Raw genomic sequence first — 60,948 nt, forward strand, 5'->3', positions numbered from 1 at the left:
TTTTATAATAAACTATGCCTTAGCAAATATTAAGAATTTCCAGGGCACCTGGGTGGCTCAGTGGATTAAGCCTCTGCCTTTGGCTCAAGTTGTGATCTCAGGGTCCTGGGATCAAGGCCCACCTTGGGCTGTCTGCTCAGCGGGGAGCCTGCTTCCCCCTCTCTCTCTGCTTGTCTCTCTGCCTACTTGTGATCTCTTTCTCTCTCTCTGTCAAATAAATAAATAAAATCTAAAAAAAAAAATAAAGTATTTCCAGCTGGTTTGGTTTTTTTGATTGTTTGTTTGTTTTTTGCAGAAGTTAACGAGGTGGTCCTAAAATTCGTATGGAAATGTGAGGGACCCAGAATAGCCAAAACACCCTTGGGGAAGAAAAAAAAGTTGAAGGATTCTTATCTCCTGATTTCACAACTTATCACAAAGCTACAGTAACTAAGACAATGTGGAGTTAGCACAAAATAGAATTATAGACCAATGAAAATGAATTGAGACCCCAGATATACACCATGAAATTTGTGATCAATTGATTTTTGACATAGGCACCAAAACCCTTCAAAATGGGGAAAGGATATCTTTTCAATACATGCTACTGCAACAACTAAATATCCACATGCAAAAGAATGAATTTGGGCCCCTATCTCACATCATATACAAAAAATTCACCTTAAATTAGTCATAGATCTAAATGTTTGAACCAAAATTATGAACCTTTTAGAAGAAAAGATAAGAGTAAATCTTCATGACTTTGGGTTAAGGAATGGTTTCTTAGCTATAACAACAAAAGCACAAATGACAAAATAAAAAATAAATAGGATTTCATCAAAACTCAAAACCTATATGTTTCAAGGACATCATCAAGAAAGTAAAAGACAGCTTACCAAATGAGAAAAAGTACTTGTAAATCATATATCTGATAAGGGACTTGTATCCAGAATATATGAAGAACTTTTATAAATCAACAACATAAAACAAATAATCTAATATTAAAACTAGGCATGGACTTGAATAAACATTTCTCCAAAGAAGATACACAAATGGCCCGTAGACATGAAAGGAGGCTCAATATCATAGTCATTAGGGAATTGCTCATCAAAACCATTTACTACCTCATACATACTAGGACGCCAATAATCAAAAAGACACTGATAAGTATTGGGGAATATGTGGAAAAATTGGAACTCTCATGTATTGGTGGAGCCATAAAATGGTACACTCACTTTGAAAAATAGTCTCATAGTTTCTCAAATGTTAAACATAGAGTTACCATACCACCATGAATTCCATTCCTAAGCATGTACCAAAAAAATGAAAATCTACACCCATACAAAAACTTGTACATGAATGTTTATGGCAGCATATTTACAATAACCAAAAAGTAAAACAACTCAAGTGTCCATTAACTGATGAATGACAACAAAATATGCTCTATCCATGTATGGAACACTTATGCTATAATTAAAAGGAATGAAGAATTGATACATGGTAAACATGGGTGAGCCTTACATACATTATTCTAAGTGAAAGAAGTCACACACAAAAGGCTACATATGATTCTATTTATATAAATGTTCAGAATAAGAAATGCATAGAAAAAGAGAGTTGATTAGTCATTGTCAGGGCTGGAGGGGAAAGGTGAATGGGGTATGATAATGGATATGATGGGGAGAGATAAAAATGTTCTAGAATTAGGTAGTAGTGATAATATTCATAACATAGAGCACATACTAAAAACCACTGGATCACACACTTCAGAGTAAACTTTGATATGTGAATTATATCTCAATAAAGCTGTTATTTATTTTGAGAGCTAAGATTTCAAAACTTACTTCCATTTTCTTCTTTCCTTTCCAAGTACAGTTATAGCCAAAGAACCTGCAATGAAAACCTAAAATTTCTTTCTTTTCTTGCAACAATGAGGATATATAGAAAATTAGAACGTAACAATCAGTCACTTCAAGTTTCAGACACTCTTACTAAGATACTTAATTACAGTTATTGGTTGTCATGAATTTTGAAAACTCATAAAAACCACTGAGACAGTGGAGAGACTATGGGGTTAAATAACAGATGGAAGAAGAATTGAGCAAGCCACACAGTCTCTCTTGGGGTTTCCAATTGCTCATTTGTGAGATATGGAAATTGGGAGAGATGACCTCCAGCATCCACACGTCTCCTTAGAAAATTAACTTCAGAATCAAATTTCCATAGACCTTTAATGTTTATGAATTAAATAAATAGTAATAAGGATTATTTTCTAACCAAAAAAACCTTAAATGTAGGTAGAATTATACATTATGCTTTTCTTTTCCCCAATGAAGCCTGTGTCTCTTTATCACTAGGCCAAAATACATACTTCTAACCCTGTGTGCATGTGTGTTATATTATAATATTTGAATTATTATGTATTCCTTGGAGGAATCTATATCCACTTGACAACTTGGGCCTTCTAATTTCTATATATACTTATGCATACTTTGATTACACAGATTTCATTTTTCTCTGTATAAAGTTAAAATACAGTCAGCTAAAAAAAGCATGAGCTATTTCCGCCAGCCCTCTCCTGGGACTTTGTTCCCAAGTTAGGCAGTTATTTAAAACTGAGCAATTGTACTGCCTTTTTTTCTAATGGTTATCATTTCAAAAACTCAGGGCACTTAAAAAAAAAAGAAAACAAAAAATAAAGCAAACTTCCTTCAACTGGTCAGTGTACTCCCTTGAAACACAGCAGATACTCTCCTATCTATATTTGGATTTAAGTATATACTTAGACTCTTTATCCTAGGGAGCTGAGTGCTTTGCACTCTAAAACACATGCTCCTCTATTAGTCATATTAGAAACCATTTTTCCTCCCCTTGTCAAAAAAAGTATAAAGGCTAAGAAAAAAATAATTGGATCAAGCGCAGAAAGGGAGTATAACCAGAAAGAAAACCATGGCAAATCATGTTTCTTGAGTCCTTATGTCCATCTGCTTTCCACAAAAGATCACTGCCTACTCATTGATCACTGCATCAAAATTAACCCTGCCTTTCCTTTACATACCCATGGTGTGTTACTTGAGACTCATTTCACTGCTTATTTTATACTGCTATGCATTATATTACTTAAATATAATATTTAAGTCTGTCTCCCCCATCAAAATTATATTTCCTTGAATAATGTGTCAGAATACCACTAAGTCACATCAAACATAGAAAACCTACTCATTTCCCAATTTTTTTTTTTTTAAGATTTTATTTATTTGACAGATAGAGATCAGAAGTACGCAGAGAGAGAGAGAGGAGGAAGCAGGCTCTCCGCGGAGCGGACAGCCCGATGCAGGGCTCCATCCCAGGACCCTGGGATCATGACCCGAGCCAAAGGCAGAGGCTTTAACCCACTGAGCCACCCAGGCGCCCCTCATTTCCCAATTTAAATCTCTCCCAAATTTCCCTAAAATGGGGAAGACTATCTACTCTATATTTATTTTCCTTGAATAGCTCCTTGTACCATGATTTCATGAAGGGGGTTCTCAACACAGGTGGCTGAATAAAATTCACGTGTGAGATGATCAGTTAAACCAAATAAAATGGCCATTTCCTTCGCTCAAAATTTAGTAAGAATTCTTTATCCTGGCCCCAATGCATTTCAGAAACCCACTGTTCAGTGTTAGATTTTCTTTTCCTGTCAGTGGGCTCTCTTATCAGGTGCTTCATATTCAAGTGATTTGGTCAACATTTCATGTGGGTCAATTTAATAATTTTCACCAAAGAGTTTTAAATTTATAGAAGTATATTCAAGCACTGTTTGAAATTTCTCCCTATCTCTTACAGATTTGATATTTAAAAAGTATAACAGGGCAGGGTGCACAGGTGGCACTCAACATAGAGTCCTCTTGGAATTTGCTCTCCTCTGTTGTGCATTCTGCTCATTCTCTCTGTCAAATAAATAAACAAATCTTAAAAAAAAAAAAGCGGGGGGGGGGGTAACAGGGCAACAGGGCCAGCTACTTGTGAATGGAATAAAGGTAGAGGAGTGGTTCTTAGTCAATGGTTCTTACCTTTGAAAATACAGACATGCTTCCCAGAAAAATACACCCCCCCACACACACGTACACACACACACACACATACACACACACACACACACACCATTTTGCTTACAGTTTCAGCAGGTTAATAGATCTTTCCCTCCCCACAAAGCCATCAGTTAATAACTCCTCTTCTAGAGAACTGCACTCAGAAGATTAAGAAAGTGTTGGGTAATTGTCCAGTAATTCCAGTCATTTCCTAATTTTAGAACCAGAGAAAAAAAGTAATCTGTTTCGGGATCTACCCAGTCCACAAATTACCAGATGGTTGCTACTCTTTGCCTGTATAAATACAATTAAAGTGGAAGATCATGTAATGTATTGTCTAAAATGAGACACTTTTGAGGGTGAAAGGAGCATTAATAATTACACTAATACAGCAGAAACATGATCTATTAAAAATATCATTAAATATTAAATACATCAGACTTCTATTGTCCAAGTGGCCATCTCATTTTTTCCATTTTCCACAAAGAACTAATGTCCACCACCATAAAAAAAAGACCAAATTATGGATTTTTCTTCCTTTTACATTTCAACTAGAATAAGTTAAATTTATAGGATTCAGTCTCCCCACCAGTAAATCCATAGGTGAAATAGATGCTTTCTTAAGGTTCTTAACCAATTAAAAGTCACTAATAGCTTATAATCTACCAAAATCTAATTTTGAAGAAAAAATTAACATGTATTACTATCGATAAACATATAACTAACATGTATATTTACTATATGTCAAGCATTACACTAAGCACATCATGTATTTTTCTCATGAAATTATCACAAAGAGGCACATATTTTAGTCCCACTCTGCAGACAAGAAAACAGAACTTAGACACTTGAGGTTACACTGCTAATGAACAACAGAATAAAGGTAAAAACCCAGTCTGACTGCACAGCCTGGGCTCTTCATTGCTAAATTAGGCTAATGAATTTACCAAGTAATGTCCTTGCTTTGAACTTAGTCATTCTACTGGTAGCCATGACATTAAAAAAATAATAATAATAATGTTTCCAAGGTATCTTAAAAGATACCTCTTTCACAATCTTCACAATCACTTAATTGCTTATTAAGACAGTAAATCATAAAAGCCACTGTCTTGGTTTAGAGGCAGAGAATATAGTATATTCAATTACTATTTGTACATATTTAAAATATCAAGTCTGTTGAGACCAACTATCTAAAGTATAATTCATAATGGACTGCATTCTTTAATATGAAATAGCTGAAATTGTGAGGGATATGGCTCCATCTCAAAGGATTTTTAAAATGCCAACCTAGGGGCACCTGGGTGGCTCAGTGGGTTAAGCCTCTGCCTTCAGGCCAGGTTATGATCTCAGGGTCCTGGGATTGAGCCCCGCTTTGGGCTCTCTGCTCATCAGGAAGCCTGCTTCCCCCTCTCTCTCTGCCTGCCTCTCTGCCTACTTGCGATCTCTGTCAAATAAATAAATAAATAAATCTTTAAAAAAAAAAAAAAAATAAAATAAATAAATAAAATGCCAACCTAGAAATTACATTCTATATTTTTATATGGGGTACTTAAAACTAAGTCCTATCGAATTTTTTTTTAAATCTTAAAATATCATTTAAATGTGAAATTGTCAATTGCTTTCAGTACTGAGAAGCTACATTAGCACAACATATGGTTTAATGCCATTTTAAAGACCCCATCTTATATTACCTAAATACTACCTTAAAGAAAGTCATAGACCTTAGTGGATTTTTAAACTTAACAATAGATTTTTTTTTTTTTAATTTCCAACATAACAGTATTCATTATTTTTGCACCACACCCCGTGCTACATGCAATCCGTGCCCTCTATAATACCCACCACCTGGTACCCCAACCTCCCACCCCCCGTCCCTTCAAAACCCTCAGATTGTTTTTCAGAGTCCATAGTCTCTCATGGTTCACCTCCCCTTCCAATTTCCCCCAACTCCCTTCTCCACTCTAAGTCCCCATGTCCTCCATGCTATTTGTTATGCTCCACAAATAAGTGAAACCATATGATAATTGACTCTCTCTATAGATTTTTTATTTTATTTTATTTTTTAAAAAGATTTTATTTCTTTATTTGACAGAGACAGAGAGATCACAAGAAGGCAGAGAGGCAGTCAGAGAGAGAGGGGGAAGCAGGCTCTCCGCTGAGCAGAGGGCCTGATGTGGGGCTCCATCCCAGGACTCTGAGATCATGACCTGAGTCGAAGGCAGAGGCTTTAACCCACTGAGCCACCCAGGTACCCCAACAATAGGTTTTTTAAACCAGGTTTAAACTATGTCTTAGCATGAAACTTAATATTGTAAGTTAACACCCAAGATTGTAATGCAGATTTTCCTGGAGATATAGGAAAACAACAAGCAAAATTTGGTAAAAGACATTTCATTAAATAATGAAAATGAATCACTTCACCAACACTTAAATAAAATTGCTGAGGACTATGCCATTTTATATGCTCAGGACTACACAATAACTATACAGTTAACAAACATAAACCACCATAGGGTATCTGCCTATAACTGCCCTCCTGTCCTTACATGAACCAGTCAATTTAGGTCTGGGACAAGGCAGAACAAAGATTTTTTTTCAGAATAGAAATCTTTGAAGACCTTAGGGATGTCCCACTGCCTCATTCTGACATCTTCTGAGCTCTAAAACATTTATACTTAGTTGTATAAATGCTTTGTATTCCCTATGAGACTGTAAGCACTCAACAACATGGAAGATCTCTTAAGTAAATGTGTAATGCTAGCAAAATAACAAAAATAACAATAGAATCAGAAGATGCAGTTATTAAATTAGTCTATATTCTTAGTGATCTTTTAAGAAATATCTTAGAAAAGACTTAAGTCTTTTGTGCCTTTAATTTAGTATATAACTTAAGGTCATGTAAATCTTAATACTAACATAAATTATAACCAATTTATTTTCCTCCTACAATTATGCAGACAGTAGTATAAACTTCCCCCAGAAGGTCACTGGATGTATAACAAATTACATAATTAAAGCTAAAAATAGTAAACATTTATGCAAAATGTATCTAATGGAAATCCAAAACTGGAGATAAACTGACTCGTAAATTGTATAAAAAAATAGGTCCAAATTCAAAGTCATCTTTAAACACAGGCCAGAATTCCTACTAAATCAAAGGCAAAACTTGAAGGTTGTTATAGCACTACTACCCAGAAACTAAAAACCAGCTGGGTTCAGGAAAAATAGAGGTTTCTTCAAAACCACCCACACAGTGGCTGTCTTCCTCCTCCCAGGTCTGCCCATGGAGACCAGCTTCCTGCTCAAGCACGAAGAGCACACAGTGCACATGGAAAACTGTGGAGTCAGCCAAACTCCCACCCACCTCAGTTCCTATCCTCAGCAGCTTCCTGACAACCCACAGAAACCAATCAGTTCAATGTGATGGCAAGATGAAAGCCAGGACCCACTTCTCCGGTAAATGAAAATCTTGAGGTACATTGCAGAGACGCAACCAATCCCCAGAGCAGATAAATGAAACATCAAGAGTTTTAAAAAGCAAAAGTTGAAAAGTTGCATTTTATTAGAAAAGGAGATTTGAGCCATGAAGGAATGGAGTTTTCCTTATTATAAATGGAGGAAGGAGCAAAAGATATTGAAGTACAGTTGATCTTTGAACAACATGGGTTTAACTGCACAGGCCCACTTATACACAGATTTTTTACGGCAAAGTACGATAAATGTCTTTTCTCTTATAATTTTCTTAACATTTTTTTCTCTAGGTTACTTTATTGTAAGAACACAGATATAATACATATAACATACAATATATGTGTTAATTGACTATATTATCAGTAAGGCCTCCAGTCAACAGTAAGCAATTAGTAGATAGGTTCTGGGGAAGTTAAAAATTATATGGATATTTTTGACTCCACAAGCGGTTGGTACCCATAATCCCTGCATTGTCCAAGGGTCAACTATAGTCACACAGAGAAAACTAACATGAGAAATGCAACCCCTTTAAAGGCATTAGGACAGTAAGAAAATAAATTGAGTGATGTGAACAAAAATTAAAACCTCATCTCTCCAGAATCATTAATGAATGAATTAAGGTATGCAGAGTTTTCAAAGAAGTATATCCTTTATACACATTTAAAACAAATTTAACCATCTAGGGGTGCCTGGGTGGCTCAGTCAGTTGAGTGAGTTGACTCTTGATTTCAGCTCAGGTCATGATCTCGGGGTCATGAGACCGAGCCCTGTATTGGGGCCCAGTGTGAAGCCTGCTTAAGATTCTCTCTCCCTATTCCCCTGCACATACCCAGCCATCTCCCACCACATAAGTACACTCACTATCTCTTTAAAAAAAAAAAAAAATTAACCATCTTGAATGCAAATATTTCTAAAATTTATTGCACATTACCTTAACTTCTTAAGTGGGCTTATTCTTTAAGGTTATGATAAGAAACATTTGTGCAAAACACAGATTGTGCAACTCCAATCTGAGATCAGGTGGTAGATTGACTCATAAGAATCATTTAGGTCATCTTATGAAAATATAGAAAGAAGATGGGGTGTCTGGGTGGCTCAGTGGGTTAAAGCCTCTGCCTTCTGCTCAGATCATGATCCCAGGTTCCTGGGATCGAGCCCTGCATTGGGCGTGGGCCCCACATTGGGCTCTCTGCTCAGCAGGGAGCCTGCTTCCTCCTCTCTCTCTCTGCCTGCCTCTCTGCTATTTGTGATCTCTCTCTGTCAAATAAGTGAATAAAATCTGTAAAATATATATATAGAGAGAGAGAAGATTCTGATTTTCTAGGACAGGAGTAAAGCCCGGAAATATGTGCCTTTTAAAAACTTTCTCAGGTGATTCTAATTCATAGCCAGTTTCATGAACAGAGTATAAAAGGAAGAACACTTACCTATTAGTATTCAGGTAGCTTTATTCTAATAGTTGTTCATGTACTCAGTGCACACTGACTGGGCATCTAATATGTCCTAATATTGAGCACCTGAAGTGGACTTTGGTATATAAAGATGAATAAAACATGATCTGTCAAAGAGTTCATATTCAAGTAGGGGAGCCAAATACATAATTATGGTACCATGGGTCAATCCAATAACAGGATGCCATGAAAATCAATCACTGGATAGTGAAAGACCTTTTAGCTTAGCCAGGGCTTCCTGGAGGAGATGGCATCTGAGACGAATCCTAAAGGTTGAGATATTAGCCAAGTGAATTTGGAGTGAGAATGAGAAGAGAGAAGGGGGCAATGTACCAAGTCAGCCCCTAATTACACATATAGTATCAGGAATTGATGGTAGAAAGAAGGGAAGGAGTGGGTAAGAGTTCAGTGTTCATCTTGCAAACAGTGGAAAGCTGTTGCACCATAAAGTCAAGAGTGTCACCATCACACTTGTATTTCCATCAGATGTCTCTGGCTGGATACGTGGTATATAAATTTAAGAAGGATAAGAAATGGAAGGACAAAGAGGATTTAGGTAATTGGTGGAAGAATTCCAGGCATAAGATATGGAAGGTCTGATATAAGACAGTGAAAACTAACACGGAAAAAAGAGTACAAGTTTGAGGAAAATACAGACAAGAAGACAAGGTGATTGATTTGATGATGATGGCAGGTGGGGAGGTTGGAAAAGGACTGGAAAAGAGAAAAACGAAGTTCAGAATAACTCCACACACCAGTGAGACTATAAGGCAAGGAACTAATCTTTTCTAAATATCATTAATTAAATGTAGAGCCTAGGGGTACCTGGGTGGCTCAGCTGATTAGGCAGCTGGCTCTTGGTTTAAGCTCAGGTCATGATCTCAGGGTACTGGGATCAAGCTCCACGTTGGGCTCCCGTCTGAGCTGGGAGGCTACTTAAGACTCTATCTTCTTCTCCTCTTGCCCCTCCCCCTGCTTCTTCTCCCTCCCTCTCAAATAAATAAATAATTCTTTAAAAAATACAAAATAAAAATATGGAGTCTAGATTACCTCTAAGAGAACTTCTATCCCGAAAGTCTATGAATCATTGTAATACAGATTATTGTATTATTCAGTGATGTCCTCAAAACCTCTTAATGTTGACCTTACACTAAGTGACTCCTGGACTTTTTTTAAGATTTTTTTTTTTTTAATTTGTCAGAAAGTGGGAAAGGGAGAGAGCACAATGGAGAGGGAGCAGCAGGCAGCGGGAGAAGCAGGCTCACGGCCCAACAAGAGACCCAGTGCTAGACTCAATCCCAAGACACTGGGATTATGACCTGAGCCAAAGGCAGACACTTAACCAACTGAGCCACCTCGGTGTCCCACTCCTGGACATTTAAGTTCAAATGCCTGTTTTCTAGAATAATGTTAAGTTCTCTCTAGGTGTTAGCTTATCAGCTGTAATAGTAGCTTCTGACAACATGCCTGCCTACAACAGTTCTTCCTTCCTCTCAGTTTTCTATTTCATGTGTATACTATAAGTATGGAAGTTAGGTAACTAATCTCCCTCTCTTCTAAATTACATAGCACTTCATTTGTAACACCCTATGACATTTCTTCATTCTACACTGCTTTGTATAGAATAATGCCTTGTAAAGGTTTAAGCAACTGAGAATAAAAAAGGACTCAAAATTCTTTGTGCCCTTTTTCCATAAGTGACTCCTTGCACAATCACACTGCAAACAAAACTTAAATAATATAGTATTTTTGTATCAAGATTGTAAAAATCGTGAATAGATTATGAATAAACAGACTGAAGACCCAAGCAGAATTTTTTTTTTCCTGAGTAGAGGTACTATAATGTTCAAAAGATTTAACAGTTTTTCAGAAGGACTTTTGCTCAGTTCCTTATTCCTGTATTCTAGATAGATAACATTATTAAGAGTCAGATACAGGGCACCTCCATGGCTCAGTCACTAAGCGGCTGCCTTTGGCATAGGTCATGATCCCAGGGTCCTAGGATCGAGCCCCACATCATGCTCCTTGCTTGATGGAAGCCTGCTTTTCCCTCTCCCACTCCCCTTGCTTGTGTTCCCTCTCTGCGGTGTCTCTCTCTGTCAAATAAATAAAATCTTTTAAAAAAAAATTTTAAAAAAAGAGTCAGAGATACCAAACAGCAAAACATCATTAGCACAAGAAAAACTGAAGAAACTTAAGTACAATTTAAGAAAAGCAACTATCAAATAAATAGAGGAAGCCCCTGATTTTATATACAATGAATTGCTATAAATTTACATGAGCATTAAATGTGCTCATTTTAGTTATGAAAATCCATTAGGTACAAACATTTCATTGGTGCAATTTGAAAATACAGGTCTAGCAATTTGTATCAACTTTTTACTCTTAACTTCCCTGATAATTGAACCTCACAGATAAACTGAACAAAATAAAATTAAATCATGTATTGCTGATGCCAAAACTGTGCCCCTAGGGATAAGCCTGATGATTTTGACCTTTGCTCAACTGCAGTTAACTTTATGAGACCTATACATACCCTTATATACGTCTCAACAGGACTTTTATTTATTTATGTATTTTTTTGTTATTATGTATTTATTTATTATGTATTATTTTATATGTTATTATATATTTATTTTATTTATTTATGTAGCACACTGTCACTTTTATTTATAAAAATGTTATGTCAAAATTCAATTGAATAGTTAATTGTCATGTGTTCCAAAAAGCACCGCAATGGGGCCATACTAATCTATTGGCCCTTTTCCTCTAATGGCTTAAAAGAATCATTCTCCAGCTGCTGAACACAACAATACACATTTTATTTATAACTGTCAATTAATGATGTGGAAAGTGCAAGCTGGAAAAAGTCTCAGAAATTGTGAGTTAGGGACTGCCCATAATTTGAATATTTAAGAAGGTAAAGAATCACAGAATTTTAGTTTTCTAGTTTTTAAATAGATACCATGTCTAATCTGCTGCAGAAGCAGAAAGGAGCTAGTTAGTATCCACAGAAAGCCTAAAATTTGCTTGTCTAAAGTCCCCCAAGTCTACTCCCAACTTATATTCTGTCCTACACAAACTCTAAAAAAGAATTTAGCTAGCAGGGGCTTCTGCTTCTTCTCTATAATGATTAAAGTTTGGCAAACATCTTTTTTGGTCTTACCTTACTTGATACAAGATGGGAATTTTCCACAGATATTTTTAATTGGAAACAAAGCAGAACAAGAGGCCTCAAAATGAGCATGGATATGGGATGAGTTTTACAGAGTAAGCCTTTTATCCCAAACCTAATAAAAATTTAGATATGGCTGAATCAGCCCAAACATTGATTATGTACCTACTACATACCCGGCACTTGGTAAAACACAAAGATTAACAGTGGATCTTCCCTCTAGAAAAAAAGAGAGAGGAATACATAAACAAAAAGAATTACTATAATGTGACAAATGCTAGAATAGCCATAATCACATATTATTGGTTTACTAACAGGCTTGATGGAATATTTCTTTTAAATCTATTGATTTTTACTCTCCCCTCAGTCTTAATAGTATTTTTTTTTTTTAGGATTTTATTTATTTGACACAGAGAGAGATCACAAACAGGCAGAGAGACAGGAAGCGGGGTGGTGGAGTTGAGCAGAGATCCCGACATGGGGCTCAATCCCAGAACCCTGAGACCACAACCCGAGCCAAAGGCAGAGGCTTAACCCTCTGAGTCACCCAGGTGCCCCCTTAATAGTATTTATTTGCCTGTTGTCAAGGTCATGCCCTATTGATGAAACTTGCCTTCTGTCTTTCATACCTAGATCAAAGATGATAAAGACAGGGCACTTGCACCATCGCTCATATTTCCCTTACCATGGTAGTCATTCTTTGCCAAAAAGTTCTCAAAAGCCATCTTACACAGTATACCAGGCAGTCATTAAGATTAACTGGTACATGAGATGAAACCCATCTTCTTCCTTCAATCTGGATTTACTTCCACTAGCACCATATTTGCAGATGCTGTTTGAAACTCTCAGCATGGGGTTGATTGCCCAGCCAAAAACACATACACTTTAATTTCTGTTAAAGTTTTTTGTATTCCTTTTTGGGAATATACTAATTTATTTCATATGTGAGGAAACTCAAGGTCCAAGCTCATCTATAGAGAAAAAACAACTATATGTTTCCCATATGCAATGAAAAATCACACTACCTCATTATTAGTTCTACTCACATTACATTAATACTAATTAGTATGTTTTGATTATGAACTTGAGTGCCAATAATACCTGTATATTGCAAATACAAAAACTGAGAATTAGAGAGAGCCAGGATTAGAATTCAGGCAAAGTCAAAACTCTTGAATTATTAACTTGTACCTTCTACCACCTCCACTCATTCTCTTCTCTGGATCCTTCTAAATGTTCCCAGACAAGGGTCGCACTCCTCTGAAAAGTCCTTATTTAGTTTTATTTTTTTAGAGCTTTTATTTATTTATCTGAGAGAGAGCGAGAATGTGTGAAGGAAAGAGCAGGAGCAGCGGGGGGAATGTCAGAGGGAGAAAGAGATTCCCCACTGAGCAGGGAGCCTTGATGCAGGACTTGATCCTGGCACCCCAAGATCACCAGGATCATGACCTGAGCTGAAGGCTGAAGGCAGTCACTTAACCAACTGCCATCCAGATGCCCCATCCTTAGTTTTTTAAAAAGTCCTTAGTTTTCTTTATACACTATTTTAAATACATACTGAGAGTATAAACATATACATTTTAAACATATAAACATATCCTGGAAAACACACAGGAAAGCAAATGTTATGACAAAACATTAACATTTCGTCAATCAAGGAGAAAGCTCTCTTGGTATTCATTATACTATTCCTGCAACTTTTTTGAAGGTTTGAAATCTTTCAAAATAACAAGTTGGAGACAAAAGGGTTAGAGACCTAATATTTGCTGAGTAAAGGGTCTTAAAATTATAGATGCCTTAGAATATTAATAGGACAATTTATATGCTCATAAAAACATTTTTAGAAATTTGAGGAGGGTGCAGAAAATAACCTTAGGCAATTTGATTGATAAAGGAATATGCAGCATAAGAAAATTGTTTCTATCCTTTTGCTTTTGAGAATTAATCTCCTAATAAGAACAGCCTGACTGACTGGAATAAATGCAAAAGATAGCAGCCAGGACACACAGGCTAGATCTGGAGGCAAAGTCATATGGTAATCATAGAATTTTAAAACAGAGGTTTTTAAAATTGTCTACTTCAACCTGCTCATTTAACTGATGATGGAATTCAATACCAGGCTTTAAATGAACTCTCCAAATTTCCGCAGTCTAATAGATGCAAACTACTCCTTTCTTCTGTTTCTCATTTAGAACCTGTGTCATTCTAATTCCTTTATTAAGTGATGAAGCCATCCCAAGATGGCCTATGAGAAAAGGGGTGGGGGAACAGTGAATATTATAGTGATAGATTCATTGGCCAACATGACTGAAAAAGGCATATAGGGGTCACTTAACTTTTAGAGGAACTGGCTAAAAATGTTCATCTCTCAGTCATGTATTCCACTAGGTCAGCTTCATTATTAGGCTATAAGGTGGGTCTCCTATATTTCCGAGTTCATATCATCACACACCAATCCTGTAGATCAGATTTTGCTTTTCTTATAAGTCCCAGAACTAAATTTTATTGACCCTGATCAGCCTGACTTGGTCATGTTGTGTCCATCCTTTAACCAATCTCTGTGGCCATGGGAGGAAAACAAGGTCAAATGCATTTGATTTACTTAGCAATGGTCATATTTCCCAGTCCTGGACTTAGGAAAAGTCATATTCACTGAAATCACAGACTAAGAGTGGGAGAGAGTTGGATCAATTAAAAAAAAAAAAAAAAGCTGGGATACTGTTAATACAAGAAGTAGGTACAGATAACAAATGGCAAAATCCAAAAATTCTACAACATCTATCCATAAGCAAAAGTTGAAAAAATAAAGGTTAAGAGAAGATAAAAATTGCCTTTTATAAAACGTCCAAAAAACTATCTTAAGGGGAAAAGAAAGACCAATCTGTTTTCTTATACTTCAGGAAAGAATAAAGACCAATAGGCAAAGGAGAAAAGGCTACAGATTCAATTCAGTAGATGTGAAGAACTTTCTAACAATTAAAGATATCCAGTAACTGAACAGGTGGCACAATGAAGTAATGAGTTTCCCATAGTTGGAAGCCTTCAAGCAGAAGGAGGGTGACCATCTGTCATGAATGTTATAGAAGGGATCTTTATATCGGGTGGGAGGTTGCTCTAAACTGACTGTTAGATTCCTTCCAACTCTAAGATTCTAAATTATTGAGAACAGCATGAATAAAAGATCCAAACCCATTCAAGAACTAAATTATTCAACAAAAGGTGATAGAACTTTCAGCTATGGAGTTGAATCTGCCAGACTTTGGGTGTCAGCTATCCCATTTTATAAGGAAAACAGATACAAATCTTTACAAATGTTTATTTTTAAGTTACAACAGTAAAGTTAATTTTATAAGGGAGCATACGGCCCTTCCCCCCTAATTTAAAAATGTTCTCTTTGAGATTTGATCAATGTTTACATAATTTCACTTCTATCAGACTTATTCCCTAATGGAACAAAGCTAACTTTTGTATTACTCTTTTAATCTTCCCAGCTCCTAGGATATAGGATAGATGGGTGGCACTGCTACCACCCACCTGCACTTTTTCATTCAGCATTATAGTAAATATATTTACTACATTAAGACAAAAATCTCCATTATTAACATTTTAACATTCAGTTGTATTGGTGTATCAGATTTACTCAGCCATTTCCCTGTTGGCATTCAGGCTTCCTTGAAGTCTTCACTGTAGTTCTACCATAAACATCTTTATACAAACAGGCTTTTCCCCTTTTGAGTTATTTCCTACATCTGGGGTTACTGGGCCAAAGGGTATGGATATTTTTATGGTTCTGAATATGTACTACCAAAAGAATGTTAGCCCTACTGGCAATAACTGAGTTTAACATTTCCTTAAGGCATTGTCCATACTAAGTCCAATACAACATTTTAAAAATTGGTAACATATATTAAGTGGTACTTTATAATTACTTTTTTTCCCCTAGTGAATTGGAATAGCAACCTCAACATTTTTTTTTTAAGCCAAACGCAACTCCTAATTTGCATTCCGACTGTAGGGAAAGAACTCAGCAGCACATATATAATGTCACATCAAAGAAGAGAATAAACAGTGTTAAAGTAACCAAATTAGGCCTTAGTTGGAGTCCACTCATGTTAAGCCCCATGTTAGCAAACCAAAACTTAACTTTCTCTGTTAGGCTCTCCCAGGAAATGAAGGCCTAGCTCAACCAGTCAGCACTTGCCTACACAAGACAAGTTACCTAACCCAGCTCCAAACTTCCCTTTGCTCCAGTCAGCAAATGCCCAGTATAACTTCCCTGCTCCTCCTCACTTTGGTCTATAAAACCCTCTTGAACTGAACAATTCTTTGGAGCTCCTTTCTGTCTGCTATACTGGATATTGCTCAATCCATAAATCACTGAATAAGCCAATACGATCCTTAAAATTGCCTCAGCTGAATTTTGTTCTTTAGCAACAGCAAGTCTAAACATTAATTCCAAGAAGGGCAAATGTCTGCTCCTCTGAATCAGAGTGTTCTCTCTGGGAAGGCTAGAGAACATTGAGCAAGCACTGGTGCAACATCTCTCTGATATAGCTTCCTGAAACTAAAGGAAGACTAAAGAAAGTGCATGGTCTCCAATAAGTTACTTTTCCTTTAAATTCATTTATATAAATCTAGAAACCATACCTTTTCCTGAGATTTTTGGTTCAGATTCCAAACATCTCAAAAATAATTCCTCATACCGAAGGATCTACTAAACAGAAAAGAAGCAGATAAAAAATCATATATGAAGCAAAAATTAAAACACAGGAAACATAATAAATTAACATCATAGTAATATGAAAAAAAATCAAATTGAAAATGAAGTTTCCACAAATAACTGCACTTATCTCTAAGATTATTGTACTAAATGAGGACAGATTGCTCTGATTTGTTCATTTTCTTCTGGAAAAATGTCTAAGTAAGAGTGGAAGAACATTAAAAATAAGTTATTAAAGGTGTGAAAGTGAGAGATTAAAAGTTCTTATTCCCAAAGCAACTGCACAAGACACATTAGCACTACATAGGCCACTTTAGACAGGCATCTGTTTCTTGCCACTTACTAATTCCTGTGAAAACTCAAGGTAAATACACTAATAAAATCACAACTAAACTACACACAATTTGAGACCAACATGTCATAGTTGCCTAGGTAACAGCAAATATATTTGCCACAGATAACTGCAATAATAGCTTTTTACGTATAATATCCATATTGTACAGTCCAGTGAAAACAGCCTTCCCCTCCCATAAGATGTGGTTGAAAGTGTGCTGTCTGGGATGTAACCTGAATAATGTTTTTTGTTTTTGTTTTTTCACAAAATGCTACTATTAGAATTTTTTTTTAAAGAAGTGATTTCCTAAGTTTCCAGGAAAGACCAAAGTCTTTATGAACAAAAGAATCACCGTTCAAAGAGAAAACTCATTCACTAAATGAAAGGTAGACAACACTAAGACAAAAGAAGTTGTGACATCAGTCCTAGACGAGGATCAGAAGATTTTGGCCACTCTTTTGTGGAAGTTCTTGGATTTTGCCAGATAAACAGACCAGAATTTGAAAGAGAATAAAATGGAAATTAAGAGTAGGGACCTAGACCTGGGCCTAATGCCTAGTGGTGTTCAATAAATACATGTTAAATGACTGAATACAATTCTTGAAGAAAAAGCCTGTATCTCTGAAAGTCCAGAGAGTATATTCTAGAACCAAAGGACTTCTGTAAGACTTGACCCCCAAGATGAACAAAACTAAGCTCTATATTACTCTTTTTACCTGCCCTACTATATCTATTCTATGCCTTCTGAATCCTCATATATGAAAGGAATTTCTGTTCACTCTGTAACCTGACTGAAGAGTGCATATCATAGCTGCTTGACTTATCAAGTTGTCAGACACAGGCCAAAAGAGGGGGAACTTTAAAATGTGTGTTAAGCTCCACAGAGTTGGCAGTAAAAGGCTGATGCTCTCTGTGCCACTATATACAATCGTAAAGCTTTTTGTAAAAAATTTATAGGCCATTATTTATAAGAAATACTACTGAGAGCCAAAGCAAAATTTCAAGAATGAAAATGTTGTCATTAGAGCAAAGCAAAGAGGTCCATTGGGTACTATTTTTGGCTTCCCATGGAGACATTTGTTTCTCATTATATATATAATATTAAATACTTTCCTCTGGGTCTTAAAAGGTTTTTAAGAAAGGAAATAAACCAGATTAATTTTCTTTCTAATTTGTGATATCCAAAGGCATATTTTCTAGTTTCTATAGTCCTGATTACCAAAAACAGGAAACAGATCTTAAAATAAGTCTTTAAATGATGTCTGGGTGGCTTAGTCAGTTACGCCTCTGCCTTTGGCTCGGATCATGATCCCAGGGCCCAGAGCAGGGAGCCTGCTTCTCCCTGTCCCTCTGCCTGCCACTCCTTCTGCTTGAGTGCTCTCTTTCTTTGTCAATTAAAAAAATAAAAATCTCTTTAAAAAATAAATAAATAGAATAATTCTCTAAGTTTCTATTTTAATTCCCTCCCCGGGCCTGAAGACATTTTAATAGGAGATTCCAAATACCTCATTCTTCTCCATGCATAGGCACATTAATTTTCCTTTGACAAATAGCTTGATATTTTAGCTATACAATAGTCTATAATTTTCTCAAAAAACAGGTAAAAGATATACAAAGTTGTTTTTGGTTTTTTTTTTTTTTAAATACCCTCCAACTTCCCTTCAACAAAATGGGTAGGGTGGTTTAATATGTGTTTTCTAACACCATCAAGCAGTTAACTCAGTTCTGACACTATCTACCTAGAGCTAAGATCACAGATCTCACACCTTAAGAACTCACTACCACACACTAATCTCCTTTTGATGCCAACTGCAGGTCCAGCTTGTTACCTGTGCTTCTGACCAACTGGCTCTAAATTGGAGGTTTCCATGACCCCATCCTGGGTTCAGTGAACTTGCTGGAACAGCTCACAGAAACTTTTACTAGTTTCTATATTATAAAGGATAATATAAAGGACGCAGATGAACAGCCAGATGTAGAGGTACATAGGACAAGATGTGTTGGAAGGGGCACTGAATTTCCATGTTCTGTGCAAACCACTTGGCTTACATGTTCATGAGTTCACTAACCCAGAAGTTCTAGGAACCTCTGTCCTTTTGAACTTCCAGTGGAGCTTCATTACATAGACATGATTGATTAAATCATTGACCATCCTTGATTGATTCAACTTCCAAAACCTCTCTACCCTCCCGGAGTTCAGGGGGTGGTACTAAAAATTCTAACCCATTACTCACCAGGATTATTCTCCCAGCAGTTAGCCCCCATCCTTAGTTAACTAGAGGCTTTCCAAACATTCCCTCATTAGCATAAGAAAAGATGTTTATCATTCTCCTCCAGTAGGAAATTCCAAGGTTTTAGGAGCTCTGTTCCAACAGGATGAAGACCAAATATATGGTTGACCCTTGAACAACACAAGTCCACTAATGCTTGGATTTTTCATAGTACTATTAAGCATTTTCTCTTTCCTGTGACTTCTTTTTTAGTAGCATATTCTTTTCTCTAGTGTAGTTTATTGTAAGAATACAGTATATGATACCTATAACACAAAAAATATATTAATCAACTATATATATGTATTGGTAAGACTTCTTTCCAGTCAGCACTAAGCTAACAGTAATTCTTTGAAGACTCCAAAGTTATACATGGGGTTTTGATTGTGCAGGTCAGTGTCCCTAACCCCTATAACCTTCAAGGGTCAACTGTATATTTCTTATAAATCACAATATCACAGGTAGTAAGGAAAAGACTAACGAATTAGTTGTATCCCCCTTACCATCCACTGAGAGAGAAAGACATATCCCTGCCCATTTACAGAAATATACACAAAGGCAGATACACTACCAAATACTCCCAAGGCTCCAACAACCAACACACATGGAAGAAACAATTAACAAAGACACAGACCTTCAGAGAGATACTAGACAGAAGACAAAAGGAACAAACGAGAGAAATGTGTTATTACTTGCAAAGGATGGACGGCTACTCAGGACAGGCATCCAGCAGCACACCCAGGCCCAGCCCCTGCTCCAGGGAAGAACAGAGGTACCCTGCAGGGGTGTAACTGTGTATTACACACAACCCCAACACACATGCTCCCCTCCCTCCCTCACAAACACACTTTCTTACATACACACCTTATTTCTCGCACACACTGCTTTTCTAACACTTTTACGCGCACACTCTCACACATAACAATCTCAAAATCTCTCAGTCTGTTATGTACCTAGTCATTCTCACACACTCCAGCAGTCTCACACACACACATACACTATCTCGTACACAGACTCCTTTCTTCACACACAATCTCTCACACACACGTACATACAGTCTCTTCATGTACATTCTCACACAGTCTCACAAACACGCGCGAACACATGAAGTCGCTCTCAGTTCTCTCACACACGCCCCCGTTGGCTCCGCCCCCGCCCTGGCCCCTCCCCCCGGGTGTGCTCCGCCCCGGGGGCCGGGGCGGGGCGAGCCAGTGACAGGAGAGGCCGGGCAGGGCTGGTACTTCTGGCACCCTGGCCAGCGGGGCGCGCTCCGGAGGCTCCAGTCTGTGGCAGCGCGGCGGATCTCCGGCCGGCCCTCGGGTGGCGACCGCTGCCTCGCGTTTCACGCTCGGCCTCCTCCGGCGGCGGGAGTTGGCGACGGGATGTGTTCGGCCGGGGAGCTGCTTGGTGGCGGCGGAGGTGGCGGCGGCGGCGGCAGCAGCGGTGGGGAGCGCGACGAGGACGGAGACGCGCTGGCGGAGCGGCTGGTGGCGGGGACAGAGCCGGAGCCCGGAGCGAGCCCGCGCCGACGCGGGCAGCGTCCGCTGGAGGAGCGCGAGCAGGTGAGCGGGGAGGGGAGGGGCGGCGGGGCCCGGCCGGTTTCCCGAGCCCCACCCGGCGGCGGAGGGAAGTAGGCGGGCGGGCTGCGCCTGTGCTCTGCTCGGCGTGGGGCGCTGGTCGCTGCGGCGTTCGGGGAAGCTGGCCCGAGGAGCGGTTAGACGGCGCGCTGTGGGCCGGGCTGCAGGGCCATGCGTGCGCGGTGGCGAGTGCCCTGGGATCGCGGGTCTAGCGGGGTCAGCACAGCCCTTCCCCTGCTGTGGGGCAGAGGAGGCTCAGGCCAGCCCCCGGGGCTCCGTGGAAGTACCTCCATAACGGTCATTGGTCTAAAAGCCTTACATGTAAACATTTTTTTTTTTCCCAACTTCAAGTCGATACCCCTGTGCTGTGTTTTAGGGGATAGTTGCTCCCTTCCTGCCCTCCATCTTGGCATTTCTGAACACACACCTAGCGCTTCTGAAAAGGTGTGGGTGTATTTCTCTAGATATGCAATCAATGTCTGAAGGCATGTGTAGGAGCGAGTATTACAATAGATATCCTGACAGGGACTCTCCAAGAGTAGGTTCGTCACATGAACACAAAAGAGATCTAAACTTCATTTTAAAAGTGAAAAGGCAGGAAAATTGCTTTCTGTTAGTACCAAACGGAAAGAAGTATTAGTAAGGGAAAGGAGAAGTTGGGTAATTTTTGAAACCCTCTGAATTTGTTCTCACTACATGAAGTATCATAATAAGCATTACAACATATCAGTTGTCTTCAAGAGTAGGCAAGAAATTTAATAAAAGAAACTGAGTTATATGTAGGATGGATCTTCACCAGCAAAAACAGTAATTAGACTCTCGAAAATACCTGAGATCAGCCATTCTTCAGAATCACATTAAAAAGCAGGAATTCAAATGATGATCTGCCTTTGCTAAAGCCTGCAGTGTTGAGACAAGGAATTGATACCTGTCTCTTTTAATTACTCTCCATCTGTCCTTTTTGTAACATCTCACAGACTCCAATATCATCACTAAATGTATTAATAGGTAAAGTATAACTTCTAGGATTTCAATATTTCATTCAGAAAACAGAAATACCATTGCATGGGACACACAAAATATGCCTTAGCATTAGTCTCGCTCACCGTGTACAAGTGTAATTTTTCATCCTTATGACAATATAAGAAATGGCATGGTGACTGAAGCAAATAATTGGTTGCCAGGAGATTTTCCTGATTCCCTTCCTAATGCTACCCTGCTTCCCAACTATACCAACTATACCATGACTCAGTAGTAGCTAAAGGGCTTAGTTTCCTCTTGCTTTAGTTCAACTGGAAAAGTGAAGAAAACAGCAACAGGAACTCTCTGCGTGGTGGTGGTGGTGAGGGGAATACATTTGAACTTAGGTTCTCAAAGTAAATTTTCAAATGTTGTAAGGGAGCATGTAAAATATTATTTCATGTACACTTCTGTGGATTTTACATCTTCAATATCTCTGGTTTTACCAAAATTGTTTATGGTACAAAGAAAAAGGATGACACATAAAAATGAAATATATATACTAGAAAACATACATCCCAGCATTTTGCATACCTACTTCTATCATTCCCTGTCATGGAAATTTTTTTTCCTGTACTCCTTTAAAATGTTTGAAATTTTTTTTAATATATATATATTTTAAGATTTTATTTACACATTTGACAGAGAGAGAGGGAACACAAGGAGAGGGAGTGGGGAGAGGGAAAAGCCACCTTCCTGCTGAACAGGGAGCCTGATGGGGAGCTTGATCCCAGGATGCTGGGACCACGGCCCAAGCCGAAGGCAGACAACTGAACCTAACAACTGAGCCACCCAGGTGCCCCAGAAAATGTTATTTTTTATTAATGATGTATTTTTTTGTACTGTAAGCCCACATACACAATAATTGTGAATTACACCTGAGATATGCATTTACCACAAATGAGCACCAAAGAAGAACTTAGCAAGAAACCAAAAATGAGTGCTTGCTTCCACAGCGCATATACTAAAATTGGAAAGAAACCAAAAATGAACAAAAAATTGGGGCAGTGCAACCCTTTGTATAAGAAGCAAGCTTTTGTGATAATTCATTCATTGATAATATTATCACTAAGGCTTGTTTTCTTTTTTTCTCAAGTCCTACATATGAAACTTAAAATTTTTATGCACTCCCTTGCAATGATGGTAACTGTAGATATAAAAATGTTTGAGGAAGAAGTAAATGAATTCAGTGACTATAAAATATATCCTGAGGAGTTGTTTGATTTAGTTTTTCCTTAGGGGATGGTATGTGTTTGTTTGTTATTTTAAGAGCACACAGACTCCAAATTACAAGAGAATATTTTTGAAAACTTGTTTTGCAGACTGATTTTTAGAATTTAAAGTGACTTTTTCCACAGAAACAATGATAGACACAGAAACAAAATCAACACTAATTAGCTGGAAATGAGGCAGAGTCCCTCTTCCTGATGTCCTTTCTGCTTAGCACACTCACTTGGTGTTCCACAGTCTTAGCCTCACGGTTGTTGAAAGAGAACTGGCAGCATCCGTGGGGGCAGCAGCAAGAGACAGCACAGACTCTCCTTTTTTATTGGATCCAGGCTATGGTGGTGCTCTTGAATGTAGTAGCTTCAGAAGACACCAGACTTTTGCTCCTGCTGCTTTCAGTGATTTTTTTCAGCACCTAATTTTTTGTGTTAAATACCTTCCTATTTCTATTTCCTTCACTGAGTTTTGCCCTTACCTGATAACTTGATGAAGCAGGTTTCTTCCATTAGCTATTCCCTAGGCTAAGGGTCCCTCCACATGCATCCTTTCCTTCACTGATTTTCTTTCCATTCCTGTCTGAAAGTTCTCATGCCCTTCCTTCAGCCAGGAAGTCTCTTGTATCAGCTTTGGCTGTACAAAAGCTATCTTTATCTTATTGGTACGATACCAGCCAGCTCAGAATATATCTATAGCTTGGTATTTATTTCATGTAATACTGAAATAGTAATATAGGTATTTTCTTAATAACTAAGATTGTCAGCATTGCTTTTTTTTCTTACTATTTGTTCTTAAATGCCACTCCATCTGAGAGAAAATGAAGGTTCCTTTGTCTCTCCTGGTAGGATGATGGACAAAGGAAGCCTAGTTAAATTCAAGTATCCTTGAAGACCTGAAAGGAAGACTTGAAAGAATAGAACAGGTCCTTTAGATGAAGAAACTGTGTCAAGTTTGAAGTAGGCATCAGACATCTCAGAGAGATAACCAAGGGAAAGAGACAAAATGCTCAAAGGATTGAAGGGAGACGGTATAACTATCCCACGGGTGTGTGGATTCATTGTATGTATGAGAGGTGATTCAATGATATTCATAACTATGACCATCAGGTGGCTTTATATAAGAGAGTCTCTGATCTACTGCATAAGTAAAGGACTAAACATCTCTAGTCCTTTTATTACATGCCTACAATGTGAATAGCATCTGCTTAGATGTGGCAGTTCACAACTTAAGTAACCTAAGATGGCCCTTCGTACCTCCCAGAGCACAGAGATCCTATTATCCTCAGACTGACTTTAGAATCATTATCTTTAGCTCTAAGGTCATTATGGTTATTGAAGTAATATACTTTGGAAACTGTAGGAATAAAGAAAACTCTAGGGAAGAAAATGAAAACATTTGAAATCCCACTCCAAGAAACATTTTGTTTAAAAATACCAAACATTTAAAAAAATATATCTCATACAATGGTATTTCTACATTAATCTCTCTCTCTCTCATATATTACTATACTTGTATTTACACACACATATATTTTAATATGTTTTAATGTAATACTGAATTTGCTTTCTTGTTTTAGCTACTTAGCATGTTGTTTCATTTTCCCGTGTTATGAAAAATTATTTGCAAAAATTATTTTAAGGCTGCCTAATAGTCCATTTTCCTACTACTGTACGTTAAGGTACAAACTTTTTTTTTAAATAATGCTATAAGGAAAATCTTTCCTTGTAAAACCTCACAGTTCTACCTTGCATTAGATTCCTAGAAACGAAAGAACTAGGTCAATGTGTCAAACTCGTTGAAGCATCTTGGAACATTCTAAAGGATTGTTTTCAAGAAAGATCACACCAATGTACACTCCCAGCATTGGAGTGTAAGAGTGCTGATTGGAAACCATCCATGCCTCTAATGAATGGTATAATTTATAGATTAATCTTTGCCAATTTAGTGGGTCAAAATTATTTTATGTTATAAGATATTGCTGGAGAGGCTTACTAAATCTTTCATATATTTATTGAGCATTTGCATTTCTTTTTAATCATGTTCTTTGAACTTTTTTGACACTAAAATGTTAATCTTTTACTTCACATTGATTATAAATATTTTCTCTGCTTGCTATTGACTTTATAATTTTGTTAATGATATTTTCTATTTAAAAATGCTTTACGGAGAAAGACAACTATCATATGATCTCCCTGATATGAGGAAGTGGTGATGCAACATGGGGGCTTAAGTGGGTAGGAGAAGAATCAATGAAACAAGATGGGATTGGGAGGGAGACAAACCATAAGTGACTCTTAATCTCACAAAACAAACTGAGGGTTTCTGGGGGGAGGGATTTGGGAGAAGGGGGGTGGGGTTATGGACATTAGGGAGGGTATGTGCTTTGGTGAGTGCTGTGAAGTGTGTAAACCTGGCGATTCACAGACCTGTACCCCTGGGGATAAAAATATATGTTTATAAAAAATAAAAAATTAAAAAAAAAAAGAAAGAAAAAGAAAAAAAAATAAAAATGCTTTAAATTTTTATTTGCTAAAGGAATTTATTTTAGTAGTTTCATTCGCACATACCACACATATACATATGCATAACGTATATACATATCTATATCTGTTCAGAGCATTCTTTCTAACCCTACAATCAGTTAAATATCTAGTATTTTCTTGTGTGTCTGTGTATTTATGGTTTTATTATTATTTTTTAAATTCTGTATGTTTTGTCTCTTTAGAATATCTTTAGGTATTGGGTGGAGTTATGGAGCTAATCTGTTTTTTTCTCTGCCAATGATTGGATAATCCACTTTCTCCCTGCCTTATACAATCCTTCATAATAGTTATAAATAGTAAAATCTATATTAAGCTTTTACATTTTTGTTGGTATTGTGAACGGGATTTTTTTCGCCACAAATCATCCTTTTGCTGCTGGTTTCTAGCTACTGGCTTTTATATATTTAGTTTTTAACTAGTTACCTTTCTGAATTCTTTTATTAATTCTAATGCTAATAAATAACAGTATCTCTTAGACTTGATTCCTTTGCATCTTCTAGATATATAATCATCCAATCTATAGATTGATTTTGCTTCCTTTCAAATGCTAATGCTTCATTACTACTTCTTGCCTTTGTGATACCTAGAACTTTCAGATCAATGCTCATTCATAGATAGGTAGATGAATAATGAAGAAAGCTTTATAAAAACCCATTGCCTGGGGCGCTTGAGTGGTTCACTCTGTAGAGCTTCTGACTCTTGGTTTCAGCTCAGGTCTGATCTCAGGGTCCTGGGATCCAGTCACCATTTGGCTCCCGGGGGGAGTCAGCTGGAGAAATTCTTTCTGTCTCCTGTCCCTCGTCTCCTCCCCTCATGCATATGTGTGCACTCTCTCCTCTAAAATAAATTAATTAATTAAAAATAAATAAAATAAAAGCACTTGCCAGAGTATATGTTCCACAGGATTATCTGTTAAAAAAAAAAAAAAAACTGCAGCAGAAGGAAGGCTTAAGCTTCCTCTTTGATCTATTAAAAATATGATCAATAGTATAAATTCTAGATCCAGAATACCTGGGTTTGAGTCCTAACTCTGTGACTTACTAACTATAACTTTGGGCAAGTTAATTAACCTCTCCAGACATCAGTTTCTTCACCTATATAAAGGGAATAATAATTGTATCAACCTTACAGGATTGTTGGGAGGATTCCTTGAGTTAATGTGTATAAAGTGCTTATAGCAATCCGCAGCACATAATAATTATATAAATGTTAGCTTTGGGGCCTAATTTTCAAACAGAGTCCACACTGAAAAGAAATCTAAGAAATACAGTTTTCAAGTTTCCTAGCCTCTGCATTTAGAAAGTCACCATAGGAGGAAGGTGCTCCTGTGTTTTAGGGTACATATGAATCATCTCTTATTAGGTGCAGATTGTGATTTCCTTAGTCCAGGGTGAGGCCCAAGATTTTGCATCTCTTAAAAGCACCCAAATGATGCTTGTTGGGTCCCCCAATAATGGGTCTATGGTCAAAGGAGCGAGACTGATACAAAGTGAAGGTCAAGCAAAGCTTTATTTTGTACCAAGCATTGAGAATCAAACCAACCCTCAAACTGACCGGTCGGGGTTCGCACCTTACAGAGAGGGCGACGACCCCTCCCTGCCTCACAGACTAACTTTTACAGAGCAAAGGCATGTGGTTGGGCCTGGCCACACGCAGGTGGCGAATGAGATTGTAACACACAGAGAAAGCTGCACAGTCACGCTAGGTCACACATGGGTGGCCAGTTGAATTACAATTCACCCCATGGTAGCTATTTGAACTAGCCTATCACCTTGGTCAGAATTGGTGCCCAAAACGCGGGGCCAACACTCCTTGGTAGCTAGGGAGACAGTATGCCCGCTTTACTGATTGGATGTCTCCACCTGACCCGACTCATCCCTGCATTCAGTCTGTTATCTTCACCTGACCTGACCCACCCTTGTATTTGGGCTTTGTTCCTGGGACTGGTTTTCCAGACTTGCTTTTAAGTAAGTTCCCTTGGTGGGGAAGGGTCAGTTTAAGTTTTACTGCATAAGCAACAAAATGGCTGTTCAACTGAGGTGGGGCTGCTCTGGCTAAATAGGCCCTTACAATGCTGATGCTATGTTCATGTACCGCATTTTGAGTGGCAGGGGGATAGAGAGGATAAGCAAGTCGGTCCATAATATTCACCATACTTGCCCTTCAACATAGTAAATACAGGTAAGGAAGTCATTTAACTCTTCCCTAGAAAGATATATTTGAACTCTTGGTGAGGTACAAGAAACACAGGTTTCTTGTACCCCAACCTACAGTTGTAGGTTAGGTCCTACAACTAACTAGAAAAAAGACCAGACCCCAGGTCTCCAAATTCTAAAGCCAGTGTTTTTTCATATACGCAAAGAGGCCTCCCACATAATGGTAGAAGCCCCAAGGTCTGGATAGAAGAAACTGGATGATGTTTTCCCAAGATTTCCAGGGCCATGAGTCAGGAATTGTCATTAAAAAAAAAAAAAAAAAAAAAAGCCAAGGGCATGATTGTGCCTCTTGTTAAAATACAAGTTCTTTTTTTTTTTTCTTTTTTTTCTTTTATTTATTTTCAGCATAACAGTATCATTTTTTCACCACATCCAGTGCTCCATGCAATCCGTGCCCTCTATAATACCCACCACCTGGTACCCTGACCTCCCCCCCCCCCCACTTCAAACCCCTCAGATTGTTTTTCAGAGTCCATAGTCTCTCATGGTTCACCTCCCCTTCCAATTTCCCCCAACCCCCTTCTCCTAACTCCCCATGTCCTCCATGCTTTTTGTTATGCTCCCCAAATAAGTGAAACCATATGATAATTGACTCTCTCTGCTTGACTTATTTCAAAAATACAAGTTCTGATTCAGTAGATCAGGTGTTTCATTCCTCACAAGCCCTCAGATGATGCTGACGCCACTGGTGAAAGGACTGCACTTTGAGTAGCAAGATCTGCTCTCTTTCATACTTTTTTTTTTTTCTCTCATACTTTTAAAAGCAGTGTTCAATAACTGTAACGAGTGTTATGAGCTTGGTGAGTTCACCCCTAAACCTCATCTTGTTCCCAAGGGCATCGTCCAGTCTTTAAAGTAACATTCTCTATTTTGTTTTCTCTCTGACATCCTTTTTCCACCCCGCTTTCCTACTACCCACCTCCTTCCTCACTCTTCCTATTGAGGGTCTCCTTCTCCCACTGTCTTTTATTCTTCCCTGACCTCTCAGCTACTTTCTCTTTTTCTCTCTACTACCTCCTCTCCTCTGTAGAAGCTAAGCCTTATGGAACGATGAAAAGGGTTTTGGAGTATGACAATTCTAAGTTTGAATTCTGGCTTTACTGTTTTACTAATCACTTAATCCCTCAGATACTCAATTTCCTCATTGTAACTGGTATTTTGCTACCCACTTCTTAAAGTTCTTATGAGGCTTTGGTGACATTATGTATACAGAATACCTAGCATATAATTGACCTTCAATGAATATTAGCTCCTTATTTTATCCTCACCTTTACTCTCATTTTTCCTTCTGGTTCCCTTCTTTTTTTCTCTCTCTCAACTAACCACATCATAAAACTGTATTTTTAGTATATGCAATACTTAAGTTTATAGAATAAATATTACTTATGTATTGAATAAAGTATTAAGATTTACTAATCTAAAAATTAACTATTTAATATTTCTCTAAAAAAAGTTAACTCACCAACCTAAAATATGTTGCATTTTGTGGAGATCTTCAGTAGATTTTTTTTTCAATTGTGCATCACTTAACCTTCTTAGGAAAAAGAATATCCACCTTCCTCTGTACAAGTTATTCTCAGTTTCCTATTCAACAGAAGAAGTAAAGGAAGTTTAAAGGGAAAAAAGAAAAGCACCATGACCTTTAGCTTGTCCTGAGAGGCCTAAGTAAAAACTCTTTATCTTTATTCCCACCTTCTTTAAGCCTTAGGACACTGTCTTCATTTTCTGCCTTCTTCTCTGGAGTTGCAATCTTATCTTGATGTAGCAGATTCAAAAACATTAGGAGTCCTTACTAGTCATGTTTTGGTTCATTAAGTGTGTTGGATATTTGTGTGAGGGGTGTGTGTGTGTGTATGTGTGTGTATATTTAAGGGAAAATATTAAGACAAGCAAAAGAGTAGTTTCATTTCAGCAGAGAAACTGAATTTCTAGTTAACGTGATGCAAAAGATATTTTCTGTTTTCTGATCTATTTTTCCCTCATATGCAGTGTTGTTGTTGTTGTTTTTTTTCCATTTAACCTCATTGCTGCTACACCTTTTCTTGGCAAAGGAAGAGAAAATGATTGGCTTTATTGTTGTTACTGTTTTCTTACAGCATCAGCTATAGCTTATTGGTGTTCTGATCAAAGAAAAAGCAAAATGCTAATGTTTTGAACTTTATGGAAAATATAGGATAAAATTATTATTAATACTTAATATATACTGTTATGAAATATACTGTTATGAAAATTAAATTCTATTTATGGTTTTTACTATACTCTTTGATATCGTATTTTCTAACATCTCTGAAAGTTTTAATTCTTTTTCAATTAATCTGAAAAAAATGATTTTTTTTTAATCTTCCTGATCAAAATCTACTTGAACATATGTAGACCATCTACAGAGTAAGGGAACATACATTTGATTTCCCATAACTGGCAAATTCCATCAATCTAATTGAATTCAGAATACCTTATTTATGGTGCTCAGAAGTCTTCTAGTGACATATAACAGAAGCTATTGTTACTTCCCTAAGTTGAGAGTTAAAATTGAATGTCAGGGCACCTGGGTGGCTCAGTTGGTTAGGCATCCGACTCTTGGTTTAGCTCAGGGCATGATTCTCATGGGTTGTGGCGTCAAGTCCTTCATCAGGCTCCGTGCTTAGCAGGGAGTCCTCTTTGGGATTCTCTCCCTCTGCCCCTCCTTACAGCTCATGTGTGTACACACACACACACACACACACACTCTCTCTCTCTCTCTTTCTCTTAAATAAATAAATGAATCTTTAAAAAGGGGGGAGGAATCAATTTTAAGGAAACATGTTTGATTTTGACTGCTTTCAATAGACAAGCTATTTCATCTTACAGTAACATCTAGACAAGCTATTCCATCTTGTAGTAACATCCAGTGCACATATAAGATATTCATGTCTTTAAAAATATGTAGATTTTAGGAAAAGTACAAATTGTGGAAATTTTTAACCTATAACTTGAATTAATCATATTCCTCATTTCATGGTCTAACACTATCTCTCATTAGTTCATGCATAGCCCTTTTTTTCTTATTTAATTATTTTTTCATTAAGTAGCAATTCTCTTCCTCTACAATAGGCAACTTTTTTAAAAGTGATCTCTACCCTCAAGGAAGGGTTTTAATTCATAATCCTGAGATCAAGAGTCGCATGCTCTACTGACTGATCAGCCAGGTAACCCCACAGGCAACTTTCGTAAATATGTTTAATAACTTTGGCTGAAATTGTGTGTTACCTTTTTGAATACTTGATGATTTCAATAGGGTATGTTTGCAAATGTGATATAACACATTGGATCCTAACTCTTAACTACAGAGAACAAACTGATGGTTACCAGAGGGAATGTGGGGGGAGAGATGGGTAGAATAGGTAGGTGATGGGAATTAAAGAGTACACTTTTCATGATGAGGGGTGAGTAACGTATAGAAATGTTAAATCAGTGGGGCACCTGGGTGGCTCAGTGGGTTAAAGCTTTTGCTTTCAGGTCAGGTCATGATCCCAGGGTCCTGGGATCCAGCCCCGCATCTGGCTCTCTACTCAGCAGGGAGCCTGCTTTCCTTCCTCTCCCTCTGCTTGCCTCTCTGCCTACTTGTGATCTCTGTCTTTCAAATAAATAAATAAAATCCTTAAAAAAAATAGAAGTGTTAAATCACTGTATTGTACACCTGAAACTAATATAACACTGTATGTTAACTACACTGGACTTAAAGTTTTAAAACTTAATAAAATATTGGATCCTATTGGTTAAAATGGAAATGCATACAAATTTTAGTATTTTTCAGTTTATAATGATTTAACAGACCAATTCAATTACTAACTCATGGTACACCTGAAACTAATGTGTGTGTCAACTATACTTGAATAATATTTTTTAAAAACAACTTACAGTACTATATATTAGAAAGGGCTACTTGAACTGTATTTAAATTTACCTTAATAAACCAAACCCATTTAAAATAAAACAAACAAAAAAAGAGCTAGCTGATATTCTCATTGATTTTCTCCTCAAAAAGTTTTTTCTCCTTTACTGGATCTATGAAATTTCAGGAGATAAGTGGAAATAAATAATAAATGCTATAACATTGCATTTTAGTTAGAAATGGCAAACTAAGAGCACCTGGGTGGCTCTTAGTTTCTGCTCTTGATTTCAGCTAAGGTCATAATCTCAGGGTCATGAGATTGAGCCCCACATTGGGCTCTGCATTCAGTGGAGAGTCTGGCTCTCTCCCTCTCCCTCTGCCACTCCTCCACCTGTAAAATAAATAAATAAATCTTTTAAAAAAAATGAATAAATGGCAAACAAGTATAAATCTAATAATAAACATGCTATAAGTTATAATATATGATACTGCAGTTAGGTAAAGCTTTATATGGTTGGTAAATTTTTATGTTTAACATATTATTATGTACATTTTGTAAGAAATGAAATTTGTGATTATATTTAATATCTAAGGAGCAGGAAAAGTGTACAAACTCACTAGAAATAAAAGAAATGCAAATTAAAACTATTAGGAATTATTTTTCACCCATCCAGTTGTAAAAGATTAAAAAGATAAGTGGTGTGTGTTTAAATAAATTATATGACATAAGAATACACTATAGTTAAAAATATAAACTGGTTCAGTGTTTCAGAAATCTGGTATCAAACCTCTTGAGTATATACTATTATTGCCCCTACTTCAAAGATGTAAAAAAATGTAGCACAGGAGCTTAAGTAATTTATTAAAAGGGTCACAGCTAGTAAGTTCTGGAGTTGAGATTCAAACCCATGCTTAAAGCCTGAGTTTTAACCACCAAGCTAGTGTTGGGCCATGAAGCCAATTTAGTGGATAGTGAACAGGATAGGATAGAATAAAATTTTTAGAATCTATCACACATGGTATGAGTGTCATTTTTTAGATCTTTAGTTTATATGTACCAGTTCAAAATATAAAACATATTTTTAATGTAGATCGTAGTCAACATCCCCAAGTCAATATCAAGATCATAGCTAGCTCCTTTCTGTCTCAAGGTTTTTGCTGGACTCTTTCCCCAGCCCTTCCCTTTACAGAGCTTATATCATCAACCTAGCTGTTACTTCTCAGATCCCAGCTCTGCTTACCACATGGAATCTCCAACCCACCCAACTTCTTCTCTTCCTCTATTATGTTATATTTTCTTCATAGCTTTTCTCACTATTTGAAATTATCTTAATAATTTTTTTGTTAAAATATTTATTCTCTGCCTCTCTCCACTCCCCCTTTGCACGCTCAGAAGAACATGAGAGCAGAGATCACATTCTGTGGCAAATGCTTCAATTATTTTAGCATCTCTGGGGTGTAGCATAGAGTCCATAAAACCTTCTATCCAAAGCAACACTGCTGGTAAAAACTCAATTGATGATTTGGCTGAAGTAATGTGACTTCCTAAGGGCAATTATGACAAAAATTAGTTTCAAAAGAGAGAGGACTTTGGGGCGCCAGGGTGGCTCAGTCATTAGGCAGCTGCCTTTGGCTCAGGTCATGATCCCAAGGTCCTAGGATAGAGGCCCACATCGGGCTCCCTACTCAATGGGAAACCTGCTTCTCCCTCTCTCACTCTCCCTGCTTATATTCCCTCTCTCTGTGTCTATCTTTGTCAAATAAATAAATAAAATTCTTCACCAAAACAAAAAAAAGAGAGAGAGAGAGAGGACTTTGTATATAGCAGGAACATTCTCTATTGTCAAAATCAACAGAAAAGAAACCAGTAGTGTTAGTTGTGTATTGAGCTAAGGATCCAGGTAAGATACTTGTAAGAATTTAGGCAAGGATTATCTTCCCTGATATGCTGTATTTTAAAACCACCCATTTCTGAGAAGGTGAAAGGCTAATGAGCATAGGATCTTGAAATACTAACTGATATTAACTTACATAATTGGTCTAAATTTGCAGATTTATTTTTAATTTTTCTTGAGCTCAACATAGGAAAGATAGTAGATAAAACCCAGAACTAACATAAATTAAAATTCAGATCAGTCATTTTAATAATAGCACTGTTAAAGGATAATTTTCAAGAAGAGGTAAAACTATAGTGCTCATTAAATATAAAATGATCACACATTAAGGATTTTACTTAACTCATCATTAATGAGGGAACCAAGCAAATGTTACAGCTGATTTACAGGTGAATAAAAAAGTCAAAAGTGTATATGGGGAAAAGACTTGAAAATAAACTTACAAGTGGATTCAAAACTGGCTTTTTCCCATAGGCAGGGGAGGGAAGACAATTGAACTCCACTGAAACAGAATTTATTTGTGTGTCTATAGATAAGATTATTTTTCAGTGCTACTGGTTATCTAATAATAGATGTAAAATACCTCAAAAAGCTATGAGGGCTAAACAGTATTCTAAACAATGCAGAATTTCCACAATTTTTTTTTACTTATTCTTAATTCCGTATAGTAATAAAGAACAAAGTAATTTCTAAAATTTGCTACATGGTATATTAATTGTTGGATAGTGAGGGTACTTGATCCCTCCTCTTGAATGCCGGGTGCTGCTAGAAAATATTAATTCTATTCTCATCTTTTCCCATGACAATATTTTATACACACACACACACACATACACTCACACTTTCAATGTGCATATGAAAATACATGACTGGGTTGCCTGGGTAGCTCAGTGGGTTAAGGCCTCTGCCTTGGCTCAGGTCATGATCTCAGGGTCCTGGGATCGAGCCCCGCATCTGGCTTTCTGCTCAGCGGAGGGAGACTGCTTACCTTCCTCTCTCTCTACCTGCCTCTCTGCCTACTTGTGAACACTGTCAAATTAATAAATAAAATCTTAAAAAAAAAAAAAAGAAAAAGAAAAAGAAAATACATGACTTATATGTATGTGAAAAGCAAGGATTGATTTATATTTGAAGTTCTTTCTGTTGAGTTATATAGCTAGGACTTCACTTGATACTAAGATAACTACTGAAAATTTTGATGAGAACAACATTGCTGCTTTCATATCTATGATGAGTTTTTATTCAGCAAATAAATTCCAACTACTTGTTCATATCCTAGCATGTGTTGAATGGTTATTGGTTTCAAAGACAATTCAACTCAAGAGTTTCACAGCGTAGAAGTACATTTTTAAATTTAAAGAAGGGAAAGAACAGAGTGGATTTCTTATAGAGAGTTAACCACTTAGTATTGACCATCCATGGTATCAATAAAATTATCCAGTATAAAACACTGGAGAATAAATATATGAAGACAAAATTAAATACAAACTTCATTATTCAATATGTATGCATAGTCTATTTAACAGTTATATAATTAAAGGGATATAATGATTCTGCTATTTCTGGATAATAATATTCTCCCTTTGGAGTTTAAATGATTAGCTATTTGGAAATCTGTCTTTGGACACTTTATACTTAGCTACTGTTTTAAGACTTCAGTTGCTTTAACAGCCTGACCGTATACTGAAGATGTTTTCTTTATCCATTTGTTTAATATTAAACATCAATTGTTTTAACAACTGATTATAGTTATTGTATTATTGACAGTTTTAGGTGTTATTTGTCTATTCGTTATTTTTCTATTTAGCATATACTTTCTCAATAGCTTTTTATTCATTCATTCACTCAAAAACTTTATTGAGCTCCTATTTTCCAGGCACTATTCTATGTATCTTTGTATCTAGGATGCAAAGAAACAAGCCCAAATTGTTTTCCTCATTAAACTTGCATTGTAGTAGGGGGAGAGACAATGAATAAATTAACAAGTAACTGGGTTATAAGTGCTGGGGGGGGGGATAAAAGGAGGGGAGTTGGTAGGGAGTGTGGGCGTGGCATAAGGTTGCTGTTTTAAATGAGGTGATCATGGAAGGCCTCACTAAGGTGACATTTGAGTAGAGGAGTAAAGGAAGTGAGAATTACTTGGCTGTGCCCCTTCTTTTGCTTTGACTTCCTAGGAGGGTAGAACCAAATTTGAGGTTTGGTTTTAGTAATTGTGGTAACTTATCTTTCCCCAATCTAAATTCTCAATTCTTTCCCACCCATCCCACCTTCCAGTTCTCTGTTTTGTTTTGTTTTTTCACTTGTTCCTACTGTAAGTAAATTCAAACTCTTTGTGGGACGCCTGGGTGGCTCAGTTGGTTAAGCAGCTGCCTTCGGCTCAGGTCATGATCCCAGCGTCCTGGGATCAAGTCCCACATCGGGCTCCTTGCTCAGCGGGGAGCCTGCTTCTCCCTCTGCCTCCGCCTGCCATTCTGTCTGCCTGTGCTCGCTCGCTCTCCCTCTCTTTGACAAATAAATAAAATCTTAAAAAAAAAAAAAAAAACTCTTTGTGGAAGAAGAGAGGGAAAGTAAAATAATTATGGACTTACAAATTTCATTTCTTATAAAATACATTTCTTAAGGAGTAGCATATAATCGCACCTTATAATGAATTTGTTTAAATTTTTCTTTTTATGTCTGGTTCAGATCTTTTGCATAAAGGTTTGCATCACAGTTTATTAGAAAGCACTCAGATTTATATTCAGAAGTCTACTGTTCAATCCTGGATAGTTGTCTGATTCTGGGGAAGTCACTTGACCTCTAAAGTTTAACAACACACTTAATGATGTTTTTGCAGGACCAAAGGCTGGAATGTGTGTATTTAGTAAGTTTATTGAACAAATAGCTAATAAGCAAATAAAAATGGGAGATGATTACATTTAAAAATTGGGGAAAAATAAAATTAAAACTACAGGGATTTTTTTTTTTCCTGAAAAGATTAAAAATGCTTTGCTAATTGTTTTCTCTTGGCCAGGGTGTAATTAAAGTGAGAGTCTTTAGCATATAATCCAGGTAAGCACTAATAAAATCATTAGAGAGCATGAAATCTTCAACAGGAAAGGCTATAGAGTAAGAAGAGAAGATGGCCTACAGATAAGTTCCGGAGGAGTTCTAACATAAACTCAGAGGGAAATGAGCCAATAAAAGTAAACAAGAAAGGACAAAGGAGGTGAAGACATCTACAGTGACTAACAGGCTTCTTGATTACACTTCTGGGTTGTGCCATTCTCTGAGGTAGGAGACCCTGGAGGAAGACCAATTTAGGACAGACGATTATGAATTTGGTACAGAGCATGTTGAGTTTGAGGTTCCTGTAAGAAATCCCCATGGAAATGTTGAAATTGGAGTTGAGCATGCAAGTCTAGAAATCTGAAGAGTTGCCTGAGCTGAGAAGTAATGCTCAGAAAAATAAAAAACAACTATGAACATTTTATAAAAGTGCAGATCATTTTAATTAGTAAGAGAGAGTACAGCAGCGTTTTAATATGGTGATTTGAGTAAATATCCTTCCTTGTATATTAAACAGCTTAATGAGACAGAACATGGATAATTTCTTTTGTGTACCCCATAGCACTTGCTCATAGTAGGCATTCGATTATTATTTACTGAATTTAACCAAATTGACTAAAGCAATTATTTTGCAAGGCCAGGCTGTTCTGTAAGTCAAGGATTGTGAATTATGGGAGTTGGAGTTAAGTAATCAGAGGTTAGTGATACTCAGAGAGGACATGACACACACCAAGAACTGGAGTGTGGTTTCCTGAAAGTAAGCAGCTGTTGGTCTGGTAAATCAGTCAGGTCTGTGCAGATTTGCCACAAGTAGGGCACAACACATCTTGCATAAAATGCAGGTGCAAAACATGCTGAGAGGAGAGGAACATAACTTTTTAGAGTAAACACAAACTTTGTTACAGTGGGCATCAAACTTGTAGTCATTTTCACTATGTCACCATTTACATAACATTAAAACAACTATTATACTTCATTGTAAGATAAGGTGGCTTTATGTACATATACTGTTATTGAAGTATTTTTTCCAGAAGAAATGTAATAAGCCCACATACTTTTCCTTATTTATAAAGCCAGATTCCTACAGATTCTTAGTGCCATAAATAATAAAAAGCAAAACTTTTCCCCCACTTCATCTGAATGGTTGATTAATAATTTAGTAGGCATTTCATTTCAAAAGAATTGCACCATGATGGCTAAATCAGAACTGCAAAGAAAAGTATCATCCAAGTCACTGGGTTTGACAAAAAGTGCACTATATAAAACAAGGAGCTATTATTGTACAAAACACAATAAACAACTCCCAAGCATTGTTATATGTGGCATTTTCATAGCTTTTTGAAAAATTGTCATATTCGTAAGTACTGTTAACTTTGCTATGAGACAAAATCTCATTATAGACCTCAGAAAGTACTGATAGTTAACTTTAAAGGCAACTTAATTCCAACAGGGATGGTTCATATATTTGCATAGTTCTGTTAGACATAACAGTCATGTTTACCTTTAAATCTTCAAATATAATATGGGGAAGATACAGCATAAACAAGTAGAATTTTCAGATTTTCATAAAGCTGTACTTTTGTGGCCTAAGTACAAACTTAAAACTCCTGTCCTAAACTCTGATTTTTTTCCCTAACATTTGAAGTTATTTAAATTCTAGTTAGTTAACATATAGTGTAAAATTAGTTTCAGGAATAATATTAGTGATTCATCACTTACATGTAACACTTAGTGCTCGTCACAAGTGCCTTCCATTACTGATTTCTGCTCAGGTCCATGATCTCAGGGTTGTGGGTTGCCCCACATGGGGCTCTGTGCTCAAGGCTGAGTTGGCTGGAGATTCTCTCTCTCTCTGCCCCTCCCCTACCATGTGCACATGCTCTCTCTCTCTCTCAAATAAATAATTTTTTTTAAAAATCTTTATGGCTTGCCTCCTTCTCTCCTTTTTTTTTTTTTCTTTTCTGGTGTTCATCTGTTTTTCTTCCTTAAATTCCACATATGAGTGAAATCATTTGGAATTTATCCTGCCTTGACTGATTTATTTTGTTTAGCATAATACCCTCTAGCTCCATCCACATTGTAGCAAATAGCAAGATCTCATTCTTTCCAAATCTAATTTAAAAGAGGTATTCACAAAGTCAGAAATGTTGATGGTTCTCTCAACAGAATCAAACAACTAGAACAGTGACCTTCAGTAATAGACCTGGTACTTTTAAGAATCCATTTTTATCTAGTTAGTTTTTAGATACTGACCAGCGCCCTAATTTTGTAATATCTTTGCCTTTCTTGGTTTTGTTTTTAAAGTGTGGCTTGCCTAATACATAAGTGGTACAATTCCAATCAGGATCTCTATTTTTTTCTTTTGTTTTAGGAGTAAAAATAAGTGTTACAGTATAAAAATTCATTTCTGTACTTAGATGAATGAAAGCATTTGCAATTATGACTATAGGTCAACCTTAAAAAGAAAAGCAATACCTCTAAGGAAGGAGAAGATAGAAGAATGGGAAAGATTTGGATCAATAAATATGAAAAATTGGATTAACAGTTAGCAAGGGATAACTGAAAGGACTTGAGAGTATGGAAGAGTACTAGGACACTGAACAAACATGGTTTTATAACAAGGCATCTGAGCACAATTTTTACCTTAGACTTAGCAGCCTAGAAAAAAGGAGCCGGGAAATTGGAGTCTACTGGAAGTCAGGGAGTGGGAGAGAACATAGGACTATGAATTCATAGTTAAAATAGTAGGCAGTGGGTTCTAAACTGCAAGGAGAAAGTAAAGCCAAAAGGGCTAAATCTGAAACTAACCCAGAAGTTTTTCTGGTTTGAGAGGGCGCTTTTTTTTTTTTTTTTTTTAACAATTTCTAATTACTACTTTTTTAATATTTGTTTTCATGTATTTGTTTATCACCATATGATACTATCTCTTGTTGGTTGTTTTGGGAATGGAGACTCCTGTCCTTTTGAAAGAAAGTAACAAGATCTTTAAAGAAAAAAAAAAAAGTCTTTCATTTGAAGGCTGATGTGGGATAGTGGAGTGGATTGAGTGAAAGAGAATTCCAGTGTTTGGAAGTGAGGGAAGACTTTTCAGTCTAAATGCCTGTGAAACCGACTCCCATCTTATTTCTATCATTGTTCTTCCTTCAATTTTTGTATCCCCATAATTATATTCATTCAAAGTTATGTTATTTATAAAGGCAGACTTCCTATGATAATTGCATCACATTCTACTATGTTTAGTACTATTGTTCATACTACTAAGGCAAGACACTTTCAGGGGGAAATAAAAGGTGGTTATTTCTGTCCAAATAAGATACATTTTTCTTTTTTAACTGAATATAGCTAGAAAAATGAAACCCAAAAAATCGGCCTCTGAAGTATTCTATATACTTAGTCTTTATGCCAATTGAGGTTGCTTTTCTTTTTGGGGGGGAGGCAGTGGTGTTATTAAGAATTAGAGATTGGGAGTTGGGGGAAATTGGAAGGGGAGGTGAACCATGAGAGACTATGGACTCTGAAAAACAATCTGAGGGTTTTGAAGGGACGGGGGGTGGGAGGTTGGGGTACCAGGTGGTGGGTATTATAGAGGGCACGGATTGCATGGAGCACGGGGTGTGGTGCAAAAATAATGAATACTGTTATGCTGGAAATAAAAAAAAAAAAAAAAAGAATTAGAGATTGGTTTGGCGTTTACTTTTTACAAAGACAAATTTTAAATCCTGGTCAAATAGTATCACAATCAAGACCACAGGTTATACTGTAGAGTGAACCAAAACAAAACCATTTATAAATAATTTAACATTTTTGCTAAATATAAATGAATCCAGACAAGTGTAACTGTTTGAACTGCTGTTAAAAAAACTGATATAAACAAATAGAATGTGAATAATTACCAGATTTTTTTAATTTATAAGAAAGCAGATAGTGTAGGGCTTTAGAACATGGTCTTTAGAGCAGAATGCCTGAATATATGTCTTCACTCCACCAGTTACTAGGTGACCTTGACAAAATTACACAATCTCTCTTCCTCGGTTTCCATTAGGTTTTTGTTTTGTTTTGTTTTGTTTTTAAAGATTTTATTTATTTATTTATTTGACAGAGAGATTGATCACAAGTAGGCAGAGAGGCAGGCAGAGAGAAAGGGGGAAGCAGTCTTCCTGCTGAGCAGAGAGTTCCATGCGGGCCTCGATCCCAGGACCTTGAGATCATGACCTGAGCTGAAGGCAGAGGCTTAACCGACTGAGGCATCCATGCGCCCTCCATTAGGTTCTAAAGATCAAAGTACTTAAAACACTGCCCAGCATATAATACTCAGTAAATATTAAGTTTTTTTAATTAATAAATATGTTACAAAATTCATTAAAAACTTCACTTAAACATTATTTAGTTGTTTATAAGACTTATATACTTCTACATAGGGCATCTCTACATAGGACCAGCCTTTAAAAATGAAGAAGAATAAAAAGCAAAAATGAGTCTTTGCAGGTGATTAAATGCTAAAGTGAAGATATTTTTGATAACTACAGAGTCAGTTTATAGTACATCAGCTATAACAACTGTGCTGTTATATAACAAGACAAAAGCAGTTAAACACACCATATCACTTTTTTAAAACATCATTTAACTAAATATTTGAAAGCATTATGTTAGTGAGTGTTTTTGGCAATGGTAGTGTTTTGGCCAACTCTCCTGATTTAACTTTTTGACCAAACTGACCTTTTTGAACTAAAGGCCAGCATTTTACAATGCTTAAACACATATTTAGCCTTAAAATATACTTTATTTTTACATAAATAAGTATGTCTTAGTTTCTTAAAGTTAAGAATGTAGTCTTATTTATCTAAATATTATAGGCACCAGGAAAATGTTTGTTTTTTGTTTTTTGGATTTTTTTAAAAGATTTATTTCTTTATTTGAGAGAGAGAGCATATGCATGCAAGTGGAGGGAAAGGAGAGAAAGAGAGGGAGAGAGTATCAGGCAGACTCCTTGCTGAGGGGCAGAAACTGATTCAGGACTCAATCCCTAAGATCATGACATGAGCCAAACCAAGAGTCAGATGCTCAACCAACTGAGCCACCCAGACGTCCCCAGAAAAATGTTTGTTGAATTGAATTGGTTATACAAATAAAAGTGTTTTTACAGCAAAATGATTATAAATGTTATATTGGATATGCATAACTTAAGGTAGTTTTATTCTTATATGTACTGGGGATATTTTCTTCTTTGCTCATTATTTTTCTTTCTGGACTGCCAGGGATTTAATGTGAAGAGTAGGAAGAAGGCAGTGATTTTAATGCTCAGAGCACTTTTTTTTCCTTAGGGAGAGAGGCGGTGGGAGAGGCAGAAGGAAAGAGAGTATCTTAAGCAGTTTCCATGCTTAGCAGGGAACCTGATGTGGGGTCATGGGCCTAATCTTACAACCTTGAGATCATGACCTTAGCCAAAGTCAAGAGTCAGACATTTAACTTGACTGAGCCACCCAAGCACCCCAATGCTCAGAGAATTCTTGATTTACTCCTGACATTTCTGCATCTTTTAAAAATTTCTCTGGGTGTTATAAATACTAATAAAAAAGTATTATAGGGGCACGTGGTTGGCCCAGTTGGTTAAGCCTCTGCCTTTAGCTCAGGTCATGATCTCAGGGTCCTGGGATCAAGCCCCGCATCAGGCTCTCTGCTCAGCGGAGAGCCTGCTTCCCCGTCTCTCTCTGGCCTACTCGTGATCTCTGTCAAATAAATAAATAAAATCTTTGAAGAAAAAAAAAGTATTTTAATTATGCTAAAATTGTTTTTAAAAACAGATTTGGGTGTGAAATTTAATGTATTGATAGAAACTAAGGAAAAAACAGGATTATTCTGAGCTTTTAATTTCTGGTTAATTTACCTTAGGCTTACTTTAGAAAATGAACTAAATCAGCTAAAGTATTCGCTAGACTCTGCCAAGCAAAGAAGGAAAATTGCTTCTTTAATGTTGGTTGTGAGAGGAACTGAGAAAGGAAGAAAAGAAACCCATTGATTTTTTATTTGTTTAAACTTTAAATATAAGTAAATAAAGACTTTTTTTAAGTGTTAGTAGAAGAACCATTTGATTATATGGATCCTCAGAAGTTGAGCTTTTATACTCAGAATTTGACCATTACAGGACATATGAAAAATAATAAACACTCTTCAAAGGCTTAATATCCCAGGACTGAATAAAAAAAAAAAAAAAAAAAAAACTGGCCATCAGGTCATGATCTCAGGATTATTAAATAAAGCCCTGTGTCAGGCTTTACACGGGGCATGGAGACTGCTAGTTCTCTCTCTCTCCCCCACCTCCCTTCACCTCCTCCACCCTGCTGTCTCGCTCTCTCTTTATAAAAACAAACAAACAAACAAAAAAAAAAAACAGCCATCCACTATCCAGTATTATCCAATTCACTCTTACAGGAACTGTACCTCAATTCATCAGTTCAACATCCAAAACAATTAACGTCCAGAAACAACCAAGGTAGTACTTCCAGAACAATGAAGTAAGGAACTCAGTGGGCTTCCCCCCCAGCAAAATAACAATTTAACTGGTGAAAATTATTCAAAAACAACAATTATTTCAGTCTTTGGGAATTATTCTAAGGGGCATACAGAAAATCAAGAAACATTCTTTTTTTTAAGATTTTATTTATTTATTTGACAGAGAGAGAGAAATCGCAAGTAGACAGTGGTAGGCAGAGGGAGAGGAAGAAGCAGGCTCTCTGCTGTGTAGGAAGCCCGATGCAGGGCTCAATCCCAGCACCCTGGGATCATGGCCTAAGTTGAAGGCTGCTGCTCAACCGACTGAGCCACCCAGGCTCCACAAGAAACATTCCTTAAGAAAATCTACTATATGTCAGAACAGTGAGTTTTATGGCATTTGAGCCACAACCCATTACTTCTTTCTCATAAAGTCCCCTTCACAGTGTTTCAATCCCAGCATATTAGACAAGAAGCCAAGAGGCCAAGAAGATGGGCTTTCCTCTCTCCCTAACCCCAGCCATCTAGAGCTGTAGGTTGACCATAGAGGAGTGGACATCTAGTGTTTCTCATCCTCCTGCACCCCAAATCAACTCCATGTTACAGAAATTCTATTCCACGTAGGCATGATTGAGAGGACAAACTCTCTCTTCAACCAGCCCCTACTCTCAGCAGAGCAAGCTGAGAACACTGTGGCCCAATTACCCGGCCCTAACTCGCCAGAGGTAGAGGTTCCACGTGAAGAGAGGCAAACCAAGATCAGAGCTGCTCCCCCACTTTCAGTGTATACTTGTAGAGCAGGGTTGTCATTGGAATAAAAGGGTCTCTGTCCCCAACCTCCAGTGCATTGGTGCAGATGTTCCACCCAGGGGAAAAGGCAGCTTATATGGGTAAAGATTTCTACAAATCTGACTGAGAGGACTGACTTTATTTGTAAGGAGGGTAGAATTCCATGCCTAGGAGTGTACAAAACAAAACAAAATGGCTCTTGATGAAAAGCCATTAAGAGGAGACTGGTAACTCCAAAATGCATCAAACCAACAGAGCAGCCAAAAGTTTTAAAGGACCAAGGAAAGAGTTAGCCAAGAATAGCCCTCCTGGCATCATAATCAACTGTGATGATCAGGAAGGTAATATGCATGTGCAAGGCTGCACCCACTCAGGAGCAATCAGAGCAGGATGTGGGGCAGACTTGAAAGCATTCCCCAAGCTGCACACAGACCCATCAACACAGGGCAGAAGCCTCACAGGAACAAGGGGCTTCAACACAACCTGTGATCAAACACTTAGGGAGCTATGTATAGTAAGTTACTCTGACCCATGGGTAACTCCCACAAATAATATGATCACTCCTGGCATTCTGAAAAACCGTGCACATGTCCAAGGCTGTGCCCTCTCAGGAACAGTCAGAGTGGGAACCTCCAAGCTGCTAGTCCCTGCTGAATTGGGGATAAACAAGTAAAATCCCAAACTAGGAAAGCAGTGTCTAACCTACAGATACAGCCAATAATGGAGAGCAAAATTGACTGACTGGCAAAGGAGGCTTAAGCACAATCTTTAACCAATGGCTTGTGCTAACTGAGAAGCAACACCTAAATAATGAGCCTAAAAGATCAAAATAGTGGCAGAATATATGAGTAGAAACATCAGAGCCTGCATGCTACAGGGCAAAAGACTTTGCAGAATTGGTTCAAGCAAGTCACTAAGCAAATAAACAATCAAGGAAACAGCAGCCACCTCCAGGATAGGGGTAGGGGATCAGTATCTAGCATTGCTAAAATATATTATCTACAATGCCCAATTATCAACACAGAATTATGAGACATGGAAAGAAATAGGAAAGTATGACCCCGGAACAGGGGGTGAAAATGCCTTTGGATGGGTCCCAGATGATGTACTTCATGGACAAAGGCTTTAAAACACTAATATAAATACATTAAAAGAACTAAAGGAAACCAAGCTTAAAGAATGAAAGAAAGTATAATGATGGAGTCTCATCAAATAATCAATGTTAAGAGAACTTTTTTAGTTAAATGGAAATTGTGGAGTTGAAAACTATAAAAAACCAAGTAAAAAATATTTGAGCTAACAAAAGAGAAAAATTAGTAAATTTGGGGTGCCTGGGTGGCTCAGTTGGTTAAGCCTCTGCCTTTAGCTCAGGTCATGATCTCAGGGTCCTGGGATCAAGCCCTACATCAGGCTCTCTGCTCAGCGGGTAGCCTGCTTCCTCCTCTCTCTGTGCCTGCTGCTCTGCCTGCTTGTGCACTCTCTCTCTGTGTCAAATAAATAAATAAATAAATAAATCTTTTTTAAAAATCAGTAAACTTAAAGATAGATTAATAAAGATTATACAATCCAAAGAACAGAGGAAAAAATGGAAAAAAATGAGTAAAACTTCAGAGAATTGTGGGACATGATTAAGCACACCAATGTACAAATAATGGGAATAACAATGAGAGGAGAGAGAAACAGTATTCTAAGATCTAATGGCTGAATTTTTTTTTTTTTTTTAGTTTTTAAATTTTTTTATTTTTTATAAACATATAATATATTTTTATCCCCAGGGGTACAGGTCTGTGAATCTAATGGCTGAATTTTTTTTTCCAATTTAATGAAAGCATTAAGTCACACATCTAAGAAATTCAGTGAAGTCCAAATAGATTAAACAAAAAGCAGTCCACTACCAGACACATCATAGTCAAATTTTTGAAAGGCAGGGAAGAAGAAATCTTGAAAGCAGTACAGGGAAAACAACTTATCACATACAAGGGAACCCCAGTAGGATTAATAGTTGACTTCTCATCAGAAATATTGGGGGAGCAGAGGCAATAGGGCAACACATTCAAAGTAAAAACCTATCAATGAACAATCTACAAGCCAGGGTTCTATAGAAATTAAAGATGGATTTCATTTCTGATAATCTGTTCATTGAATGAAGGCTAGTTTTGAGGAAGGAAATAATGGTTTTGGCCTTGGATGTGTTGAATATTGAAGTATATTCAAGATATGCAAGTGTAAATGTCAAGAAAGTGGTTGAATGTGTGGGTCTAATGTGCAAAAGAGAGGTCTGAGCTGGACATAATATTCAAATAATTGATTCATTGGTAGTAAATATACCTAATTTTTAAGGGGAAAAAATGTGGAGTGAAAGATGAGGGCTGAGGACCAGAGGTTGAGGGCCAGTATTTAATGGCAGTTGAGGATGATAAACCCACAAAGGAGACTGAGAAGGCATAACCAGATGGGTTAAAGTAGAACCAGGAGAAAGAGATATAATAAAATGCGAAAGAAGATAAAAAAAAAATGGTCATCATGAATGTACTTAGGAGTAGAGTAAATGAGAACTAAAAAAATGTCTATTTAATTTATTGATATAACAGTGTACTGGCAACCTTTTCAAGAGCTTTTTGGTGGTGTGATGGGGACAGAGCCAGACTGGAACAGGATGAGATATGATTGGACGGAGTAATTCTGCATGGAACTCTTGCACTAAGAGCTTTTGTTCAAGACTGTTTTTTCAAGGGTATTTGTTGTAAGTGAACAGACTTGGTAGATAGAGACACTGTCTCCTGGAACAGAGAGGAAATTTATTTGTTGTCCAGTATAATAAAGATAATGTCTCCCTCTGGGACAAAGGTCAGGAAGGTTTGCATGTAGCCCATATTAAAAGATTAGAGTTCTCGAAGTTCAGAGTTCCTCAGCTGTGATATAAACCCATTGCCTGCAGCATCTACCTGTGCCACTCTGTGTCATCTGGTGGGACTTAGGTGAAAAGGAGAACCAACGTCAACATGAAACTCGTGCTGCTTCACTTGGCCCAAGTAATAGTCTTTTGCCTCTAACCCAAAAATTTTATGTCTTCTGCCAGCATCCATGAAACTGTGATAGGCTAATTTCTTCACTTGCAGGTAGGATAAAATGTCAATCTCTTACAGTTCTTGGTAACCATGAAATTTAAAAAAAAAAAAAAAATGGAAACAAACCAAGCGAAATGTTTCAAACAGTTGGGCTATGAAAGAGAAGAAAAGGCAAGGCAGTACTAATAGAGGATGTGGTAAGGAGGGAGCCTGTATTTAAGAGTAAAGATGTAAGCATGTAGAAATACTGACGAGGGGCCAGTTGAGAGGGAGAGATTCAATACACATGAGACAGAAGATAATGGTAGAGGGATAATCTAAGGTAGGAAAAGATCCTACATACAAGTAGAGGAATTGGGACAAAGAAGGGGAACACTTCCTCATTTCTTTATGTGTAACAAAAAAGAAGGTAGGGAAGAGGAATATAAAATGAAGTAGTTGTTACTTTTAGTTTCACAAAGTTAAGGAAGCTCTATTCTGACTTCGCTTTTCCCTGAGAAGTAGAAGCTCAGGTAATTGCTGGAGGATGAGGGATAGAGAAAGAGAGAAGCAGAGGTTTGAGAGAAGAGATTTGAAATAGACTGAAGAGAGCAGGAAAAAATGAGCTGAGCAGAGAAATGAAGGAGGAATGCAGAATATTTGAAGATCTGGTGGAGGTTAATGGTCAAAAACACCCAATGTTATGACTGTCTTGAGTACCACTCAGGTGTGTGCAGAAAAAATAGTTAAGTTTCTTCTAAAATTAAGGTTTTGCCCAGAAGACAATGGAGTTTAAAACTTTATTGAAATTCTGGCCATAGAACTGAAGCAGAACAAGGATAGAGAAGAAAGGAATGGACTGAGCTAGTGGATTGAGAGAAGTTAGAGATCAGCGGACTACAAGCCCAATGAGGATGAAAAACAGTCAGTGGGAGTAGTTGAATAGACAAGATAAAAGGAGAAATGGTCGCAGTGAGAAGATTTAGGAGTTCATTCATTCATTAGTTCTATCATTCATTCAATAAAAACCTCAATTCACAGACTAATATGTTCTATTTAAAGACTCTTTCCCCGCATCGGGCTCTCTGCTCAGCAGGGAGCCTGCTTCCTTCTCTCTCTGCCTGCTTCTCTGTCTACTTGTGATCTCTCTCTGTCAAATAAATAAATAAAATCTTAAAAAAAAAAAGACAATTTTCCTCTTGCTTGCTATGCATCTTGAGATGTATAGTTGAGATGTATAAATTTACCTACCCAGTTATGATTTCCTTGGGTTTGCTTTATTGTGGCTGGCTCTCCTTAATAGCTAGGGAAGGACAACCGAAAGTAGCAAGGAGAAATCAACATTTTAGTTTTTATCCTATATTTTCTTTTGTTGTCTGAATATGTACAATAATAATTTATCTACATGTTCTTACATAGTTTTTTTTTGAAGATTCCATTTATTTATTTGACAGAGAGAGATCACAAGTAGGCATAGAGGCAGGCAGAGAGAGAGGAGGAAGCAGGCTCCCCGCTGAGCAGAGTGCCCGATGCGGGACTCGATCCCAGGACCCTGAGATCATGACCTGAGCCAAAGGCAGCGGCTTAACCCACTGAGCCACCCAGGTGCCCCATAGTTTTTTAAAGCAACTTTTAGGAAATTATATCTAAAAATGTCCACTTGGATTATTATTATTGGAAATGCCATTAATTGCTGTTTTTAATATTATGAATACATTTGTCATATTAGTTATTGCTAGTAATAATAAATCCCAATTAATAAGGAAGTATTTGAGCACTATAGTGAAAAACACAGAGTTTGGAATTAACAATATTTACTGTAAAAAATGGAGATTAAGTGCCATTAAAGAATATAAAGTACTTAACACAATATCCAGTATATAGTACATATTTGGTTAATAATAGCTATTCTTTTTATAATCGTCGTCATCGTCATCATCTATAGTCAGAACTCTTGGTTCCAAGTGACAAAAATTCAATTCCCCCTAGATTTTGCAAAATAGGAATTTATTGGATCATGTAATTAAAAAGCCCAGAGTTTGATGCACTAGCTGGTTTTAGGTATTGAAACTATATCAGCTATATCATTTCTTGGCTTTACTGTATATGGGCTTTATTTAGATCAGTCTTTCCCCTCATGGTAATAAGATGACCTGCATCTTACCAGCTAACCAATAGCAGTGAAAGAAGAATGTCTCTTTTTTAATAATTGTAGCAAAAGTCTTAGGTAGAGGTGTTTCGTTGGCCTATCTTGGGTTACATGCTCATTCCTTAACTAATCATATGTCCAAGGAAATGGAATGTTCTGATTGGTTAGGCTTCAAACTGGGGGATGGGAACATCCTCAACCAAAACATGGGGAGTAAGAGTGGAGTGGATGGTTTCTCCAAAGTTAAATCAAGGTGCATGCTTCTAGCAGAAAAAGGTGGGATAAATACAAGATAGACAAAAACAGCAGATTTCCAATACTGCACATGTAATGCTGTGCAGTAATACAAATGTAGTACCACAAACAGGAAAAGAGTTGAAAGCACATTTTAAATTCTCACCCACTCAGCAAAAGCCTGTTTATAGAATGTAGCCTACACTCTTCATAAAGTCAATAAACAGAACCCTTGCCATACTAATGTGCACAGATTGTGCCATAGGTCCATACCTAATTCCACAGAAAACACAATAATTAATGCGGGTTATCCTTACCTGTTCCATAGAAAACATCCCACCTCAACTTCTGTATAATTAAATTGTCATAACACTTGAAGAAAAATACAACTGAATTTGATTATTATGAGAAAGATGATCCCTAAGGTATTAATTATCTCAAGCAACATGGCACAATAGAAAGAGAAGTAAAAATCACAAGATATAAATCTACCAAAAATATAGTAATAGTAATAGTTACCATATATTGAACGATTAGTATATGTATTCTAAAAGCTTTTTATCCATGTCTTCATTTTAGTATCACAACTCTATGAGTTAGGTATTATTATGTTCCTTTAACAAATGGGGAAATGGAGGGTCAGTGGTTAAGTAATTTGCCTTGTAGGCGTGCACAGCAACATCTGAATCTGTCCTAATTGCTTCTAAAACCTGTGCTGTCATTAATAGGCTGAGTGACTTAACCTCTCATTCCTTGTTTCTTAAAATAGGAGATTTTGTTTTAATTATCTTTAAGGATACTTCACCGTTAAAAAAATATCCTACGATTATGTAACGGTTCACCTTCAGTTTCTCATCACTAATTTTGTGTATTTTTAAAGAAGATTTTGAATTAATCTAACACCTCTTTGTTTTTATGTATGTCTTTAATCATGGATGAAAAGATAATAATATCACTATCTTGGTAAGAACACTTCAGCTCGCATGTCATACCATTATTGTATGATCATGAAGGAAACTGTGCTTTTGACAAATGGTCTTTCACCAGGACCTCAAATACAGAGAATAAAATTTGGCAAATACACAAAGTAATTAATGTTAGAACAGAGCAAAAAGCACCATCTGAATTTATGCACTGCTGTGCCATTTTGTGTATGAAATGTTTTGTATGGTTGGTTTTTTGGTTTTTGTTGTTGTTGCCTTACTGCAATTCTGCCAAGTATATCTCTGCATTTTTGTTTGTAATCTTTTTTTCCATACTTGAATCTGAATTCTAGTCAATACTGAAAGGGCTATGAAAAATCCACTAAACTGTTGCAAATAGCTTTGCCTTGTCTACATTTTTATATAAGATAAGAATAAAAATTTGAGTAATTTTTGGCTTGATAAACTTACTTTCGATATGCTGTAAACTGTGAGAAAAATGTAAAACAAAAAAAAAGATGCTGATGTTCTTTTCGCTTTGTTAAATGTATTCATTCTGTGACAAATGGAAATGTGTTTATATAGCTTTTCTTTTTGCAGAGTTCAAATACGTAAAATTTACTCTGAAAACTAAACAGCATTAGACAGAGGCTAATAATGTAATAATAACTGGAGGGAGTATAGTATAGAGATTAAAGGAGTGGTCTCTGGAGTAAGAGCTCCTCCATTTACTAAGAATAAGTCAATGGCCAGACATTTAATACCTGTGAAATTTAGTTTCCTTATCTGCAAATGAGGGAAAATAATAATTTCTCCACAGCTTGTGGAAAGAGAAAACAAGATAAAGCGTGTAAAGCCGGTGCCTGGCACATAGTAGGCACTCAGTGTTAGCTTTTCTACTATATCATCAATAATACCACCACTTATTTATATTACTCTGAAAATTACAAACATGTGAGGGAGTCAAGGACTCATGAACTCCTCTGTTTATATTACTCTCCACTGTTCAAATACAATGGTTTAAAAATTGAGCTGAGCATATAAATCTTTTTTAATTTGTTTTGTTTAGAGAGAGAGCATGTGGGTGAATGGTGGGGGAAGGGGCAAAAGGAAAGGAAGAGATAATCCAAGGAGGCTCCATGCCCAGCATGGATGTGGGGGCAGGCTTGATCTCACAACCCTGGAGATCTTTGCCTGAGCCCGACAACCAGAGTCAGACTCTTAATAAACTGAGCCACCCAGGGCCCCCAAGCATTGTAAATTTTTAGCTAGCTTCTACCATAACTTGTAATCTAATAGAAATTTATTTATAAATATTTGAACCAAATTCGACATCTGTGACTCATACAGGAATAACATATTGATGTTATATGTAACTTTTTGTTTATTTTTGTGGTTTTTTCTTTTGTTTCATTGCCTAACATGGTTGTTATTGTAAAGGACTATTGTTCACTTCAACAAATACTTATTATGGAGCCTACAATAGGCCAGGCACAGTGCAATATACTAAGTACTAATGTTGAAATTTATCAGAAATATTTCTTGCCCTTAATGGCTTACCCTTCCCTATCCAAAGCTAGTGACAGGAAATAGATATATAAAGAATAATTTTTATAATAAAATATTGCAGTAAGCATGAACAATGCCTCCCCAGAGATGTCCATATTTTAATCCTTAGAATTTGTGAATGTGATACCTTACATGGCAAAAGAGGTTTTGCAGATGGGATTAAATTTAAGGACTTTGAGATGGGGGATTATCCTGGATTATCCCATTAGGCTAGACCTAATGATGTGGGTCCTTAACAGCAGAGAACCTTTGCCTGCTGTAGTCAGAGAGAAAAGTTAACTACAGAAGAATGGTCAGAAGAGCTGCAACATTGCTGGCTTTGAAGATGGAGGAAGGGGGCCAGGAGCCAAGGAATATAGACAGCCAGTAGGGACTAGTAAAGGTAGGCAGATTCTCTGTAATCCTGCTGACATGACTTCTAACCTACAGAACAATAAGGTGATAACTCTTGTTGTTTTTAGCCACTTCATTTATAGTAATTTCTTACAGCAGGAATAGAAAACTGATAAAATACAATAAATTATCTTTACTTAAAGGATTATATGTGGTGAAATAGAAGAAGATAAGGATCACTTTCCAAAGTTGTGTCAGAAGGGTTAGGAAGACTTTCCCAAGAAGACCCACAAAAGTCATTGTTCCAAAGTGGATCACATGCACTTTCCAAAGTCAACTTCTGGTAAAGAGAAGTCTATTACTCTTAAGACTTGTCCTCTCTGGACCTGTAGGTAGGGCCTGCCTCACCTGAGGAATGTGGGCTGGAATATGTTCTAAGAAGAAAGAGGGAGTGGATGCTTAATAATTTTCCAAACAGAAATATTTGCTTTAGAAAAAAAAAATCATCTTTTGTTTGGCAAGAAGCGAGCAATGGAAAATCTATCAAGCTATTGCTCCAGTGCTTGCCAGACACATGATAAATTTTCTCCATTTATTCAACAAATATTTATTGAGCTCCTTCTATGTGCTGCTATTCCCAACACAGCTCCTGCTATACACTGATACTAGAGGATAAATGGTCAGCAAAAATAGATATTGTCCCATATCCTCATGTACAGTGATAGAAACATTCACCAAATAATTACACATACATCTACACTGATTGAGAGTACACGGAAGGAGCATTATAAGGTGCTATGAAATTGAGTCGAGGCTTAGGCCGAGGCTAAATGAGGAGCGGGCATTAACTGAGCAAGGGAGGGAGGAGAGCGTGATAGGCAGAGAAAATAGCAGGTATAAATCTGTGGCAGGCAAAAGCATGGCCTGTACAAGAAGTTAAAGCCCCGTGTGGCTGAAACAGGAAAAGACAAAGGGAAGCTGGGGCGCCTGGGTGGCTCAGTGGGTTAAGCCTCTGCCTTTGGCTCAGGTCATGATTCCAGGGTCTTGGGATCGAGTCCCACATCAGGCTCTCTGCTCAGCAGGAAGCCTGCTTCCCTTCTCTTCTCTCTGCTGCCTCTCTGCCTACTTGTGATCTCTGTCAAATAAATAAATAAAATCTTTAAAAAAAAAAAAAAAAAGAAATCAAGACAAAGGGAAGCTGATGACAGGATGAGGCCAGAGACCCAGAGAGAAACCAGACTAAGCAGGGCCTCATCGATCACATTAAAAATGTGGGCTAAAAGCAGGGGGGAGTGATTGGATCTGCATTTAAAGGGATCACTTTGGCTGCAGTGTGGTAAATAGCTTATAGGGGAGCCAAGGAATATATGCAAGAGCAGCTAGGAAACTACTGGAATAGTCAAGACAAGAGATGTTCATCGATTATTTTGAGATTACAGCAGCAGATGGAACAGCAATATACACAATAAGGAAATATCTAGAAGGTAAAATAAAGAGGATATGTTGATGAGCTAGATATAAAGGGGAGGGAAGTAGGAGGAGTCAAGAAGGCCCTTGGATCTAGCATATGGATGGAGGTGTCCTTCATGCAGCCAGAGAGCACTGAAGGAGCACTACTTCCTCACACACCATCCAGGCTTTTTAAATTTTATTGTAAATAAGAATTTATAAAAAGAATTGAATGAACTCTTGATATCAGTATGACACAGACCAGAAAAAGCAAGATTCTGTTAATTGCGGTAGTTTTGTAGCATTACATGTATTTCATTTTATCTACCCTATCTACTACTCAAATCATAATACATTTAATACAGTTTTCCTAATTTCAATATGTTGTATTGCAGTAATTCTAGTTATCTATCCTAGCCTAGCAACTTTGTAAACTCAAATTTGCATTAAATGCACTAATCAATGGAAAGAAGGGAGCGATCAAACTAATCAGTTATAACCATGTGGGCCTTTATCTCAACTACTGTACCTACAGTGGAGTACTGATGTCAGCTCCCACCAGACCTCAAGAGCCAATTGTTAAATTTTCAGGAAACTTGCAAGCTAGGTGTAAGCTTGAAATTGACCACAGCGGGAGGACCAGCTACAGAAACTGGAAAAAGCTAAGGAACTGGCAAACAATTCCAGTCAGAGATCCACCCAACTCCCACACCAGACAAAGGCTACTGCTAAACATTTAGCAGTGCACCAATGTTTGTACCTTTTAGGATAATGTATTTGTGGTGGATATTCTGGGTATAGAAAATACTGGAATAAAATTAACTATAATCTCACTGATTTAAAAATGCTGCCTATTTGCTTTTCCATGTTCTTAAATATCTTTCCTTTAGGATTGTTTGAAACCTATCTAATTCTTTGATGGATATTTTGGATGTTTCCACAGGACTTCATTTGTGAAGATACGCCACTTTTAAGCATTCTTCTAATGATTTTTACTTTTTACTCTCCTTTAGATTGTCCAGATTAAGATGTGCTGCTGAAATGTGGCAAACTTTTGGTGATTGTTGAATCTGATTATAGGTGTACAGGGGACCACTGTACTATTTTTCTCTAATTTCGTGTTTGCTTGAAATTTTTCTTCTTTTTTTTTTTCAAAGATTTTTATTTATTTATTTGACAGATAGATCACAAGTAAGCAGAGAGGCAGGCAGAGAGAGAGGAAGAAGCGGCTCCCCACTGAGCAGAGAGCCCAATGGCGGGGCTCCATCCCAGGACTCTGGGGTCATGATCTGAGCCGAAGGCAGAGGCTTTAACCCACTGAGCCACCCAGGTGCCCTGCTTGAAATTTTTCATATTAAAAAACAAAACAGGCTGTAGCACCCACATCTTGCCAAGACCGGTCCCTACTGGGTCTTCTACTTACAGTCTCAATCCCAGCAGGTATTCTCAGGATTTGAGATGATGTGATCCATTGCGGCCTGCTCACTTGGCCTCTAGGAGTTAGCTAATTCCTTGTTTTGATTCTTTTGATTTCCTTGCAACACCGACTTCTTCCCTGAAAAACCCACAAGCAGTCTGTAGAAAAATTTAAAGCGAATCTTCAGAAGGAACCATATCAGATTAGGGTACTTTCTTTGTACTACAACCACAAACATGTTGAAAAAAAAAAGTTTAAAAATCTTCGGTAACAACAGAAAACCCCAAAAGTACAATGAGTACATAGATTAAAAGAAACTGGAAAAAGTAAAAAAGAAAACAAAAAACTTTAATAAAAACTAGGAAAAGGAGGCTAGAAATGATTATCAACAATATAAGACACTGGCGGAATAGAGAGAAGTGAGGCACCAGAAGAATTACAAACTAAATCAAGTAGTCTTCAAGTTCTGTCCTAAAGAGAAGGGCTTGATCTCAGGCAAGAACAGATTTTTTTTTCTTTTATAATGTAGAATATCATCATGGAACACATAAAAGTATGAGAAGCTGAGAAACATAAAATTCACCCAATCACAGCACATCAGTGAGAAATAAACTAGTTTAGAAATGAAACACGAGGCACCTGGGTGGCTCAGTGTGTTGAGCCTCTGCCTTCGGCTCAGGTCATGATCTCAGGGTCCTGGTATCTAGCTCCATATGGGGCTCTCTGCTCAGCAGGGAGCCTGTTTCCCCCCCCTCCTGCCTCTCTGCCTGCTTGTGATTCTCTCTCTTTCTCGCTGTCAAATAAATAAATAATATCTTTAAAAAAAAAAAGAAAGAAAGAAATGAAACACGAAAATTAAGGAAAGGTTAACAAGTAAAGTATAATTCAAGAGAAAATTATTATCAAAAGGAATCGTGTAAATCCATTTTGTAGATTAGAAAACTGAAGCTCGTGAAAGTGATTTGGTCAAGGTCACTCAGTTTAAGTGTTGGAGCCTGGATTTCAAATCCCTCTACAGCATTTTGTTTTTTTCCACTCTTTTTTTGATAGAAATGCAAGTCCAAAACTAATTTTACAATTATATGTAAATATAATTCTGGCTTAAAAATAATAATTCAAAAATACTTCTGGCTTAAACTTAAAATATAGACTTAACAATAATGCCCCAGTAAGTTTAATTTTCCTTCTACTTCATCAGTGATATTCTGTGTTCTATATAAACTGCTGTTATATGGGGAAAGATCACCTTAAAGTCCTAAAGAACATCATTTTATCTGCTATTGTAAATAAAAATTAGATTTCACTCTCTGTTCCCTTAAATATATGCTTTAAATTGTGTATATATAGAGAGAGATGAGATAATAAGGCATTTTTAAAATAAAAATATTTTTACTTATATAAAGATGGCTGAAATGATCAAGCTTTGGTTTCTACTAAAGGAATCTAAAGTTTGATTCATGTATTTGAAGAGTGCCTCAAAACTTGCTCAAATTCATTGGCTCTTTTTCACAGGTGACTTTTGTTTTCTAAGTTTACTTTCCTCTGGTTAGACAGCACACTTAATCTTATCTAATACTTACTTTTTATTATGTCAAACCCTTTACCTTAAGATTTTTTTGTTCTATGAATAATTCTCCATCTTGTACCTACAATGAGCTAGTAGGTATTCAGTATATAATTACTGATTTGAATCATGACTCCTAAATGGAATTAGGTTTAATAAATTATGATCAGATAACTATGTCACCTATGTGACATAGTTTTTCTTTTGTGACTATATTAGGGTCTAGTGAGGAGAAATTATATCAATGATTTCAACAAATATGATTTAATTTAAAGAATTATTAATTAGGCGTTGAAGAGTGGAAAAGGCAGAAAGAGAACATTAAGAAAGTGATTTCTCAAACAATGATCACCAGACAGGCATCATAAGCTTCAACTGGAAACTTGTTAGAAATGCAAATTCTGACTCCAAGTCCTAGCCCCAGTTTATGAATTAGAAACCTTGGTGCTGTAACAAACCCTACAGGGAATTACAGAGTATGCTAAAATTTAAAACTCATGTAGGTAACAGTACCTGGAAGCAGCCCCTACTCCTAGGCCTGGCCTGGGGCAGCCAAGAAAAGGGGTAGACTTACTAAAACTGAGAAGATTGGGGAAAGACCCTGTGGAGCTGAAACTCAGACTTTCAAGAACCCATCATTGCTCTCCCAGTACTGATGTCTCTTCACTCAGAGGGGGGATCCCATAGAACTAAGAACAAGACAGCTGAGGAATAGGCACCCGCAGGTTGGATCTGGTCTCAAGAAGGCACATTGAGATTGGTTCTGCAAGTGTTGGGAAATCCCCAAGTTGAAACCAGTGGCTGCTACTAGAAGAAATTACTACTATCAGATTGAAGAAGTGTTGCTAGAGTAAAACTGACAGCACCAACAAACCCTTCAGAAGCAAACGAGAGCGAATTCCTTTCCTTCTCCAGCTGTGCAATGTTTCATTAGTCCCTATATTGGCAGAGACTAACAAGCCAAAAATGTTTCTAGAATTCCAAGGATTGATTTAAAGCTGAGAGACAGTTGTAGCTCAATAACTGGCATAAAGGCCTTACTTTATGTAATAAGACTGGGAGGTAATAGAAATAGTGAACTTTTTTTGGAAATATTTTTTGGTATGTATATTGGGCACACATGGACATTTTCTTAGGAACTGACTTCTAGGTGGACTTTTGGACTTACTGTACAAAATTATTCCTATTTGAAAACTATTTGTCTCTTCTGATGAGATTAATAAGACACACTTAGGACATTTCTGGAATCTGGACAAGAAACTATGCGAGGGCCTACACTGAGATCTCCTTAGCCAGGGCTAAAACCTAAAGATCACAGCAGAGATGGCTGAGAAATGATCAATAGTAGCAACAAGACTTGACAAGTCAGCTCAGGGTAGGTTCATTGAAGTCTCAGTGTCAAGGGAATGGACTAAAAAGCTTACTTTCACAAGACAGAGCAATCTGGGTCCCTGCCTCAAAACAGGAGGTTGATAGAAAAGTTTTTTGAAATCATGGTAAAGGGGAAGAATAATACAAACATGACTCCTCATTTTAAGCAGCTGTTTTTTATAATCCCAGGAAACTAGAAAATGAATGGAAATGAATCAGCTCCTTCCATAATCTTATAAATCAATATTGAGGGTCCATTGTTGGTTCTACAGAAATCAATAAATCAGGGATTTCCAAATTCTTGAAAGGTGGGCACAGATATAGTCATTCTATATGTTAATTGAAAGGAAAAATCCCAAATATTTACTGAATGATTATCAGAATTACTATCCCGTATTTTGGGAGAACGGTGAGATATTCATTTTTCTTACGGACCTTCATCTATTTCTCATTTTATGTTTATGTTTTATTTTCTGGTTTTTTGTTTTTCTTTTTGTTTTCAAGGATATTGAAGAATCACAAAATCACACTGGCGAACCTGTTGGAGATGACTACAAAAAGATGGGAACACTTTTTGGTGAATTGAACAAAAGCCTCATCGAGATGGGCTTCACAAGGATGTATTTTGGAGAACGAATTGTGGAACCAGTAATAGTCATGTTCTTTTGGATAATGCTGTGGTTCCTTGGCTTACAAGCCCTTGGACTAGTTGCTGTTGTTTGCCTTGTCATTATTTATGTGCAACAGTAAAATATGGCCAAATAAGCTGTTGTTTCATATTTGGTAGCCGTATATGTATTGGTGAAGTTACATATTTCACTACATGAAAGCTGAAAAGTTTGCCTTGTTTCAAATTATGTGCTGTTTTGTAATTAAATTTATAAGTGGACGTTGTTTAAAACTAAACTCAACTCTTGATTATCACGGGGTTGAATATACATTTGATAGCTTATTCAGAAGTCTTGTTTTATTACTGTGATCTGTGCCCACTTTTAAAGACCCCACCTTATTCCCACTGTCAATCTTAACACACCAAAAAGTGAGCAGGGAAAATAACAGGATATGGAATTCAAACCGGGCAATATAGATCTTATAAAGAATTCCAATAAAACATTTTAGAAGAAAAAGGATGGAGCAAGGAGCTAAAACAAAGTTTTAATGGGAGAATTGTCCCCACCCATACCCACCAAATCACCCCTTACTATTTGGGAAATAATTTGGATATCTATGTTCCTGCTCAGCCCAAACCAATATAAACGTAATTACTATACACTACCTTAATATTGTGATGAAAATCAGTTAAAGATAGCACATTTTCTAAAGATTGAAAAGGATATATTTATTATGACTGATGAAAGTTAAATGTAACTTTTTTATCGTGTAACATTTGGGTCTGGAATCACTTCAGTATATCATTTGAAATTTTAGACAATTTTGGTGCTAATTACCTTTTGTGAATTTTTTAAGACTCTTAAGCCATGTCCATTGCTGGCTGCACCCCATGGTAATGTTATGTTTTCTTGTATCTAACAAGTTGTGTATTTTTTTTCTAGAGAGACATTTTCCATGTATTTTTTTCCAGAAATTTACATTTTATAGTTCTTTTATAACAATTATTCTAAGATTTAAAAAATCTATTTCCTATCTTGGCATGGAAGTCTCCCCCCCCCAAAATTGATTTGTATTATGGCTAAAATATTTTACTATGTCTTTAAGGAAAAAAAAAATCAGCTTGGTCTCTTTGATATCCGTATTGGAAATACAGTATTACAGTATAAAACCAAATGCTTAAATTTGAAATTTAACAGCCAATTTTAATAATATTCCTCCAAGGCTAAAGCCACATCAGTAACTGGCTGGTCATGTCATTAATGTGTTTTAATTCAGCACTTTGGGGTTTTATATTTGAACAAACATTTCTTTAAATACACTTTAAAAACAGAAAATGGCTTAGTGATATTTTGGATTTTGTTAAAGAACCTAAAATTTGTACACTTGCATCTCAAAGACCCTCTATATAGACAAAGGAGGGGCACTAAAGATAATTATCTAGAAATTCAAGTTAAATAAGAAGGAAATGGGACAATGGGGTATTTTTATCTTTAGCAGGGCAGTAACTAAATTATATGAAGTGTTTAATATTCTGCTTTGTAAGGTTTTTACCCAATCCTATTTTAAAAAATTATTCTATAATTTATCAATGTCTTCCATGCTGAAGCAGAATACTGATGAAAAGTGTTCAACTTTGATTTCGAAAATCAGATAATCCTGAACAAAAATACCAATCAGAGGGCACTAAAAAGTACTGTGGATTTATATAAATATAGACCTTTTAAAGTTTGACAAAGAAAAGACTTTGTATTATATCATTGTGAGTTTGAAATATTTTTATAGAAACCTTTATGAATTTGGCATAAGGGCAAGTTATTTGAAAATGTGTCTTCATTTGTGCACAGCAGAATTGTGAGGTTTTTAATAGAAGTCATGAGATTTTTGTATGTCTGCATTAAATATTAAAAAGGGCATTCTTTTCTAATGCTACCAAGAAATTTAATTTTCCTTTGGAATATAAAAAAGATACAGTATGCACAATAATAGCTCTAATTCCACCAGTGCTAATATTGAAAAAAATTTGTAAAGTAAGTTTGAATAGTAATTATTTAAAATATACGTCAATACTATGTATCTGCACACTGCTGTTAGCAGAACATATATTAAATCACATAAAGAGATATTTTGCTGCTATT

The 60,948-nt window shown here is 36.8% G+C and overlaps 1 protein-coding gene across 1 annotated transcript; it reads left to right on the forward strand.

Moving 5' to 3' along the window:
• Positions 1 to 20,657: 20,657 nt before the first annotated feature.
• On the forward strand, positions 20,658 to 59,810 carry FAM241A (family with sequence similarity 241 member A). The gene is made up of 2 exons (XM_032333157.1): positions 20,658 to 21,035; positions 58,706 to 59,810. The coding sequence occupies exons 1-2, from the start codon at positions 20,856 to 20,858 to the stop codon at positions 58,949 to 58,951; spliced, it is 426 nt and encodes a 141-aa protein (XP_032189048.1). The 5' UTR covers positions 20,658 to 20,855; the 3' UTR covers positions 58,952 to 59,810.
• Positions 59,811 to 60,948: the final 1,138 nt, after the last annotated feature.

This window comes from Mustela erminea, chromosome 2 (assembly GCF_009829155.1).
Source record: "Mustela erminea isolate mMusErm1 chromosome 2, mMusErm1.Pri, whole genome shotgun sequence".
In the NCBI taxonomy this organism is placed as follows: Eukaryota; Metazoa; Chordata; class Mammalia; order Carnivora; family Mustelidae; genus Mustela; species Mustela erminea.

Coding starts and splice junctions, on each gene's coding strand:
- FAM241A (XM_032333157.1), top strand. CDS start 20,856: ATGTGTTCGGCCGGGGAGCTGCTTGGTGGCGGCGGAGGTGGCGGCGGC. Junction 21,036..58,705: donor CGCTGGAGGAGCGCGAGCAG/GTGAGCGGGGAG, acceptor TTTGTTTTCAAG/GATATTGAAGAATCACAAAA.